The sequence below is a fragment of the Onychomys torridus genome, chromosome 23 (assembly GCF_903995425.1).
Source record: "Onychomys torridus chromosome 23, mOncTor1.1, whole genome shotgun sequence".
In the NCBI taxonomy this organism is placed as follows: Eukaryota; Metazoa; Chordata; class Mammalia; order Rodentia; family Cricetidae; genus Onychomys; species Onychomys torridus.
Window position 1 is genome coordinate 2,656,309 of NC_050465.1, and position 68,265 is coordinate 2,724,573.

At 48.6% G+C, this 68,265-nt stretch overlaps 3 protein-coding genes, 1 non-coding gene and 1 pseudogene across 5 annotated transcripts in view; 1 reads left to right on the forward strand and 4 right to left on the reverse strand.

Moving 5' to 3' along the window:
• Positions 1 to 16,265: 16,265 nt before the first annotated feature.
• On the reverse strand, positions 16,266 to 24,533 carry LOC118573360 (alkaline phosphatase, germ cell type-like). The gene is made up of 14 exons (XM_036173656.1): positions 24,455 to 24,533; positions 24,255 to 24,371; positions 24,025 to 24,140; positions 23,675 to 23,849; positions 23,293 to 23,465; positions 22,943 to 23,077; positions 22,788 to 22,860; positions 22,525 to 22,659; positions 22,257 to 22,448; positions 22,029 to 22,145; positions 21,672 to 21,940; positions 17,072 to 17,189; positions 16,707 to 16,819; positions 16,266 to 16,376 (listed from the first exon to the last, which is right to left on the reverse strand). The coding sequence occupies exons 1-14, from the start codon at positions 24,531 to 24,533 to the stop codon at positions 16,266 to 16,268; spliced, it is 1,923 nt and encodes a 640-aa protein (XP_036029549.1).
• Positions 24,534 to 32,513: 7,980 nt separating this feature from the next.
• Positions 32,514 to 35,518, reverse strand: LOC118573300 (intestinal-type alkaline phosphatase 1-like). 2 transcript variants are annotated; one of them, XM_036173576.1, is made up of 12 exons: positions 35,446 to 35,518; positions 35,249 to 35,365; positions 35,020 to 35,135; positions 34,670 to 34,844; positions 34,429 to 34,601; positions 34,061 to 34,195; positions 33,919 to 33,991; positions 33,669 to 33,803; positions 33,391 to 33,582; positions 33,072 to 33,188; positions 32,777 to 32,998; positions 32,514 to 32,611 (listed from the first exon to the last, which is right to left on the reverse strand). In XM_036173576.1, exons 1-12 carry the CDS (start codon positions 35,516 to 35,518, stop codon positions 32,514 to 32,516), a joined length of 1,626 nt encoding a protein of 541 aa, XP_036029469.1. The 2 variants fall into 2 exon arrangements, with proteins under 2 accessions (XP_036029469.1, XP_036029468.1); XM_036173575.1 differs by having other exon boundaries at positions 32,735 to 32,998.
• A 15,762-nt stretch (positions 35,519 to 51,280) lies between these two features.
• LOC118572934 lies at positions 51,281 to 53,583 on the reverse strand (annotated as a pseudogene).
• Positions 53,584 to 56,008: 2,425 nt separating this feature from the next.
• On the reverse strand, positions 56,009 to 56,112 carry LOC118573546. The gene has a single exon (XR_004943655.1). It is a non-coding gene; the product is annotated as a U6 spliceosomal RNA (small nuclear RNA).
• A 9,491-nt stretch (positions 56,113 to 65,603) lies between these two features.
• Positions 65,604 to 68,265, forward strand: part of LOC118573277 (intestinal-type alkaline phosphatase) — a 3,014-nt gene continuing 352 nt past the window's right edge. The window contains exons 1-11 of the mRNA XM_036173545.1: positions 65,604 to 65,676; positions 65,761 to 65,877; positions 65,991 to 66,106; positions 66,292 to 66,466; positions 66,544 to 66,716; positions 66,903 to 67,037; positions 67,118 to 67,190; positions 67,315 to 67,449; positions 67,529 to 67,720; positions 67,939 to 68,052; positions 68,136 to 68,265. The exon at positions 68,136 to 68,265 is cut by the window's right edge and continues 79 nt beyond it. Coding sequence (XP_036029438.1) covers positions 65,604 to 65,676; positions 65,761 to 65,877; positions 65,991 to 66,106; positions 66,292 to 66,466; positions 66,544 to 66,716; positions 66,903 to 67,037; positions 67,118 to 67,190; positions 67,315 to 67,449; positions 67,529 to 67,720; positions 67,939 to 68,052; positions 68,136 to 68,265 — 1,433 coding nt within the window. The remainder of the gene's footprint in view (positions 65,677 to 65,760; positions 65,878 to 65,990; positions 66,107 to 66,291; positions 66,467 to 66,543; positions 66,717 to 66,902; positions 67,038 to 67,117; positions 67,191 to 67,314; positions 67,450 to 67,528; positions 67,721 to 67,938; positions 68,053 to 68,135) is intronic.

The window sequence follows — 68,265 nt, forward strand, 5'->3', positions numbered from 1 at the left end:
AGGTTCTACAATAGGTTGGCTTCACCCTCAGGCTAGACATCATGTCACTGGGAACTCTGAGGCCACGGAAGCCCTGGGTGGCCCCCAGCCTTTCTGGCAAATGGGAGTCTCAGGTCTCTATCTGAGGTGGTGCAACCCGTCTGCACCTGGCCAGAACTAGAGCCAGGCACCTGTCCTCGTCCATTGCCTCCCAGGCTCAAAGCCAGTGACTCGACAGTCTTCCCATGCCACAGAAGCCTAGGCCTCTGTGCTCGATCAGCACCAAGTCAGCACATCAATGGAACTCGTATCCAGGCACCTCTGAGGGTGACAGGCCCTCTGTACCCCGCACTAAGGGGACTATTGACAGAAGAGATGACAGACGTACAACCTTATCAAAAGTGTGCTCATTCATTCATCTGTCCAAGACACCTGCCTGCCACTGCAGGCTGAAGCCAGGGGCACAGAGCCAGGCGCAGCTTCTCCCTAGGGGCCCTTTCAGGTCCACCCAGAAGGGAGACTGGCACAGTCCCACCCCGTGAGTGGGCTGTGGCAAAACTCAGAGCAGGCGATGAGTGTTTTCCCAAGGAAGATGGAGCTGGCTGTGGACCCAGCAAGGGTGAGGGAGCTAAGGCAGGAGCTGGGGAGAGAGGCTGATACCCTCCACAGCCTGACTTAGGAAAGACCCCTGGCAAGGGCTCCAGTGGGCCTGGTATAGTGATCCACAGGAAGCCGGGGCACCGTGCACTGGAGGCATGGTAAGACAGGGAGCTGGTGCCAGGCAGAGGCAAAGCCACCGGAGCAGCCAGTGAGGACAGTCCAGGTGAGAGGAGAAGGACTGAGATGGGAAACGTACAAAGCCCTGGGGTCGAGGCCTCCCAAAGTGGAGAGGGTGTGAGCGCAGGGGGGCAGCAGAGGCCAGAGGTGGCTCCTCTGGGGATGAGTATTTCCACTGTGGCTGGCCTGTGAAGGAGGGCTGAGCCGGAGGGTGTTGGTGACTCAGTGAGGTGGCATGAGGAACCATGTGTGAAACAGCTGGGCTGTGTGAAGAGGGTGCACTCCTGGAGAGCATGCAGGCAACCCAAGAGGCTTAGAAGAGGCGAAGTGGGTATAGTTGGGCTCTAGAAGAGGGTATTGCAATCACTGGGAGCCGAGAGCCCGGGCCCTGAGGTCAGATCTCCCGTTAAAGACCATTGGATATAGGTTTCTAAAGAATACAAAACACAGAGCACTGGCTGCTCTTCCAAAGGTCCTGAGTTCAATTCCCAGAAACCACATGGTGGCTCACAACCATCTGTAATGAGATCTGGTGCCCTCTTCTGGCCTGCAGGCATACATGCAGGCAGAACACTGTATACAGAACAAATAAATAAATCTTTAAACAAACAAACAAACAAAAAAAAACACTCACTCTCACTACCTCCCCACAGACCACCAAAAGGCAGCAAAGAGCTTGTTTTTAGGGATTCATTGTGAAGGGATGAAAACAGGAGGAGGCTGCACCAGAAGCCACAGGTGAGGAAGTAGTCCCTGTTAGACCTGAGAAAGGCAGAGACAAGACCATCAACAAGGAATGCGGGGCAGCCAAATCTGCAGTACTGCACACAGTCCAACAAAGCTGGGCTGCTGGGGGCTGGGGGTAGGAAAAGGTTGCCACAGAGGCCAGCATTGCCACCGTATTAAATAAACTGGCCTCTTCCCCACACCAGCAGACAGGAGATCCATCCTTGAGGAGGTAAGCTAAGGCTCTCTGAGCTGGGACCACCAGGCCTGGTAAAGTCTCCCGTGCACAGGACCCCACGAGATGCAGACAGCACCTCCAGCCCCCCCCCCCCCTTACAGGATGTAGTCAGCCCTCAGGACTTCAGCAGCCTGGCAGGAGATTGGAAGCATCTTCCCCGAGGGCTTCCTATCCCCACGTGAAACCCAAGTGTGGCATCCTCCAACGAGATCCCTGCCCGGTTTGTCAGAGAATCAGTCTGCCAAATCTCTAGGGTGCTCCAGCTTCTAGGCACTTTGTGGGTCCTGTCTATAAATAAAGACAGCCAACGAACCTTCTTTTAAAAAGGAGAACAAGTCCTATGAAGAAAACAGACCACGCAGGGAGAAGAAAGTGCCAGGAAACAAAGTTCTCACTGGCACTTTTAAAGTAACAAGAAATGGAAGGACAAGGGCTTGACGCTGGTTAGGCTCGAAGAAGGGGCTGCTGAGGGCTCAGCTCCTGGCACCTGGCACCCAGCCTGCCACCCGAGTTTAGTCTGGGTCTTACATGGAAGGAGGAAGCCCCTGGCCACTATGCATGGGCCAGAGCTGCACTTCAGCAGCAACAATTATGGTTGCTATGTAACTTCCTTAAGGCATCTGTGGAGTGTTGAGAATATCCAAGCTACCATGAAGGCCGTCCAATAGGCTGCTCAGCTAATGGTCCTAAATTCAAGGTTCCAGAGAAGACTATGATTACAGTCCAGTCTCCCTGGCCCCCCAAACATCTTACCTTACTTTAAGGAAAAATAGCTGAGCAAGGCAGCTCATACTTGTAATCCCAGCACTTGGGAGGCTAAGGCAAGAGGATTGTCAAGTGTTGGAAGCCAGCCTGTAGTACATAGTAAATACTAATGAAGCCAGAGCCAGGCAGCAAGACTGTCTGTCAAAAAGAAGGGAAAAATAAACATTAAAGGGGTGCTTAGAATGAAAGCCTATCATTAGCTTTAATGGTATTTAATGGTGCTCGATTCTTAACCAAATACCATTGGGAGGAGTTAGATTAGTTCATGCCCCCATATACCTAAAATGGCAGCAGCAGAGTGCTCAGGACTGAGGGACAGGCCAGCATCACTAGGTATGGGATCTAGAAAGTTCCTACCCGAGGTAGCAGGAGAAAGAGTCAAGTCATGAGCAGAATTCAGGATTAAGTACACAGAAAATAACCCAGATGTGGGGCTGGAGAGATGGCTCAGGTTAAGAGCACTGGCTGTTCTTCCAGAGGTCCCGAGTTCAATTCCCAGCAACTACATGGTGGCTCACAACCATCTGTAATGAGATCTGGTGCCTTCCTCTGGCCTTCAGGTATAAATGCAGGCAGAACACTAGATACATAATAAATCTTTTAAAAAAGAAAGAGAAGAACCCATATGTGACAATAAGGAAGTATTGGCTGGGGCTGGGGGGTAATAGAGACACCAGTACAAGAAAGAAAGCCATTCTTGTTTTATCACCTGGCGTTTCTGGTAACAGTGCTTACATGGCCATTCTAAGATAAATGCTGAGTGAGAATCTAAACGGCCCTGGAATCTATTTCAAGGATGGAGACTTGGGAAAGGTGAGTAGCCAGTTTGCTTTCTTCAGTGGGAAGTTGTGAGGGATTAAAGATGGCTGCAGATCCTTTGCCTACCCACCACCACACACTCTCTTCTTGTCCTTCCTTTTGAATCTGGACAGGCTCTTTGGCTCCTGAGCCCACATGGCTCCTGAAGCAGTGAGTTCCAGAACAGGCACCAAAACTACACAGAGAAACCCTGGAGAGACAGAGAGAGAGACAGACAGAGACAGAGACAGAGACAGAGACAGAGACTGTTTCTACTCCCTGTCTGTGAAAGCTCCATAGCCACACCTTGAGGAAGCTTTGAGCATCTTGAAAATGCATTCCCCCATCCCCCACCCAACCACCCCAGTTGTGGCCTTATGGAGGAGACACAAAACCTTGTCCAAATTGAAGGTTTAAACCCTGTCCAAATTGCAGGTTTGTGTCAATTAAAAAAAAAAAAAAAAAAAAGGTTGCAGGTACATTTTTTGTGGATAGTTCATGAAATTAATGAAAAATATCAGTAGACACCGCTTAAAACAAAATGGAGGAATGGTTGTTTTTGTTTTCTATTGTTTTTCTGAGAGGTGTTGTTTTTACAAACTTGTAACTATAAAAATTTTTTAAAGTTCAAGATGGGGTTGTGGGGCCTAGGGAAATGGCTCTGTAGATAAGTGCTTGCCCCAAACAGGAGATGGACTGAGGCTCTGACCCTCCGAACTCACGGCAGGCAGTGCCGGTGTGGCAGCTGCCTTCAGTCCCAGCACTCGAGAGGCAGACAGGCTGGTCAGAGGAGCTGCAGTCGGTGAGCTCCGGTTCGACAGAGCTCCTGACGGTGGCGGCGTGGGAGGCAGTCCGGGAAGGTATCAACTGTGGGACTCCACGAACACCCACATGCACACACAGGCAGTAAGTAATAAAGAGAGGGGAAGTGGTTGCCTCTGAGGTGGGAAATGTAGTGAGGAACAAGGAAGTGCTCTCTCATTTTGTTTTAATAAACCTGCCAGATCCATTTGACACTTTACGTCTGTGTATAATTCGGATTTAAAAAACTAAAAGTAGGTGGGGAGGGAAGCTATTTATATTTAGCCAGAATGGATCCACAATTGGCCTAAAAGCTTTCCTGTACATTCAGCAAGGGGTGTATTAAACAATCCATTATTCTAGTAACTAAGATAAAAATCCCTGCTGACAAGCAGCCTGGTATTCCCAGACCATTAAAATGCTTCTGTGAAGTCTGCTTAAAGACACAGGCAGCAGACTTGGTGGTGACGAATCCTGGTTGCCTCAGCAGACTTTGCAGGTTCCTGGGTCAGAGTTGAGGCTTGGATGTAGAGCCCAGGGTGTGAGCCCTAAGGAGGGTGCCATGGCAGATGACGGTGTGGGGAGCTTGCAGAAGAGCTGGCCAGGGGCCTTACAGGACACCAGCTAAAGGCCTTTGTGGACTCAAGTCACAGACTTCAGGGATGAGTTGGAGTTGGGGTAAGGGGAGAGGAATTGACACAGATTAAAGAATGAACTCGACTCTGGTAGATTCAAAACCAATGGTGACGCTTCGTTTAACAATAAAGAGGGTACGGCTAGGTAGAGATGCTCCATGGTAAAGCACCTGCTTAGCATGTAAGAGGCCTTGGGTTCAATCCCCAGCACAGCCTCTTAAAAAAAAGGTTCTAGAGAGAGGGGTGTTCTGGACCTGAGAAAATGAACTTGAATTTGCACAGAAGTAAATTGTTTTGTAACATGAATCTTTAAAGGTCTTATAATAATAAAAAAAAAAAAACCCAGAGTATTGGGGTGAAAGCTGAAAGATCAGAGAAGCAGAACAGCCAGCCACTAGCTTACCTCTATGAAATCCTCAAGAGAGTGAGTTCCTGTTTCCTCCTGCCTTGTATACCTTTCTGTGTCCTGCCACATTACTTCCTAGGATTAAAGACGTGCCACCACTGCCTGACTTCTATGTCTAATTTAACGGCTGGCTCTGTTCTCTGATCCCCAGGGAAGCTTTATTGGGATACACAATAGATCACCATACTGTTTATTACTTTAAAATCTTATTGTGGGCTGGAGAGATGGCTCAACAGTTAAGAGCACTGGCTGCTCTTCCAGATGATCTCTTCACAGCTGTCCAGAACTCCAATCCCATGGGGGATCTGATACTTTCTGGCCACCACAGGCCCCAGGTGCAAATGTGGTACACAGACATACATACAGGCAGAGCATCCATATACATAAAAATAAATTTAAAAAATAAGTCTAGGCCGTGCCGTGGTGGCGCACGCCTGTAATCCCAGCACTCGGGAGGCAGAGGCAGGCAGACCTCTGTGAGTTCGAGGCCAGCCTGGTCTACAGAGCAAGGTCCAGGAAAGGTGCAAAGCTACACAGAGAAACCCTGTCTCAAAAACAAAAACAAAAGAAAACAACAAAAAAAGTCTAGTCAGGCCTGTTAGCACATCCCTGTAATCCCAGCTGCACAGGAGGCTGAGGCAGGAGGACAGCAAGTTCAAGGCTGGCTAGGGCTATCTCAGAGCCTGTTAGTTAAAGCCCAGCCTGGGCAGCTTAGCAAGACCCAGTCTCAAAAGAGAAACTAAAGAGGCAGAGGTAGGTGCCTTGGGCGTAGCTGAGGGTGGGGTGCTGGCCTGGCCCCAGTGAGTGCCCCAGATTGCACCCTCACCCTTGAATAAAGAAATAAAACAAACAAACAAAAAAAAAAACCAAGTGGTCAGTTAAACCTTAGCATAAGATAATCTAGAGGGTCTTGAGAGATGGCTCAGTGGTTAAGAGCACCGACTGCTCTTCCAGAGGTCCTGAGTTCGATTCCCAGAAACCACATGGGCCTGGCTCACAACCATCTGTAATGAGATCTGGTGCCCTCTTCTGGCCTGCAGTCAAACATCCTGTTTACATAATAAATAAATAAATCTTTTTAAAAAAAAAAATAAAGATAATCTAGAACCTGCTCTGTCTTTCTATGAGCTTTTATGATTTCCAAGAGGTTTCTTTCTCTAGTATATACAAAGTCATTTTAGTGGGTAAGAGCCATTTAAGTAATTTATTTTACTTAAAAACACCATTTTGCTCAAACAGCTTCATGAACTGCGCTGTGTTCCTCAGTGTTCATCAGTTGTACATCATACAGTTCTGGAAAGCAGTTAGCCCAATACCAAGGAAATGAATGCAGAATAGGGCAAGAAACAAAGAGTCTCCTTCAGCAGATTTTCCTTAACAGATTCTCCAGCTAACAGGAAGGAGTGTGCTGCTGGAATGAGGCGGCCTCCCAGTGCTTAGGACACCGAGTCACGGTGAAGTTACTGAATATGGCACTGTGACTTTACGTTCCTTCATGCCCAGAGCACCAGACATCACCAAATCCGGACTCCACCATTGACTCGGAGGATGACTTAGGGGCTGGGGAGATGGCTCAGCAGATAAAGCACTTCCGTGCAAGCCTGACGACCTGAGTTCAGTTCCCGGAACCCACATAAAAATGATTAAAAATGGAAGGAGAGAGCTGCCTGCACAAAGTTGTCCTCTGACCTCCACGTGCACCCCATGGCATGCACACCCCACACCATACACATCACAATAAAACATTTTAAAGGGTGACTTTAAGCTACACCTGCCAGTTGGTTCTTGATCCTGCCACGACTACAGGTAGACAGAGGAGGTCTTGTGAGTAAAGGAAACAGGCAAGGGTGCACAGAATCATTTCTGCCAGGCCAACTCCTGAATCCCCAGGTCCTCACAGGCTGAAGCTGCACAAGCACTCTCTGTGCATGGTCTCCTCCCCATGAACCCTAGGGCCCCAGCAAGTTCTGTGTATGGGGATGCTGCATCCTGCATGGCCCAGGGATTGACCTAACTGGGTGCTGAGAGGATAAGAAGGACTGGCACACAGACACAAGAACCAAAAAGCTGGGATTGGGTGGACCATGTGCCCTCCAATGGAGGGTGCCAACTGCAGTCAGGAGCCTTGGTGCATTTCTTTCAGACCTCGGAGTTAAGGAGGTAGGTTCATGGTATAGAGCTGAACAAGGAGGCCGATTTAGCTCATTTGTAGGGGGTCTCTAGGGAGCCGTTGGGCTGCAGTCATCCCAGAGGAGGAAGCTGTGGTTGGTAGTTTCTGCATATACTGTTATAATTTTCATTCAGACTCGGGGTCTGAGGCATTGGGGTCCTTGACGTGGCTAAGACCATGTCAACAACACACATTCACTCAGGACTTCGTCTGCTCCTTACACTTAACTCAAGGCTTCTTTTCTTCCCCACAGTGGGGTTAGGGGAATGTATATTCCTTACTGGCGATGGATTGATCACAGCAAGGCCCTGCCTCACAGGTCTCCCTCAGGATGGAAAGATCGCTGTGGCGGAATGAGCCACCTCTGTTAGCACTGGCCCTGGCTCCACTTGCAGGATTCCAGGCTTGTTTTTGTTCTGAAGCTCGGGGTATGGCCTCCTGTTCCTCTGTCCTCCCTCCCTTTTCCCTCAGTGCAGACTAAAGTAGGTCTCCCACTGAGTCCCCAAGCAGCCCTGGGACACAGGTCCTGTCACATGGCTGTTCCCTACTGAGAGACTCTAGGTTTGGGGAGGCAATGCTTCGAAAGATCGTCAGAAAATGGTGGAAGTGAGTGGGGCTCAGATCCAAAATTTACTTCCTTTATTAAAGTATTTTTAATTCTAATTGTGTGTGCATGGGTGTTTTGCCTGCATGTATATCTGTGCACCACTTTTGTGCCTGGTGCCCACAGAGGCCAGAAGAGGGAGTTGGAGCCTCTGGAACTGGAGGTAGTCAGTTGTGAGCCGCCATGTGGGTCCTGGGGATCAAACCCAGGTCCTCTGTAAGAGCAGCCCGTGCTCTTAACCACGGAGCCAGCTCTCCAACTCTCATTTCTTTCTTTCCAATTAGCACTTTTCAAAACTCAGCTATTCATGTATCACTTTAATGGTTTTTTTTTTTTTTTTTTTTTTTTTTGCCACAGCCAAATATGGCCTGTGGTCATGTTTATTTAATGCTTTTCATTAAACAAGCCTTAAAATAATTAGAAAGGGAAACTTGCAGCTACCAAAACCAGAAGACTGCTGGGAAGATAACAAAAGTTGGTGGGGTGTTCACTTAGCATACACACGAAGCCCTGGTTCCCCCCCCAGGACCCAGTGAATGGGGTGCTGTGGTGCCTGGCTGCAATCCCGGAGCTTGGGGGAGATGAGAGAGGATCAAGAGTTCAAGGTCATCTTCTAGTTTATATAGCAAGTTTGAGGCCAGCTGGACTCGTGAAGGAGGAGGAGGGGGAGGCAAAGGAGGGCAGAAAAGAAGATAAAAGAAGGGGGTGACCAGAATGTTTTATATAAATGCATGAAATTGTCAAAGAACTAACTTAATTAAAAAGCAGGAAGACCACCATCACCAACCATGAGTATTCAAGCCTACAAACAGTAGTGCCAGCCCTTCGCTGCAGCGCTCAGGCTACAGTGCTTATCTCTGCTTCAAAAGAGATGGGAAAGTTATCACAATATTAAAGACATTCAGGAACCAACTGATTCTTTCCTTGATGTCATCAAAGGGGTGGGAAGAGGGATCAACAATGCCCGGCACCAGCCCCTAGCCCCCGTGCCTGGGAGGCTGGAACCAGCTTGAAGACTCCATCTCAATAATGATTCAGTGTTATTTTATGAGCTGTGGTAGTAGCTAAACTAGTCCTATTTCATCTAGAAGACCTCACCTGACACACGAGTTTGTCACATCTTGGAAAATGCTCCTTGAGATGGAGATGAGAACTATGGCATGAACAGATGCGTCTAATCTCAGTCACATTGCAAGCCTGCTCCTTCCTCTTCTGAGACAGCTCATGTTGAGGATAGCTGGCTGGTCCTCCAGTGGTACACAGCTGAAGACCATGACTTCCCCCATCCCAGAGTTCACAGCCAGAGGTGTAGAGCCCTCTTAAGTCCTTCCTCCATCCATGGCTGATTGTTGACAGCGGCAGTCTTGTGGCGGCCCGGTGCAGGTACCTGCAGTTTCTGAGTTCATGGTTGTGATGACTGTGCCATAGCCAAAAGATGGCATTTCCAAGTCCTTCTTGCTCTCTGGCTTCCTTCTCCACCTGTTTCCTGTGCCTTGGGAGGAAGGGTGGTGTAAATGTCTTGTTTAGGGCTGAGCCCTCCATCACCCTTCATTCTCAGTGGCCGAGCCGCAAATACAATCATTGGGCAGTGGGTTGGTTCCCCCATAAGTGGGCACATATTTCCTAGCAGGGTCTTAGCTAGCTCTGGTAGGTAACCAAGAGGAATGGAAGAGTCTATACTGTTTGGGAGTCTCTGGAGCATCCCTGACCAACAACTGACGTGGAAGTATCCCAAACCTAGTTCTGGGATTGTTGTTTAGTAACCCACAGCTTCTAGGAATAGCATTATCCAGGTAAGCTAGCTCTCCTCGAATATATATGTATAGATATTTACATATTATGTTACAAGATAGTAATATGACACATGTGACATAGACATTTGTTTTGGCTAACCACTTCCACCCCATCCCTTCACTCCCCCGACTTCTTTCTCTAATTAAATCTTTCCAAAGATCATCATTGCTGTTGCAGAGAACATGTATTTGATTCCTAGAACCCACATGGCAGCCTCTAGCAGTAGTAACTCCAGTTCTGGGGGATCCAGCACCCCCTTCTGGCCTCTGCATGCACCAGACATACACACAGTGCACTTAGATACATGCTGTCGAAACAAACTAAAAAAATACATATTTTTTTATATTTTTAAAAAGATTAATTGTAGGGTTGGGGATTTAGCTCAGTGGTAGAGCGCTTGCCTAGCAAGTGCAAGGCCCTGGGTTCGATCCTCAGCTCAAAAAAACAAAAGATTTATTGTAAAAAAAAAAAAAAAAAAAAAAAAAAAGATTTATTGTATGTCTACGAGTGCTTTATCTGCATTTATGCCTGCACACCAGAAGAAGGCATCAGATCTCATTACAGATGGTTTGTGAGCCACCATCTGGTCGTTGGGAATTGAACTCAGGACCTCTGGAAGAGCAACCAGTGCTTTTAACTTCTGAGCCATCTCTTCAGCCCCTAAAAAAATAAATCTTAAGGAACAAAACCAAAATCCTTTTCATTTGCAGTATTTTTCTTCTCTGCTTTCATTTTATTAAGGAATCACCCACATTCACACACATGAAAAGGCACCCCCCTGCCAGGGCCATATTACTTCTCCTCTGAAGCCCTGTGAGGCAGAAGGGAGCACTGTAGACTCTCAGCTGCTGCGGTGTGCAGGGATTTATTAGGTTGGCTTACTAGATAAGGTCAGAGTCATCCAATGATAGTTGTCTGCATGCTGGAGACACAGACCTGGTACCTGCTCAGCCCATGGGGCTGGATGCCTCAGCCGTTCCTTCCAGTCTGGTCGTGAAGGAAACCGGTTCCAACATCAGCAGCATTAGCAGAGGTAGCCACAGGATAGATAACTGAACTCAAAAATAGGGTTCATGAGCTCAAGAATAGAGTAGATGGACTTGCAGACGGGCCACATGAGCTCACAACTGAGCTGTGAAGCAGGCAAAAAGCAAGAGCCTCCTCCGCTCAGGCCTTCTGTCTGGGCCGTCCACACTCAGAGCTCAGAGTGGGCCTTCCCAGTTCATTGCTATAATCAAACATCCTTATCAGGCGTGCCCAGAGATCAACCTCATCTAGATAACCCGTCACAGGTGAATCCAGAGCTTGTCTCCTGATTCTAGATCCTGTCAAGTTGGAAATGTTAACCTTCACAAGAGTCCTGAGAGTTCCTTTCTTAAAGGGGCCATGACGGCCCTTCTTGGTTGTCAGCTTGACTACATCTGGAATGAACTAAAACCCAAGTGGCTGGGTACAATCTATCCTATGAGGGATATTTTCTTAAATCATTTGAAGTGGGAAGACCCACTTCTAATCCAGATCTCCTGAGGTGGGAAGATCCGCCTTTAACCTGGGCCATGCTTTCTGGTGTCAGCTCATTTAAAGAACATGGAAGAAGAAAGCTTTCTCTCTGCTTGCTAGCCCTAGCTGAACAACTACTAGATTCTTGAACCTTCCACTGGTAGACAGTTATTTTTGGACTAGCTGGACTGCAGCCTGTAAGCCTTTTCTTTTTTCCCTTTGGTTTGTCAAGACGGTTTCCCTGTGTAACCCTGACTGTCCTGGAACTCACTCTGTAGACCAAGCTGGCCTTGAACTCAGAGATCCAATTTCCTTTGCTTCCCAAGTGATGGGATTAAAGGCATGAACCACCACCACCTGACTATGTAAACTATTCTAATAAATCATATATATAATCTCTTTTGTGCTCTTTTGAGGTCATACACACAAAATGAGGGAATGAACTATAATGGCCCACATTCTCCTGTGCCTGCTGGCTGTCTTGGGGCTGTTTAGTCCCCCTTGTATACGGAGATCTACTCTTTGGGTCTCAAGTACTGGCATCTGACCCCTGCCCTTTAAGATCTGTTGCTAATTTGGCCTGTGACTGGGCAACCCCTCTTGTCAAGCTGAGGAAGCCGAGTCCCTGCTTGGAGGCTTTTCAGTGATCTTCCCTCATGATGAAAATGGGTGATCTGTTATTGAAAGAAATAGTCCTGGCCTAAGTATCTAAGCATGCTCTAATTTAATCTAACCATAGTGTGTTGTTGGAGGGTTTTTTTGTTTGTTTGTTTTGTGTTGTATTTTTACTTTTTATTCTTTGAGGGGGCCACCACCCAGCTCCCAAGTAAATACACCGAGACTTATTCTTTCTTATGAGTGCCCTGCCTTAGCTTGCCTTGTTTCTAGCCAGCTTTTCTTAAATTATCCTGTCAACTCTTGCTTCTGGGCTTTTACCTTTCTATAAACTTTTCCTTACTTCTTACTCTGTGGCTGGCTGTGTAGCTGGGTGGCTGGCCCCTGGTGTCCTCCTCTCCTTTCCTCTCTCCTCCATCTTCTCTTTTTTTCTTCTGTTTATTCTCTCTGCCTAGGAGCCCCACCTAGCCCTCTCTTGTCTAGCTATTGGCCACAGCTTCACAGAGGCAACATAAAAGAATGCAACACATTTTTGCATCATTAAACAAATGTTCCACAGCATAAACGAATGTAACATCTTCAACTAATATTCCACTCTTCAGTTTATTACTCTGGTTCCTGAACATTGCCATACTTGTTCATGTGTCATTTTGTCATTTAATCTGGCTCAATCCATGTTTATAATGGATTGTAAAGGCTGAAAATGTTGTCTATAGCAACAATCCTATTGTAGATTTGTCTAGATGAGAGTCCCTGGACTCCAATAAAGGGAAAAATGCTTCTCCAGTCTGCTCTGGGGGACTCTAAGGAACTAGGGTTTTAACAGAGGTGTCAAAGTATCTGACTCCATGACAGTTAGTGGCTTCATAGGAGTCTCTGAAGTAGGTCACTACTCTTTCTGATGGAATGAACTCCAGCTCACCCAGAAGAGGCACCCAAGGACATGCCTTGACCTGTCCTTGGTGTTGAGGCTTTCTGGGGTATGAAAAATGGGGTGTCTGGCCTACTGGTGACTCTCTAGGAAGGAATTTCCACTAAGCAGGATGCCTTACTGCCCTAGACACTTCCCTAACATCAACTCTTGCTTCAGCCACCAAAAGAAGCCTTTGAGCCATATGTGGCAGCTCATACCTGTAATCCCAGCGCTTGGCAGGTAGATGAAGGTGGGTCAGGAGTTCTAGTTTGAGATTAGCCTGGGCTGCCTGAGACCCTGTCTCTCTCTCTAAAAAAAAAAAAAAACCCACAACCAAAACCTACAACTACCACTCACCAGCAAAACCAGGCAAATCTCCCTGGAGAAGCCCACACTCAGCCTCTCCATTGTCTCACCTCTCCAACCACATCTTTCTCCTAATCCCATGCTTAAGGTTTCTACTAAGTGTCTTTTAGTAAACTCCAATTCTGCTACCTTTAAAGGAAGGAAGAGAAGAGAAAGGGAGCTGCACATGCTGCACCCCACTGTCCCAGGGTTCTGGGTTCTGGCTGGGGAAGACCCTGTTTGTCTCTTCATGCTGCCTTGCCACACAGCACAGGAAAAGCACTGAGTTCTCTTACTGCCTGTTAGCATGCAGGCAACATTTTCGAGACAGGGTTTCTCTGTGTAGCTTTGGAGGCTGTCCTAGAACTTGATCTGTAGATCAGGCTGGTCTGGAATTCACAGAAATCCGCCTGCCTCTGCCTCCCAAATGCTGGGATTAAAGGTGTGCACCACCACTGCTTGAGAAACCCTGTCTCAAAAACCAAACAAAAAACTCAAGGTAAATCAGAGGCCCTAAAATAGACTGAGATCTTCCTTGGCTTTCCATATGCAGTATCCATCCACAGTCTCCATATTCCACACAGCCAAGGTCAGGTTGTCTAGGGCTTTCCATGTATTCCAGGCTGGCTAGAACTGGCTATGTAGCTGAGGATGACTGTGAACTCCTTATTCTCCTGCCTCCACTTCCCTAGCCCTGGGATGATAGGCATGCACCAATGCCTAGGCCATTGTTAATCAGTGACCTTTCCCGAGTCTCCTGAGCAGGTAGCCCCATGGGCACAGGTACAGCAGCTCTATGCCTGGCTTTGGCAGGATCTTTAATAAGCTTGTGTCCACAGATTATTCGGAAAATGTCAGTTCCCAGGATGCACGTGGGCATGGTGGGGCCTGAGGAGAGGCCGGTAGATGCTGGGGAGCAGATGAAATTCCTGGGGTCCCAGGTCAGACCTGTGACTCACGCAGTAAGGAGCCATGTACAGACACTGCCAGCGGGCGTGGGGCTATTGTGGGCAGAACTGAAATGAAGGCAGCTTTTTTTTCTTTCTTTCTTTCTTTTTTTTTTTAAATGATTTATTTATTTATTACACATACAGTGTTCTGTCTGTATTGCCAGAAGAGGGCTCCAGATCTCATTATAGATGGTTGTGAGCCACCATGTAGTTGCCAGGGATTGAACTCAGGACCTCTGGAAGAACAGCCAGTGCTCTTACCCTCTGAGCCATCTCTCCAGCCCAGCTTTTTTTTTCTTTTGAAAAAAATTAAATTATAATATTAAAAACTATATGACGCCGGGCGGTGGTGGCGCACGCCTTTAATCCCAGCACTCAGGAGGCGGATCTCTGTGAGTTCGAGGCCAGCCTAGGCTACCAAGTGAGTTCCAGGAAAAGGCGCAAAGCTACACAGAGAAACCCTGTCTCCAAAAACCAAAAAAAAAAACAAAAAAAAAAAAAAAAAACCCAGAAAACTATATGACATAAAGTTTACCATCTAAACCCTGGCAGGGATGGGGGCAAGTGCCTACAATCTCAGCGCTTAGGAGATGGAGGCAGGAAGATCAGGGGTTAAAGGTCGGCCTGCATTACATGAGACCCTGTCTCAAAAGGACCAAGTAATTAATACTACTAGTAATTCATAGTATAGCAATAACACTATTTGGGAGCTACAGCTGTGGTAGAACTCTTGCCCAGAATGTTCAAGGGCCTAAGTTCAATGCTGAGGACAGCCAAAACAAAAATAAACAGTACCATGTTGTTCAGGGGCTTTTGTTTGTTTTTCCTTCCCTCTCTTTTGAATGAATCTCACTATGTAGCCTTGGCTGCCCTGGAATGCACTGTGTAGATCAGGCTGTCCTCATACTCAAAGAGGTTTGCCTGCCCCTGCCTCTGGAGTGCTAGAGTTAAAGGTGTACCCAGCAACCCCGTTCCTGTTTGGTTTTTGAGACAAGGTCTCATGTAATCCAGGCTGACCTCAAACTCTCCATGTAGTCAAGACTTGGTGGCTTGTTCTCCATGTGGTCTTGACTTGATCTCCCTACTTCGGCCCCCAGGTGCTAGGATAAACAGTGTCCACCACCACATCTGACTTTATATGATCCTACTTCCTTTTCCTTTCCTTTTTTTTTTTTTTTCAAAAAACAAAAACAGATTTATCGAGTACACTGAAAAATGGTAGCAAGCTGGACAGTAACTAGACAGGGTCTCACTATGGAGTATAGAATGACCTTGAACTCTCCATCCTCCTGCTTTAGCCTACAGAGTGCTAGGGATTAAAGGGGTGTCCCTTTAATTGTTTATCACTTAATAAGGTTGAAGGATATTCCATTGTGCCTATGGACCACACTCTCTGATCCACTCATCCATCCATGGGCACATGGCTCATGCCAACATCTCTTGTGAATAATGCTGAATCTCATGCACACAGGATCTGGGCTCAAACTAGACTCTGAGATGGGATCACTGCCTCTCAGAAATACTTTGAGAAATACTTTGAGTGTACCCTCAGGCTACAGGAAGCTCCCAGTGTCTGCCTGCCTGCCTTCCTTCCTCCCTCCCTCCCTCCCTCCCTTCCTTTCTTTCTTTCTCTCTCTCTTTCTTTCTTTCTGTTTTGTTTTGTCTGTTTTTCAAGACAGGGGGTTCTCTGTGTAGCCCTGGCAGTCCAGGAACTCACTCTGTAGACCAGGCTGGCCTTGAACTCAGATCTACCTGCCTCTGCTTCCCAAGTATTTGGATTAAAGGCGTGCACTGCCACCACCCAGCAGCTCCCAGTTCTTTAATCCTAGGCTACACCTACAGACGTGCCCAAGGTATGTACAGAACACTTACCCTGGAATCCCTTCACCTGCCTGAGAGAGTAGGGTCAACACCAAGGGTAAACCCTGCTTGCTCCTCAGGAAGACCCAGGTTTGGCTCAAGGCACTTTGGTCACTCAAGTTGGCATGCTCTGGGCATCACCCTCATGTATGTACACTCAAACCCAAGGACAAGGGTCTCCAAGCCTGGCGTAATAACTTCAGATGCAAAGCAGGCCATGAATCATTGGTGCTCAGCTAGCCTCACTTTCCCTAGACAGTAGTCATCTGAGACTACATACCTTGGTACCCAAATACTCCCTCAAAGTCAGGTAAGCAGATTGGGAACATGCCATTGAGGCCAATCTGTGAGCCTTGTTTCCATGTCAATGCAGCTCCACCCTTAACCAGCTATGGATGTTGGGCTCCAAGGAGCAGGTAGTGTACTAAGGCAACGTAAGCAAAGCCTACCCGAAGTGTCCAAAGCCCCAGTGACACAGAGGAACATGTCCCTGGTTCTGACTAGGAAAGACCCTAATGGGTCATGGCCAGAACAGTGTCCACTCCAGAATCACTCACTGGGGCTGCCTCAGATTCCAGATTGGCAGAGACCATAGGCTGTCCCCATGGTGGTCAGGGCAGATAGCTGTGATCACACCTACCCTGGAAAACATCCAGACTCTGCACCTCACCATCCCAGGAGGCAAAGGCAGTTGAGGAGGACCCCAACCTGCCCAGGCTCCCATGGGGCAGCAGTGAGCACCAGCATGTGACCCGAGGATGATTCATGCTGATGGAGGGTCTCTGAGGCCAGGAGCCAGGAGTGCAGAAGGAGGGGATTTGCAGCCTCACCTTTGGGGTGAGGAGGATGAGCGGGGACACCTGCTGTGGGTACTCCACAGCTAGCAACACCTCCTCATCCTCAGAAGTCCTGGAAGAACTGGTCCGGTGGCCACTTGAGCATTCTCAGAAAGGTCACAGAGTAGGAGGAGCTACCCCAGAAGCAACAAGAACACACCAGAGTCCAGATGCAGAGTTCTGGTCTAGCCCAGGGGAAGCCTGCCCATATCCTCTACTGCCCACCAGGTCTGGGTCACATTGCAGTGTCTACAGCTGCCTCAGCATCACTGTCTGCTCTACCTGACATGGGGATCTGGAGTGGAGAGCAGACTGGCCCTGCCCTGCTCCACCAGTAATCCCCCAGCCCCTTTGCTTACGCTGGCCAGTCAGCAGGGGCTCAGCTGCGGGATCTAGTTCCTGGGCCTTCTGCCCCTTAGCATTGGTCCTCAGCAGGCTGAGCAGGTGACTGATGAGCATCCTGCAGTTGCCCAGGCACTGTACCAGGACAGGCTCCCAGGGCATAGGAGGGAGGGACTTACTGATGGGACACCAACAGACATACAGTAAAAGACCTGGGGCCCGTCCTTCCCTGCAGCCCCAATCCCAGCCCAGACACCTCCTTGCTCCCCTCATGCTGAGCTAGGTACAAGGTAGAGTGTGTTTGTCCTTGTTAGGTTGGGGGGGGGGGGCGGTAAGGAGATACAGGGATCTGGGGCAGAGGTCAACTTTCAAATTCTAGAAGATTTTCCAGACATTTTTGGTCCCAACTTCAGGAACACAATTATAACCCTTCCCTCCAACCAAGAAGTAGCCGAAGTCCCATCCACTCCAGTCCACCCAGCATGGGGAGGGTGGGAAGAGCTTTCCTCCACCCTTCAGCCCTCCCCTAGTCATCGTTCACTGTCCCACAGGTAGGGACACCTGGGGCACTGTACTGGGAGTTGGGGCTTCTGGAATCTCTGGCCACTCTAGGTCCTGCCCACCAAAGGCTGGGAATCTCGGCTCCTGCAGCATCACTAAACACTGTAATTATTCGGGGAAATTGCTTCCCTCCTCCCACGCTCTGCTCCTCCCTCTGGGTTCCAGGTCCAAAGAAAACACACTCATGTTGATGATGTAGTGAGGAGCTCTTGTTGTCCAGGCTCACTGTGAGCCAGAAGGTTGATGGACCCCCGGGTGAGGTGTGCACAGCTGGCCACCACATGCCAATGCATGCAGCCATGACTGCAGGCCGGCTGGCTGTGCTCAATTCATTGCAGTCTCTACTGCCTCTGCCCCTTCTTCCCAGGTGCCTTTGGTTTCACTGCCTGTCCATGACCTTCTTATCTGCTTTCCCCTTAAGATCCCTACATCCTTCTGGGATCTTCAGACAGTAAACTGAAAGGAGACCAATGGGCATGTGGAGAGGTGTCCAAGCAACACAGATTAAACACCCTCATATTGTAAAGACTTAGAGGTAACCTATGGAGAGCACCTGAGAGGCATAGTGAGTTCCATGCACTAGAGACAGGAGCATCATCCAGGAAGTCCAGGAAGCATCCTCCAGGAAGGTCCAGGGAGCAGCACCCAGGAAGTCCAGGGAGCATCACCCAGGGAGGTCCAGGGAGCATCACCCAGGAAGTCCAGGGAACATCACCCAGGGAGGTCCAGGGAGCATCACCCAGGGAGGTCCAAGCATGCACATGCTGGCATGTAGCTGTGCTGTGACAGGGAAAATTACACATTTGTAGCCCAGGCTCTATGTCCCAGCCTGGTCAAAGTGACCTTCTTTAAACAGCCAAACACTGGAAGCAGTCCCAGCATCCATCAATAGGACAGGGATGAGAACAGTGTTTCTAGATGAGCAGTGGTGGCGCACGCCTTTAATGACAGCACTCGCGAGCCTGAGGTAGGCGATCTCTGTGAGTTCGAGGCCAGCCTGGTCTATAAAGCGAGTTCCAGGACAGCCAGAGCTACACAGAGAAACCTCCTGAGAGTTGTCCTCTGACTTCCACACTCACACCCGGTGCCTTAGCCAAGTGCACATGCACATGGGGAGAATAAGTAATAAATTAATATAAAGGAAAGGATGCTACAGCTAAGAACTCTTGGTGAGGACAAGTGTGCTAGCTTATGTCTGTAACGGCAGCACCTGGGATCCAAAGGCAGCCTACACTACACAGTGAATTCCGGACAGCCTGGGTTACAGAGCAAGACCATGTCTCAAAAAAAAAAAAAAAAATGATGGGGACCACTGGCATGGTGCCACACATCTGTGCTTTCAGGACTCAGGAGGCTGAGGCAGCAGGAGGCTGACTTTGAGGTCAATATGTGCTATAAGGAGAACTTGCCTCCAAGTGTTCAAGGGGCCATCGCAGCTTCAGCATATTGTAACCTTTTTGCTGGCGTGGGAATGGGGTCTTGTTTTGGTTTTCATGGCTGCTGTCTGATTGTGTAATGGTTGGGTAGCTGTGGCAACTTCTTCAAATAGCTCAACAGTGAAGTTTCCTTTGTTCACCGACTCTTCTTCACACACAAACATACTCACAAGTGTGCCATGTTGCTTGGTGGCATTTTACCCACAGTAAAACTTACTGCAAAATCAAGGGCTAAGAATATAGTTCAGTAGTGTGAGGCCCCAAGTTCAATTCCCAGGACAAGTCTGGGTGGGGAGAGGGGCATGGCTGACCTTGCAAGCTACCTGACACTTACCACAGGAACCCACAGTGAAAACCTCTACGAAGACACTGGCAGCTTGATAGAGAATGTTCCAGCCTCCAGAATACTAGGTAAACACATTCCCATTTCTTGTAACTTACACAGCCTCGGGTATTTTATTATAAAAATAACAGAATGCTATAGGTCCCAGCCTCCAAATTCTAACCCAGATAAGCACCTGGGGAGAATGTATCAGCGTTACTTTGTTTGCCTGCTTGAAATATAGTTTCCCTGTACTCATGGCTGACAGTGGAGGTCCCCCTGTTTAAGTAGTTCTAAGCAGACCTGCTGTGGTCAACACTGTGGGGGTTGGGGGGAAGAAGTGACAGGGGGCCATGCCCCAAGCTTCAGATCAAAAAGAAAAGCCTTGCAATCAGGTGGGCCTGCAAGTCAGGTGCTGGACCAGCACTACACTAATCATTCCAGGAGAGTGACCCCTCCTGATGGAGGCCTGAGAGGCAGAGCCTTGCTCTGGTCATCCCATCTCTAGAAAGAAACAGGCACCCCCAGTCACTGGAGAACTTGTCAGAGCCCTTTGGTGAGGACAGAAAGGTTTCCAAGGCAAAAGACACCTCTGTTTCCCAGAAAGGAGCTTTGGTGAACTGCTGGGCCTCTGCAGCTGTAGCTAAGGCACAGGGGTGTCAACCTGAGATTTTGAGGTGCAGGAGTGTGTCCAACAAAATGGACACTCAAGGTGGTTCCCACCTGGTGGTGAGATGACAGCCAGGCTTACAGGAAAACAAAGTCCTGTTCCTTGTCTCTTTTGAGAATCCCAGGAGCCGGGCGGTGGTGGCACACACCTTTAATCCCAGCACTTGGGAGGCCAGCCTGGGCTACAGAGTGAGTTCCAGTAAAGGCTCCAAAGCTACACAGAGAAACCCTGTCTTGGAAAAAAAGAAGAAAAAGAAAGGAAGGAAGGAAGGAAGGAAGGAAGGAAGGAAGGAAGGAAGGAAGGGAGAGACACTCCCAGGGCCTGGGGGTTTAGCTCAGTTGGTAGAGTGCTTGCCTGGCATGCAAAGCTCTGAGTTCCATACCATGCAGTGTGAACTGGCCACAGAAGTACATGGCTGTAATTTTAGCATTCAGGTTGTAGAGGCAAGAAGATCAGAAGTTCAAAGTTATCCACAGTTACTTAGCAAGTTCGGGCCTAGCCTGGGGTAAAGGAAAGCCTATCTCACCATCACCATCAAGAGGATCTCAATCCAAACCAAGACAGGACAGGCTTCAAGGTCACACAGATGCCCTTGCTTCATCTCCACTCTCCAAAACTGTTTTGTTTTGGGGTTTTTCAGATGAGCCCTGGCTGACCCGGAACTCACTCTGTGGCTCTCAGTGGCTCATCTTCTCAGGTGAACAAGTACTAGACTGACCTTGTGTAACAGTTGGTTTTATTGTCCCCAGGAGAATGGAGGGCCTAGGAAGGTGGGAAATGTTCTACATGCTAGCCAGACACAGCAGGGGGCATCTATAGTCCCAGAATCTGGAAAGCTGAGGTAAGAGATGGGGGACTGAAATCTAGACTAGGCAAGACCCTGTCTCAAAAGCTGGAGGTGGGCTGGAGAGATGGCTCAGAGGTTAGGAGCACTGGCTGTTCTTCCAGAGGTCCTGAGTTCAATTCCCAGCAACCACATGGTGGCTCACAGCCATCTGTAATGAGATATGGCGCCCTCTTCTGGCCTGCAGGAATGCATGCAGACAGAACAGTGTATGTGTAATAAATAAACCTTAAAAAAAAAAAAGGCTGGAGGAAAAATGCCAAGTGCCGGCCCAGTAGATTGAGGAAGAAGCCAAGTGCTGGGGGTAGGGGGCAAGGCTCTCCATGTGCCCGGCCTCTTAAAGCAGTCTGGATAAAGGTGGATGGCCCAATAAGCATCAGTGGATGGTTGTGTCACAGCTTTGCTGGGACCATTGTCCAGGGTTCAACAGAAGCCAACTGAGTCTGGCAATGGGGGCTGTCCAGTGAGGGTGACTCAAACACTGGGTCTTCAAGACACTGGCTGAGCGGTGGCTGCCCGATGGTTTTACCATGGTCAGTAAATACTGGAGTTTGTCTTGACTCAGTACTCAAGGCAGGGAAGTGCTGTCAGGTTGAGACCGGTTTGGCAAACCGCGGTCCAAGTTTGATATGAGATTCGAAAACATGGAAGTAAATGGGGGACGAAACCGGAGGGACAGGGGAGCCCAGAAAGCAGTACTGGCGGAAAGCACTGGAGCCGGCTGTGTGGGGCGCTGGGGTGGAGTCCAGTGAGCTTGGGTAGTCAGGGCTCAGCAGCCACACACCATCAACATTGTCCCTGCCAACAGGAGCAGCAGGGTGGAGGTCTGGCCCCGGCTCGCCGCGCCGCTCTGGCCGGCAGGGGGCGCCAGGCCGCAGTCGGTGTAGGGCTCCAGGCAGCCTGCAAAGGCCATGACGTGCGCGATGTAGTTTTGCTCCTGTACTCCGTGCACCAGGTGTGCCTGCGGGCCACGCGCGAAAATCGCCACGTCCTCCCCGCCGTGGGTCTCCGAGGACAGCGGCACAGCCGTCTGCTGCCGGTATGTAGGGTCGCCTGCAAAGAAGGGGTGTTCAGAGCAGTGGCTCCCACCTCCATGAGTACACTCAGCCCTGCCCCACGTTGACAACCCCACTGAACTTACTGCTCTCTTCCTTAGTGACGTCAGCACGGCCATTGTTAAGGAGCCTGTAGCCGGGACCGTTGCCATACAGGAGGGAGGTAAAGGATTTGCCATCCAGAGCCTTGAAGGGAGCTAGCCCTGCAGGGAGAGGGGATGATAGTTCCACTGACTTCGGCACACCTTCGCCTTTTGCCTGGTCACCAGATCCCTACAAGGCAGCAATATCTGCCCCCTCCCCACCACACCTACCGAAGATGGAGGTCCCCCGAAGTGTGTAGCCACCAAAAGAGAAGACGTGGGAGTGGTCAGCGGTGACAAGGATCATCGTGTCCTGCTCACTGGTGAGCTGGTCCGCTTTATCAATGGCCGAGTCGAACATGACGGCCTCAGTCAGGGCGCGATAAGCTATGACTTCGTGATGACCATGGTCGATGCGGCCCCCTGCAGGAAGCCAGTGGTGGTTTCAGTTTGCCCCGGACCCTGCTTCCTCCTCTCTTCTCCAGGCCCAACCACTCACCTTCCACAAAGAGGTAGAAGCCTTGGGGGTTCCTGCTCAGCATGCGCACGGCCACCTCTGTCATCTCCGCCAGGGAGGGGTCCTGGGTAGGGTCTCGGTAGATGTCATATTTCATGTGTTCAGGCTCAAAGAGGCCTGAAGAATTAAAAAAAAAAATCCATAGTGAACACTGGACAGGAGATTAAGAACACACCCCACCCAACCCACATACATACACAATTTCCTAATGGAGGGATTCCAGGGCAAGAAATAGGAATTATTACCCATGAGGTGTGTCACAGATGGGTCCAAGGATGCCTGAATGAGCTCTGTACGGTTCCAAACATATTTGGCTCCCTGCAGAGACACCGCCAATCTATTAAGTACTTGCCTTCGGATGTACCTCCTCACTAATCCCCGCTATGCCCCCACCCCATACCTGATGCTTTGCCAGCCACTCTTGAACGAGGTTCTGTCCATCCAGCCTGGTACCAGCCTGGCCAGCGTTACCTGGATATTCCTGGTCTGGTGTTCCTTTGGGAAACATGAACTTGCGGCCACCACCGAGGATCACCTATGATCAGAGGTGAATTTAGGACCTAAGTGATCCTCTGTTCTCTCCCAACAGCACCTGGTCCCTACAGGTCTGAGGGAAGGAAGGGACTTTCTTGGCTGCACCTTCTCTACCCCTCTGCTGTCCTACAGGACTCGAACTCAGGCTGTTGGCTGCCTGTACTGCAGTGAGTGATACCTTGCCCCAGCCCTGCTCTCCCTCTTATTGGAGCTCACATCAATGTCCATGTTGGAGATGAGCTGTATAGAGATGTCCTTGCAGCCCTCCTTCAGCGCTGAGGCAGACATTTCTGCATCCGAGTACCACTCACGGTTCACCGTGTGTGCGAAGGTGCCGGCTGGAGAGGCGTGCTGCACCGATGTGGTGGTCACCACTCCCACAGACTTTCCTGGAAATGACAGGAGTCAGGTGGGCAACCTAGTGCTACAAGCCTGTTCTAGCCCCTCAGCCAGGCCCCAACACACTTGCTCTTTGGGTTTTGTTATTGTTTTGCACAAGTCCTCACTATGTAGCCCAGGCTGGCCTTGAACTCAGATCTGCCTGCCTCTGCCTCTCAAGTGCTGGGATTAATGGCGTGTGCTTCCACACCCAGCTTACCTGCTTTCTTTGCGCGATACATCACTGAGATGACCTCGTTGCCAAATGTGGTGTTGCATTGGTTGAATCGGGCAGCTGCGCTCACACCGATGGTCTTGAAGTTGGTCTTGACTCCACAGAGATAGGCGGTGGCTGTGCCTGCACTGTCTGGGACCTGTCTGTCCACGTTGTATGTCTGGGGACAGAGACACTCTCAGCTGTGTCCTACTGGTAGACACCAGTCCTTGCTTGCTTCCTGAGACATGTTCACTATCCTGGTTGCCAACTTGGACCCCAGATGTTCTGGGTTCTCCCTCCTCCAGCCATACTCAGTCCCCCCAGACCCATCCCAGATGTGTCCCAGTACTCACCTTGGACAGAGCCATGTATGGGAAGCGGTCCATGGCTAGGGGTGTCTCAGGTCCTAGATGGCCTTCCATCTGTCCCTTTAGGATCCTGGTGGCTGTCACTGTGGACACCCCCATCCCTGAAGGAGCAAAACCTGATCAGACCTGAGCTCCCAGACCTTCCTGGATCCATCAGTGGCCTTGGGTACCTGGAGAGCAAGGGACCCAAAGGAGGCCAGGCCTCGAACACTCACCGTCCCCCAGGAAGATGATGAGGTTCTTGGCTGATGTCTGAATGGGCTGCAGCTTCTTGGCAGCATTCAGGGCCTCGGCTGCCTTTTGGTTCCAGAAGGCTGGCTTCTCCTCCTCCACTGGCCAAGAAAAGAGCAGAGGAAGGGTCAGACTGAAGGCCCAGGTGTGTGAAAGGAGCATGCATCTGAAGGAGCCTCATTACCTGGGATGACGCTAAGTGACTGCTGTAGCCCGAGTCCCAGCAGCAGCAGCAGCAGCAGCAGCAGCCAGGGTCCCTGCATGGCTGGGGCTGGATGGCGGTAGCTCTGAAGATCACTGAGGATGAACTTGGAAGACCAGAATACTAGCTGAGGCTCTGACTGCCTCGCCTTAAATAGGGGAAGACTTGGTTCCTCTTTGAAAGGCTCAGGGACCCTCCCTAATTCTCAGGCTCTACCCTAGCCACACCCTACCCTGTGAAACAAGTCAGGCTTAAGAAGGTGGCTGGAACTATTTGTAATAGCCAGAACCTGGAAACAACCTAGATGCCCATCAACTGAAGAATGGGTTAAGAAAATGTGGCACATATACACAATGGAGTACTACTCAGAAGAGAAAAACAATGACAGCATGAAATTTGCAGGCAAATGGATGGAACTAGAAAAAATCATCTTGGGGCCTGGCGGTGGTGGCACACACCTTTAATCCCAGCACTTGGGAGGCAGAGGCAGGCGGATCTCTGTGAGTTCAAGGCCAGCCTGGTCTACAGAGCAAGATCCAGGAAAGGTGAAAAGCTACACAGAGAAACCCTGTCTCGAAAAACAAAACAAAACAAAATCATCCTGAGTGAGTAACCCAAACCCAGAAGGACAAACATGGTATGTACTCACTCATAAGTGGGATCTAGACATAAAGCAAAGAACAATCAGACTGCAACCCACAGAACCAGGGAGGCTATATAGCAGGGGGACCCTAGGATGACTGTGGCTTATAATAAGTTTTGGTTTTACTCAATCACTGGGCAAGCCTCAATCAAACATTTCACTATTAGGATAAGAATTTATACTGTATCAAGCTGATAATAGAAAAATAAATAAATTTTTTAAAAAGGAGAGAAGAAAAAAAGGTGGCTGGATATGGAAGTCCAGACCAAGGTCCTGAATCTGGAGCTACAGTGGGTCCCCAGGCACCCACCCCCCCCCCCCGCGTGCGCGTGCACCCCCACCACCACCACCACCGTTAGGTAGGAGGCTGTGGACAGTTACTGTCTGAGTGAAGAGCTGTAACCTTACACTGCTCACCAACCCTCTGCTACTCTGTCCCTTGAGGATCCATCAAGTCCCTTGTTCCAGTGAGAGTTACCCCCAACTTCCTCTCCCCTGGACTCCTGCTGTGCTGGCCAGGAGAAGTGTTGAATTGGAAAGAATGAGCTGGTGGGTCCAGACCCTGTGTGTACATACTGTAGCTACTTTTGAGTGAGTTTGGGGATGGAGGTTGTACAAGATCCCGAGCCAAACCAGGCCAGGCCTGGGTCTTTCTGGGGAGCAGGCAGGTTTCACCCTTGGTGTTAACCCCTATTCTCTTGGACAGGTGGAGAGATCCAAGGGGAGTGCTCTGCATAGATGCTGGGCACTTCTGCAAGTGTAGCCTAGGATAAGGAACTGGGAGCTTCCTATAGCCCGAGGGTATGCCCAAAGCCTTTCTGTGATCCCACTTCAGAGTCTAGTTTAAGCCTAGATTCTGTGTGCATGAGGTTCAGCACTATTCACTGTAGCCAAGAGGTGTGAAGGTAAGTCTTGTGTTCATGGATGGATGAGGAGACCAGAGAAACATGATCCAGCAAGGTGTGGTGGCTCAAGGTCGTAAAAGCAGGTCTTCTGACCCTTGGCAGGAAGATAGAAGGGAGGTTAAAGGCTATTCTGTGCTCTTGCAAATACATAGCAAATACATTGACTCAAAACCAACCAAACGCTGGGCAGTGGTAGTGCACCCCTTTAATTCCAGCATTCAGGAGGTAGAGGCAGGTAGATCTCTAGGAGTTTGAGGCCAGCCTGGTCTATATGGTGAGTTCCAGAACAGCCAAAGCTACACAGAAAAACCCTGTCTAAAAATAAAATAAAATAAAACAAAACTAACCAATCAAGCCAGATGTGGTGGCACACACCTTTGATCACAGTACTCAGGAGGCAGAGGCAGGCAGATCTCTGAGAGTTCAAGGCCAGCCTGGTCTACAGAGTGAGTTCCAGGACAGCCAGGGCTACACAGAGAAACCCTGTCTCTAACCTCTCCATCCCGAAAGAAAAGCCCAAACAATCAAAAGAAGGTAAGCCACATTAGTAGCAGGAATCTGAAATCCAAGCAGTGAGGACCTGGAGGCAGAGGATCATGCTTGGAGGCCAGCCTGAGCTACCGGACATTTTGTCTCAAAAAACCCAAACTGAAGCTAGGTGTGGTGTCATACACTTTTAATCCCAGAACTCTAATCCCAACACTTTACTCCAAAACTGGGGAGGCAGAGGCAGGAGCTAGCCTGACCTACATAGTGAGATCCTATTTAAAAAACAAACAAACGAAAAACAGCCAACAAACCAACTAACCAACCAAACATTTCTTCACTTAAGTTCTACTCACCAAGGCCCACCCACAGCAGCCTCTTATCATATGTAGGCTGAAAGGCTGATCCCCAATTCCAGAGTACCTTCACTTGCTGCCCAGAATGCCTCCCTGCCCCACTTAGCCCCAACTTTGCTTCCAGTGAACTGAAGATGCTGTATTTGTGTTTAAAGTCCTGAGGAGATGTAGCATGCTGATGCTTGTAGGCATGTGCCACTGTGATATGCAGGTGTGTGTGTGTGTGTGTGTGTCTGTCTGTCTGTCTGTCTGTCTGTGTTTCTCTTTTTAATTTTTTTTTTTTTTTTTGAGATAGGGTCTTACTCTGAAGCCTGCCTGGCTTCAAACTTAAAACAATTCTCCTGCCTCAGTCTCCAAAGTGATGGAATGAATGGGATCAACCTCCATGTCTGGTTTTGGAAGGTGTCTGTTTGGGTTTTGGCTTTTGTGTTCTTGATTTGGTTGAGTCAGTGTCTCATGTAGCCCAGGCTAGCCAGGAATTTGCTATGTAGCCTAGGATGATCCTGAACTCCTGATCCTCCTGATTCCATTTCTCAAATGCTTGAATTCATCAGGCAGATGCCACAATCCCATTTGTTTTGTTTTTAATACAGAGTCTCATGTAGCCCAGGCTACATTCATTATAGAGCTGGGGCTGCTTTGGAACTCCTGATCGTCTGCCTCCATCTCTGGAGTGCTGGGATTACGGGCAGATACCTTCACAGTCAGCCTTGGGTGGGTTTGTTTTATTTGATTTGGGTTTCTGTTATTTTGGGACCAGTCCACTTGTAGCCCAGGCTAGCCTTGAACTCCATATGTAGCCAAGGAGTGCTAGGGTCATAGGTATACACCACCGTGCCTGGTTGTATTCGGTGCCTGGGATCAAACCAAGGATTTGATGCACACCAGGCAAACACTTGGACAGTTGGACTATGTCCCCAGCCCACTGAAGAAATGGTGAACAGTTTTGCAGAGTGCCTTCACCACTTCACATACCCACCCGCAATGCTTAAATGACCCAGGTTTTGCTGCATCTAAAATCAAGTCCACAGCCTTGGTGTTAATTGGGCCGATCTCACATGGCCACTCGTCTATGACCTACAGCAATACTTTATCCTTTTAAGGTTGACATAAGCGTCTCCATTTTGATTCTGCTGTTGCCATTATCTTTGCTATTGTGACAGGTGTACTGACACTGCATCAAGTGTCTCTCATGCTGTTCTTCCCCAGCGGTGGTTTGCCCTGATTTTCTGAAAATTCTTTATGTGCCTGCAAAATATTGGAGACCAGGCACACAATGTCTGTCACCTGTGGTGATCAAAAGCTGTCCATTGCCAGGTGGTGGTGGTGGTGGTGGTGCACACCTTTAATCCCAGCACTCAGGAGGCAGAGGCAGGTGGATCTCTGTGAGTTCAAGGCCAGCCTGGTCTACAGAGCCAGTTCCAGGACAGCCAGAACTACACAGAGAAACCCTGTCTTGAAAAAAAATGCTCGGCCGGGCGGTGGTAGTGCACGCCTTTAATCCCAACCTCCTCTAATCCCAGCACTCGGGAGGCAGAGGCAGGTGGATCTCTGTGAGTTCAAGGCCAGCCTGGGCTACAGAGTGAGTTCCAAGAAAGGTGCAAAGCTACAAAGAGAAACCCTGTCTCAAAAAACCAAAAGAAAAAAAAAAGTTCATCTATACCTAAAGGCTATAGATAACCCAGACTCTGACTAGGGGTAATAATTGTAGCCTTCTGTTGACTGCTCCACTGTGGGGTCAGAGATACAGGCCACAGAAGCAGATGCGGCAGTGCATAGTTTTTCCTTCAGCACTCAGTAGACAGGAGGATGGGGAGTTCAAGGTTGTCCTTGTCTGCATAATGAGGTCCAGAGAAGCCTGGGATAAATAAATAAAATGCCTGGGGCTGGGGCTCAGTTATTAGGGTGCTTGTCTAGTGTGCCTGGAGCCCGGGGTTCAGTCCTCAGTGCCACATAAATTGGCCATAGTGATGCAGGCTCAGGAGTCACAAGAACCGAAAGTTCAGGGCCTGGGGAGCCTGGGCTACTGGAGACCCTGACTCAAATGAACAAAACAGGAAACAGGTGAAACAAAAAACCAAAAACTTACTGGTGAATATGTACAATGAAAAATGTTTTAATTTTTCACAGAGATTGTGACTGTGTATGTGGGGGAGGTGAGGGAGACTCTATTCCTTCTACTTTTAAATAACCTTTGCCTGGGGTTGGAGGACACCAGGCTGGTAGAATTGCTTTTAGGGGTTGGCTGTCAGGGTCTGTCTACTCTCTGTGAAGGAGCAGGGATGGTTCCTGACTGCTCCTTCTCCCAGGTCTCACCAGGACAGCTCACTAAGAGCTTGGTGACAGTCCTCGACACTCAGGGAACACATAGCAGGGGCTGGGGATAGATGTGGACCACCATGCACAGAGAACACTACGAGACACAGGGCACCCCTGCCTCCAGGCAGGTACCCCAGACACCCTTCAAATTTCTCTCATGGGAGCCTGCCCCAGGGACAGACCAAAGCAGTGTGACCATCCTGCCTCCTGCTGAAGAAAGATGGTGTCACGTGCAGCAGACCTCATGTGATCAGGGGTTCCAAGCCCACAGGACCACCAGGGCTTTGATTGGCAGGTACAAAGCACCTGGGCACTGGGGTGGGCTGTGTCTAGAAGTCATTTCAGCTCCCACCTAGCCAGTGACCCTCTTATCACGTGTAAGGCATCTCTTCTCAGGCCAGATCTGCCAGTGCATTTAAGGAGCTGGAGGAAAGGCTCAGCCACCCCCATGGCCTTCTCAACCTTCCTGACTGAAAGGTCTCCAAGGAAGTCTGTCCCACAGAGCTAGCACTGCTCCACTGAGCAGTTAGGTACATTGTGTTCTTCTGTGGGTGAGCCAAAAGGAGTGCTCACCACAGAGCTGGGGGGGTGGGGGAGGCTGGCCATCTGCAGGGTCACAGGCTGCGTTAGGGTCATATGGAGAGCCTTCGTGTCATAGGAAGAGTCAAGCCCATAAGATGAAGCCCCTGGAGCACTGATGCCTTAATTACTGTGTAGGCTCTGAGCACTTGGACCACCGTCACTAGCTGCAAATGAGGCTCAGGACGTGGACAGCATGCCTGTATTCTTTTTCACTGTCAGGCTAGACCACACAGACTCCCCACTGTGTGCTAGTGTGAGTGTTTCCCCAGGAAACTCCCCCGATGCTGGGAATCCAGGAGGTGGCCTGGTACTGGGAGGGGATCTAGGCAGATGTGTGCTCAGGCAGAGCACTGTAGGAGGGGTAAATCATTTTCCTGGAGTAATCAAGGAGTCAAGCCTTGGAAGCTATTATATCTACCACTTAAGGGAGGAAGTCAGAGGGAGAGGCAATAGCCCCAATGGAGATGGAGTCCATCCTCAGCCTCATGGAGAAGCCTCTGTTCTGATGCAGATCCTGATAGCATACAGGGTGTCCTAGGAGCCTCTGCCCAGCCTGGTGGAGGCAGATGTGAAACGGAAGAAGCAGATGTTGTGTAGGATCTCTTCAGAGACCCTACAGCAGGAAGAGTGGCGAACCAATGTGAGCAGCAGGAGCTGGGGGCTGCCAGGCTAGGGCTGGGACAGGGCATACAGATAAGGACTGGGTCGGTCTGCCGGGTCTGCCCTAGTGGGTAGCCGGTCCAACTTCCACCTGAAGTACCACCCCCTATGAGGCTTCGGTAACTGTTCCACCTACAAGGCGGAGCCGAGAGAGTACCCTGAAGACCTTAGATCCAGATGGGCCAGCTCTCTTGGTTCCTGGACCCTGGACGCTGGAGGTAGACGGAGCAGAGTTCTCCAGAGAACACTGCCGGACTGTGCTTCACCTTTCCCAGACTCTGTAACCTCTCCCTTCATTTGTAAGTTACCCCACAAAATAAACCTCCCTTTTAACTACATGGGGTGGCCTTAATTTCACCAGTCGCCTGCTCTCCACCCCAGCGCTCGGTGTCAAAGTATAATCATCCCTCTGCAGGTTGGCATCTCCATGTACAGCAACGTGAGTCTGGGGCAGCTGGAGATAAACTCTCATATGAGGGATGTCCAGACCTGATGGACAGGCAATGTGAGGAAGGTTCTGGAACCCTGGGTCATCTTCTCAGGAATGTTCAAGGTTCTCTGTGTCCCTGGAGACCCATGGACTCACTCTCCTCTGTTTCTTACTCTTGGTCCCACAGCTGCATCTGAGGATGAGGAGGTGTGGCTAGCTTTGAAGTATCGTCTTCAGCAGGCGTCCTAGCTCATCGGCTCCACGCTCCGCAGGTAAGGCTGTGAATCTCCCACTCCTACACTCCCAGCTCCTTGCCTCAAGGACCCCTCTACAGAGACCCTCTACCTGCCTCCTACAGCTGTCTACTCAGTGACCTTTATCCTTCCTGCTTCTGCTAAAGCCACACTACAGGAAGCAGGTGGGAGCATCAGAGCACAAATCTGGATCCCCAGGGTCACATGCTGGTGCTCACTGCTGCCCTATGGACGCCTGTGCAGGTTGGGGTCCTCCTGAGCTGCCCTTGCCTCCTGGGATGGTGAGGTGGAGAGTCCGAATGTTTTCCAGGGCAGGTGTGGCCACAGCTCTCTGCCCTGACCACCTTGGGAAGAGCCTATGGTCTCTACCCATCTTACAAAGGATGTGGTCAGAGAGACGAGTCCCAGGAAGTGCCGTCAGGTCTGCCCGGGCCAGGTTAACTACCACCCTCACCTGCTGGCCGCTCTGAGCATAGTAAAGGGTGCAGGTGCTTGACTGGCCATCCAGCCCTCACCTGAGCAGCTTCTGAGTCCAGGCTCAGCTTGGGCCTTTGCTCTCACTGCAGCCCCAGGCTGCTCTCACCCGGCCTCTTTGTTCCACCCCACGGTCCTACCTCTCCAGCCAGCTAAGGGGCCTTAGGCCAGGGCTGAGCTGTCTGTGCCTTAGCATTTTGGCCTTCTGGAGACCTGCAGCTTCTGCTCAGAGGGCAGAGCCTGAAGGTTGTGACTCACCCCACTTTGTCTGCTTTCACTCAGCTCTCTGCTCCTCAGACTGCCTCTCCCCAGCCTCCTAACATCCAGCTGTCCACTTGTACTGTACACCCCAGGTGCCCAGGGTTTTCTTACTAGGAAGTACTGGAGGCACTGTTTTATGGAACAGTTCATTTTATTGTGTCTCTTCAAGAACTGGTGGCCCCAAGGGTGGAAATACTCTTTGTTCAGTATCTATGTGCAGCCTGAGATGGACGGGGTGGAGGCCAAAGGCTGCTTTGGGCTGCTTGCGGAGACTTCCTTTCATGGAAAGAGCATGGGGGCAAGCCAACGCCTGGAAAGCTAAGTGACTTGGGTCCCCATAAGGGGTGATGGTGTGAAGGAGAGTCTAGGGCAACCCTGGGCCTCCGCCTCTTGAGTACCATTCAGAGACAGCCAGTAGAGAAGCAGAAGCCCTGGGCCAAGTTATAAAGCCTAGAGTGTTCTCTCAGAGGTGGCTGCTAAAGCTAAACTGGTGTCTCAACATCTGATAAGAGAACTACCAAATTGGAGCACAAAAACCAGCAGAGACCCCGGGGGTGAGGGGCATGGGGAACACGGGATAGATAGGGCAAAGGAATCCACGAGTGGGAGTGTGTGTGTGAAAGGAACCAGTGGTGGAACCCTGAGGGGGAGCCCAGTGGGGAACTGGACCGTCAGGATGTCACCATGGCGGTCACTACTAATAGCAGTGTGCTGAACAGCAGCTGCAGGGACAGCAAGACAGTGGCCTGGCCGACTGCGCTGTTTGTGACTTCAGTCTGCTTCTGGCCCCTGGTGGTGGTGCTCTGGCCCCTGGTGGTGGTGCTCTGGCCCCTGGTGGTGGTGCTCTGGCCCCTGGTGGTGGTGCTCTGGCCCCTGGTGGTGGTGCTCTGGCCCCTGGTGGTGGTGCTCTGGCTCCTGGTGGTGGTGCTCTGGCCCGGGGTGGTTGCGCCGCTCTGGCCGGCAGGGGGCGCCAGGCCGCAGTCGGTGTAGGGCTCCAGGCAGCCTGCAAAGGCCATGACGTGCGCGATGTAGTTTTGCTCCTGTACTCCGTGCACCAGGTGTGCCTGCGGGCCACGCGCGAAAATCGCCACGTCCTCCCCGCCGTGGGTCTCCGAGGACAGCGGCACAGCCGCCTGCTGCCGGTACGAGGGCTTACCTACAGAAGACAGGGTGTTCAGGGGGAGCCGCGTCTGTTTGCAGCCCCAGTTAGGCAACGCTAAGGCACTTACCACTCTCAGTACTGTTGACATTGGGCCGGGCTCCAGAATCAAGCACGTAGCCCGGGCCGTTACCATAGAGAATGGAGGTGTAGGATTTGCCGTCTTCAGCGTTGAGTGGGGCCAGACCTGCATGGAGGAAGTGAGACACCTTGTCCTCATCCTGACAACCGTTTTTAGAGTGTGGGTAGTGAGCTCATTTTGCCTGCTCGGTGGTTAACTTGTTACCGATCCCCGCAAGGCAGGGGATGCTCCGTGTGCCATTTTGACAGGTGAGGAGACTGTCCCCATGTACTTGAGACAACACTGCCTGACACTGTCCCCAGCCTACCGAAGATGGAGGTCCCCCGAAGTGTGTAGCCACCAAAGGAGAAGACGTGGGAGTGGTCAGCGGTGACAAGGATCATCGTGTCCTGCTCATTGGTGAGCTTGTCTGCTTTATCAATGGCCGAGTCGAACATGACGGCCTCAGTCAATGCCAGGTAGGCCGTGCCCGCATGATGGCCTTGGTCAATACGACCCCCTGCAGGAAGCGAGTGATGGGAGAGATGCTTGAGTTTGCTCTGGACACTGGCCCCACTTCTTTCCCTGCCAGGCCCAACCACTCACCTTCCACAAAGAGGTAGAAGCCTTGGGGGTTCCTGCTCAGCATGCGCACGGCCACCTCTGTCATCTCCGCCAGGGAGGGGTCTTGGGTAGGGTCTCGGTAGATGTCATATTTCATTTCTGCTGGTTCAAAGAGGCCTGAGAAGCACAGGAATCCATGGTGACCACTAAGCTGGGGAGTGGGTAGGGGCTCATGGCACACATACACACTCTAATGGAGGCCCACTGAGTGCAGGGAGGGCAAGGCCATTACCCATGAGGTGAGTCACTGTGGAGTCCTGGGACGCCTGAAGGAGCTCTGTGCGGTTCCAAACATACCGGGCCCCCTGCGGGGACACAGCCAGTCTTAGCACATAGACCTGAGAAGCACAGTCCTACCCTGGAACCCACATCACCTGGTGCTTCATCAGCCACGCCTGTACGAGGTCCTGTCCATCCAGCCTGGTTCCATTTTGGGCAGCGTCATCCGGGTATTCAAGGTCTGGCGTCCCCTTGGGAAACATGGACTTACGGCCTCCACCGAGAATCACCTTTGGTCAGAGGGTCAACACAGGTAGACTTGGGGCTTTGTGGGCCCCCACCCCCTCCTGACAGACAGCTCCTGTGTCCCCAACATGTCTGTGAGATATGCCTCTCCTGGGCTTCCCACACCCCCTTACATGTACTCCAGGGAACCTGGAGTTCAGGATGTTTATGCCTGGGACTATGGCCAGTCCAAGGTTCATCCCTCGGTCCAGCCCTCCCCCTGGTTCTCGGAGCTCACATCAATGTCCATGTTGGAAACAAGTTGTGTGGCAATGTCCTTGCAGCCCTCCTGCAGCGCAGAAGGAGGCATTTCTGCATCTGAGTACCAATTCCGGTTCACCGTGTGCGCGTACGTGCCAGCTGGAGAGGCGTGCTGCACCCTGGTGGTGGTCACCACTCCCACAGACTTTCCTGCAGATTATAGAAGGTCACCCAGTGATCCAGGCCTGCCCTAGCTCCCAAGCCCAGCACCAACCCACCTGCTTGTTTGGCACGATACATCACTGAGACGACCTCGTTGCCAAATGTGGTGTTGCACTGGTCAACTCGGGCCGCTGCGCTCACACCAATGGTCTTGTAGTTGCCCTTGACTCCACAGAGATAGGCGGTGGCTGTGCCTGCACTGTCTGGGACCTGTCTGTCCACGTTGTATGTCTGGGGACAGAGACACTCTCAGCTGTGTCCTACTGGTAGACACCAGTCCTTGCTTGCTTCCTGAGACATGTTCACTATCCTGGTTACCAACTTGGACCCCAGATGTTCTGGGTTCTCCCTCCTCCAGCCATACTCAGTCCCCCCAGACCCATCCCAGATGTATCCCAGTACTCACCTTGGACAGAGCCATGTATGGGAAGCGGTCCATGGCTAGGGGTGTCTCAGGTCCTAGATGGCCTTCCATCTGTCCCTTTAGGATCCTGGTAGCTGTCACTGTGGGCACCCCCATCCCTGAAGGAGCAAAACCTGATCAGACCTGAGCTCCCAGACCTTCCTGGATCCATCAGTGGCCTTGGGTACCTGGAGAGCAAGGGACCCAGGGTAGCCAGGCCTTGAACACTCACCGTCCCCCAGGAAGATGATGAGGTTCTTGGCTGATGTCTGAATGGGCTGCAGCTTCTTGGCAGCATTCAGGGCCTCGGCTGCCTTTTGGTTCCAGAAGGCTGGCTTCTCCTCCTCCACTGGTCAAGAGAAAGTAGACCCAGGTTAGTCCAAGTGGGGGTGGTAGTCCTTCTGTCGGAGTCAGAAAGGAACCTCTTACCTGGGATGACACCAAAGGAGAGTTGTATCCTGAGACCCAACAAGAACCATAGCAGCACCTGGTCTCCCTGCATGGCTGGGGCTACGGGGAAGTTGCCCAGCTAGAGAACCAAGGTACCAGCTACCTCTTAGCCTGCCTGGACTCAAGTCAGAGAAGGACTTTGTCCCTGGCAGTAAAGGGTCCACGTCCCTCCCCTAGAAGCAAAGTCACCCTAGCCCCACCCTTGGCCTGTGAACTGAAGTCTGGTTATTAGGGTGTGGCTGGGCCAGCGGTCCTGTGTCTCCCCCAGGCTGGATGGGAGGCTAGGGGGAGATCCTGGATGAGACACTTGTGCTGTGTGCTGCTGGGGCCACCCTCTACTCATGAATGTCTTATTAGGGATTCCTCATGGTATCTGAGAACCAGCTGGAGCTAGGCTCTGCTCTGGGTGCTCAAAGTAGGTGGGAGTCCAAGCCCCCAGCCTAGGCCAGGACCTGGGTTTGGTCCTCTGGATCAATACCCACTGATAAGCACAGAGAGAGGCCTGAATACCCTACCCTACAGCTGTCTTCTCACTAACCTGCTTGAGGCAGCTGGCACATTCAGGATCTGGTCCCAAAGTGACTGCTAGGTGGGATAAATAGTGCTTGCTGATGGGACTGCCCAGCATGTCTTCAGTTGGTGGTGGTGTGCTGGGCCTGCCCTGTAGACCTCACAGTGTGTGTCTTTCATGTGCATTCAACCTGGGGTTGGAGCAGCAGGCTGGGGTGGGACTGCTGTCTTGGGCCAGATGTGGCATTGACTGGATATTTCTGAGTGGCCCTCAAGCTTGTGTAGGTACAACTGACCCCTGTTCCCTCAGGCAGGTAGATGGGGCCCAAGGGTGAGTCTATTATCTGCGGGTCCTGGACACACCCAAATAGCCTCTGATAGGGAGTCAGAGGCAGGTTCAAAAGTATTTCTGCAATTTAGCAATCCCACTTCTGAGTATGTAGTCAAAGAAATTAAAGCAGGGCTCCACAAGCAGTCTGTGGTAGCCCATTTCCACAATCCCAGCTCGGGGTCAAAAACAGGATTGAATTTGAGGATAGCCTGGGCTACTTTGGGAGAGCTTGTTCCAAATAAACAACAAAATTAAAAAGTGTCACTGTGACATAGAGGTGGAGAGGGGCTCCTAGAGGTAAGAGGTCACGGGGGAGGGGTGTGGAAGAAGGGAGGCGAGAACCAGTAAGATAAACGTGGTTTGAAAACAGGCCATATTAAGACCTTGTTGCAAACTAATAAAAATCTGAGAACAGGGTAAGTGGGGCTGGAAAGATGGCTTAGAGGTAAAGAGTTTTTCCTGTTCTTGCAGAGGGCCCAAGTTTGTTTTCTAGAACCCGGGTCAGGTAACTCACAACTTCCTATAACTCCAGCACTAAGGGAACATAATGCCTCTGGTGTCCACAAGACGCCTAAGTTCATTTGCACACACCACACACAGAAACAGACACATTCATATACACATAATTAGAAATAAAATAGGATGCTAAAATGTAGATAGATGATAGATAGATAGATAGATAGATAGATAGATAAAAGCAGGGGCTCAGACAAATGGACTTCTGTCCTAAAATCAGTAGCCACATTACTCACGGAAGCCAAGGAGAAGCCTGTGCTGTGGTCTGGTTGACGTGTGTCCATAAAGGCTCAGGTTGCAAGTTCAGTCCTGAGTGTGTAGCTGTGCTGGAGGGTGGTAGAATTTTTTTATATAAATTTTATTCATTTTACATCCTGGCTGCCATTTCCCCTCCCTCCTCTCCTCCCAGTGCCTCTCCCCAGTCCTTCTCTGCCTCCACCTCCCAATCCACTCCTCTGTTTCTGTTTAGGAATGGATAAGTATGTCTCCCATGAACATCCACAAAACATGGTGTATCAAGTTGGAGTAAGACTAAGCACCTGCGCTACCCAGTATAAGGAGTAGGGTCCCAAAAGCCAGTAAAAGACACAGAGACAGCCCCCACTCCCCCACCCTCCACCCTGCTCCCACTGTCAGGAGTCCCAAGAGGGACAAGAGGACCAAGCTACACAACCGTAACATATATGCAGAGTGCCTAGGTCAGTCCCACAAGGCTCTCAGGTTCAATCTCTGAATTTTTGTTTTGCTTTGTTTTTTGGTTTTTCGAGACAGGGTTTCTCTGTGTAGCTTTGCTCCTTTCCTGGAACCCACTCTGTAGACCAGGCTGGCCTCAAACTCACAGAGATCTGCCTGGCTCTGCCTCCCGAGTGCTGGGATTAAAGGAGTGCACCACCACCGCCCGGCTTTTGTTTTGTTTTGTTTTTCAATCTCTGAATTTTTAACAGGCGAAGAGTGGTGGACATTGGCTGAGTCGCCTGGGCCACTGCTCTCTAGAGAGATTAATGTAGTCTTCTTTTGGGACCCAGAAGTGTGCTGCTAAAGTGGGCTGTAATGAATTAGGAAGTACAGCAGCCCCTCCTTTTTGGGGTCCCCACCCACCCTGTGAACCTCTTCTCTCACATGTTTTAGCACTATACTGCCATCTGCCCTGTGACATCTCCAAGGGGCTCGGATTCTTCCAAATCCTTGAACTAAGTAACTCTCTTTTTATTATAGGTTACCTGCCTCCAGGTATTTTCTTGTGTCAATGGGAAGACTCTTGTTATACCAAGCATTTTAGATGGATGACGTGTTCCATATGCACAGCAGGTATCATCTGCCTTAAAAAGGTAGGAAATGTGATCAAAATACATTGCATACATGTATGAAAACGTCATGTTAAGACCTGCTGTAATGTATAATTAGCATATGTCAACAAAAACACAAATGAACATAGCACCAGAAAGGAAAAAAGGGATGCAGTGCTCAGCTGTAACCCAGCATTCAAGAGGGTAAGGCGGGAGTTAGATGGAGCTATAGGTTGTGGGTTATGCAACCCCCTCCTCTTGGAGAAATGCATCTAACAGCCTCAGGACCCCTTGACCCCACACACACACCTTTGCCAGGCTATGTGGACTCCCATCTCTGAACAATGAATGTATATATTTCCTGCCACTGGTAACAATCAAATTCAGACTGTTTCTATTCGAATATGTTCCCAAACATATCTAGATATGAAGAATAGAAAGGGCCAAGCCATCCTAAATGGGTTTGGGTACATGTGCTGTAAAACAAAACTGTGTCCTCAGCAACATTGTAGGGAGAATCCATATTTACCAAGTCATGTCTCTGCATAATTGAGTATGCATATGATTAAAGTCAGATGCATTGTGGGAAGGGACATAGGTATTAGGGAAATGTATGACCTAATACATTGAACAAAATAAGGAACCACCCAAGCTAAACGCTGTAGTAACTGGTGGTTTGAATAAAAATGGCCGCCATAGGCTCATAGTGCGAGGCACCATTAGGAGATGTGGCCTTATTGGAGTAGGTGTGGTCTTGAAGAGAAACTGTCATTGAGGGATGGGCTTTGAGGTTTCAGAAGCTCAAGCCAGGCCCAGTGTCTCCTCTCTCTTCCTGCTGTCTGCCAATCCAGATGTAGAACTTTCGGCTCCTTCTCCAGCACCACATCTGCCTGCATGCCACCACGCTTCTCACCATGACGATAATGGACTGAACCTCTGATCTGCAAGCCAGCCCCAATTAAATGTTTTCCTTTATAAGAGTTGCTGTAGGGGATCACTCCTCCACTGTTGATGGAAATGCAAACTTGTACAGCCACTGTGGAAATCAGTATGGCGGTTTCTCAGAAAATTGGGAATCGATCTACCTCAAGACCCAGTGATACCACTCTTGGGCATATACCCAAGGAATGCTCAATCATACCACAAAGATACATGCTCAGCTATGTTCACAGCAGCACTATTTGTAATAGCCAGAACCTGGAAACAACCTAGAGGCCCATCCACTGAAGAATGGATTAAGAAAATGTGGTACATATACACAATGGAGTACTACTCAGCAGAGAAAAACAATGACAGCATGAAATTTGCAGGCAAATGGATGGAACTAGAAAATATCATCCTGAGTGAGGTAACCCAAACCCAGAAGGACAAACGTGGTATGTACTCACTCATAAGTGGATACTAGATATAAAGCAAAGGACAATCAGACTGCAACCCACAGAACCAGGGAGGCTATATAGCAGGGGGGACCCTAGAATGACCGTGGCTTATAATAAGTTTTGGTTTTACCCAAATACTGGGCAAGCCTCAATGAAACATTTCACTATTAGGATAAGAATTTGTTTCAAGATGTTGAAAGAAAACACTGGCTGTACTTTCAGGAGGGGAGGCTGAAATCTTTTTAGATTATGGGTTAGCCTATAGAAAAATGTCTACCATAAATCAAACAGTGAAGAGGAAGATGACTAGGAATCTCACTTACACAACGTAAGTGAAACATAGCTCTCTGAACAGATGAAGATAGGTTTCTTCTGTATCCCAGAATCTGATCAATATTTATATGTATAATTCAGCTAGCATTTGGCTTAAAAGGGCTTATTGGGAAATGTTATCATTTTTACTATTTTCTACAGAGAAAATATTTTACTGTTTCAAATAACCCTGGACTTTTAAATTATAACCTGTTTTTATGATCAGAAAAAAAAAAGTTGCCGTGGTCATGGTGTCTCTCTCTCTCTAGCAATAGAACCCCTCACTAAGACAGTGACTGACTCCTCCTTCTTTAGAACTCCGTAAGAGGCCTCACTCGTGCAGCCCAGGCTGGGCCTCTTCAGCCTGCACCCATCTCTCCTTGAACAAGGTTACCTCACTCCTTGGGCAAGCCCATGTGAGTTTATCACTCTCAGTTCTTGGGAAAAGAGGCCCAGACTCAAGCACAGCCGGCACTGCTGGACAAGTCTACTCACAGGAGGTTTCCAGGAAGTTAAATTCTTGGAGACCACTGAAATCCCAGTGAGTGGGGAGGAGGTGGAGGCAGGAGGTTCAGGTGTTCAAGGCTACCCCACCTCCCAGTCAGTTCAAAGCTAATCTAGTATACCTGAAACCCTGCCAAAACTCAAAAGTCATCAGGGCATGGTGGTGCACACCTTTAATCACAGCACTCAGGAGGCAGAGGCAGGCAGATATTTTTGAGTTCAAAGCCAGCCTGGTCTACATAACAAGATCCAGGCCAGCAGCCAGCAAAGGTTACATAGTGAGATCCTGTCTCAAAATATAAAATAAAATGGTTAGATAGTAAATCCTATATTGCTTTTTTTTTTTTTTTTTAAGCTGAGGATCGAACCCAGGGCCTTGCGCTTGCTAGGCAAGTGCTCTACCACTGAGCTAAATCCCCAACGACCCTATATTGCTTTTTAAACACACTTGGACATATTTCAAAGATTAACAAAGAGCTTTCCTCCTCATACACCTTGTTCCACCCAGGCTCCCTCACCTGAGCTGCGGGCCTAATTTTCCAGCTTCTGTTCACACTCACTTGCCCCTGTCCCACAGTGCCCACCATGGTCCCTGCCTTCCCTGTGGCAGAACTTTCTGGAGCCCTCTTGCCTCTACCTCAGCTCTGTGCCTGCTGATACTGAGTCACAGAAGCAAGACTAGGAGAGTCCTCAGGGTCCACCACCACCGTAGAGCCCGGGATCTAGGCAAGAACACTTGCCTAGTACTCATAGCCCTTACTCCAATCACCTGTATTAAATCCAAAGATACTTAGTTACTCCCATAGCTGCTACCTGGAGTGAGTTACCAAGCTGTGTTAGGGTGACTCTTTTGTTTCTCATACTCATCAGAAAATATCCCAGGGCCTAGGGGTGTAGGGGCAGAGCAGTTGGTAGAGTGTTTATTGCCAAGCATAATGGCTCATAACTGTAATGCTAGCACCCAAGAGGCTATCTTAGTTAGGGCACATGATTGGCATACTGAGGCCCTGGGTTTGATCCTCAGCACTAGAAAAATATTTTAATTGGCAAGTATTAATTATTCGTATTGATACTGATCATTTGACTGTAACAGTGGAGCCAGACAGAGTAACTACGTTTTCTGTCTCTTAAGCATTCTTTGTGTTGGGAAAGGAAAATTCTAGACTAAAGGTCAGAGATGACTAGTCAGTGGGCAAGCCCTTAATCAATTAATTAGTTTTATGTCAGTCTATAGATTAAAAGTTCAGAACACCACGCTTTGACGTGGTGCATCCTGCTTGGAGGTTAAGTTTTGTCCTTACTAAGGAGCCACCGGACATTTTGAATTTTTTGTGTCATTACTATTGTGTGTGTGAAGTATGAGTGTGGGTGTGTGGCAGCCACAGCACCCAGGTGGAGGTCAGACTCTGTGGAGTTGGGTTTTCTCTTTCTGCCTTCCCATGGTTCTGGGTGGCCGGTCTTGTGGTCAGACCCCTCCCCCACAGACCCGTTTCACTCTCTAGAGTCACGGGGTCGTTTAAGAAACGAGAAAAGGGGGGCGGTGGTGGCGCACACCTTTAATCCCAGCACTCAGGAGGCAGAAGCAGGCGGCTCTCTGTGAGTTCCAGGACAGCCTGGGCTACAGAGCAAGTTACAAGGAAACTTTGTCTCGAAAAAACAACAAAAAAGAAAGAAAAAGAGAAAAGGAATGAGATAGGGACCAGAGAGAGAATTCAGAGACTAAGAGCACTGGCCGCTTTTCCAGAAGACCCAGGCTCCATTCCCAGTACCCACATGTTGGCTCACAGCCTTCTGTAACTCCAGTTCTAGATAATCCCATTCCCTCTTCTGGCCTCTATGGACACAAGACACACTCATGGTACACAGACATACATGTAGACAAAACACTCATATACATAAAAAAATAATAAAATATTTTTTTAAAAAGAAATAAGGTGGAGAGAACCCTGTACATTTCACCGGGTTCCCTCATGACTCCACCCACAGACATGGCTCCCATTTCCTGAGTTTTACAGGAGTGTTTGTATGGGTCTGAGGCCCTGTTCAACCTCATCACTTAACTATACAACGGCCACATTGCTTGAGTTATCACCAGGCTCGTCCCTTCCTCTGGGACCTCCCTCCCTCCTCCTTACACTCTGTCCCTTACTTACAGTGCTAATATTCCGACCCACTGTCTTCAGAATCTGTTGCTTCTTGTAAGTTATAGCCACACAGCCTACCTGCAGACTTTGGAGTGGCTCTTGGCACAGGACATGATTCTCTAAGAGTTGGCTTGTCTCCGTTGCCAGGGCAAACGGATGATGTATCACAGTGTGACTGAGCAGTCCCCTGCTAAAGGACTGCTGCTCGATTCCAGCCTTTCCCGTCATGAATAAAGTGGCATCGAATGCTCAGGGCCAGCTTTCTATATGAACACGTTTCTACTATGTGGAATGAGTGCCCAGGAATGCCGTCGCTGGCCATATGGTGACGGCACATGTCATTGGTTAAGAAACTGCTGGGCTGTCCATGCAGACTAGCTGTGCCTTTTTTCATGTCCATCTCTCCATGTGAGGGGCCCTTTTCCCTTCCTGCCAATGAAGGAATAAATAACAGCCGGACAGTGGCTCTGGACACCCAAGTACTATTCAGGAATGAGTGGGGGACTCCCATCTGGAACACACCTACCATGTGGGTTAGAGTCACACCAGGAAGACAGAGGCAAGGGAAGGTTTTAAGGGAAGACAAAAGCATTACACTAGTTGTTATACAATGATAACCTTGGACCACAAAAATTGATAATGTGATTCAGCCCAGAGTCACCTGGGAAGTTGGTGGGCAGATATCCTCAGAACTTGAAACCAGGCACAGTGGCACATGCCGCCATGGAAGCAGAAGAAGTGAATCTCCGTGAGCTTGAGACTCATCAGTTGGTCTACATTGCAAGTTCCAGGACAGCCAGGGCTACATAGTAAGATGATGGGGTTTTGTTTGTTTGTTTTTTGGTTTTTCGAGACAGGCTTTCTCTGTGTAGCTTTGTGTCTTTCCTGAATCTTACTCTCTAGCCCAGGCTGGCCTTGAACTCACAGAGATCTACCTGTCTCTGCCTACCAAGTGCTGGGATTAAAGGTGTACACCACCACCGCCCGGCCTATGAGATGCTGTTTTTAAATTAAAAGATAAATTCTTAGGATGAATTTATGGTGGGGGGGGGCAAGTGTTGTGGTTCTGGCAGGATCTTTTGTCATAGTTCATGTTAGTAGGCAGATAAGCATGAGGGCTCTTCCCTTTGCGGGGCTGTTGGCTTCATTTATTATTTTTAAAAATGTTTACATTTATTTATTTGTGTGTGTGTGTGTGTGTGTGTGTAACTAGTTCTTTATTTCTACCTGTGGGTCCCTGTGTCAAACTCAGGTATGTCAGGTTTGGTGACAAACACTCCAGCCCCTGGACTTTTTTTTTTTTTTTTTTTTTTTTAATTTTTGTGTTTTTGTCTTTTGAGACAGGGTCTCACTCTGCAACCCACTGACCCAAAACCCACTGTAACCTAGGCTGGCCTTGAACTCTTGACAGTCCTCCTGCCTCAGCCTCCCAAGTATTGCTAGCCACCAAGGGACACGGATTTTTAAAATGAAGATGCAAAGTAGTATTATTAACACTATAATTACTTCAATTTATCTGGATATGGTGGCATTAATCCCAGCCCTCAGGAGGCAGAGGCAGGTGGATCTCTGTGAGTTCAAGACCAGTCTGGTCTACAGAGAGTTCCAGCCTCTACAGTGAGTCCTGTCTCAATAACAATGATGATGATGATGATGATGATGAATGATACAACAGTAATAATAAACTTCATTTTGTGTAAATGATTTTTGAAACATGAACTCAGACCTAAAGGTAACCATTCAAATAGCTATGGAGAATTAGGTGAGATGTTGGTCACAGATATTTGGCCCATTCTTATTTGATGTAATTGGGGTCTCAGTTTCCCAGGAGGAATTTCTCCAGGGACAACATGGAGTCTTAGCAATCCACAGTACTTTATGCCACTTACAGATACCCAGTAGAAAGACAATTATCCAGCTTTACTCTACAGAGAGAATTTATTGAGTGCTGCTGGGCAGTCCCAGTCCTTGTAGAACAATCTGGAAAGGCACCAAACAGGAAGATAAACCTCTAATCATGTGTTTATTGGCCACATCAGAGTCCAAAGGATGTGACAAATGTATCAAAGCCAGAGTCCCAGTGTCCACCAGGCTAACCTTATTTGGCCACTCCCACTATGCCCTGCAGAGCTATTTACATTTGTAGGTGTTGACATGAGTCCCTCCATTTTGATTCTGATGTCATCACACCTGCATTTGGTGTTGCCACTGTTTGTTTTTTGTTAGGTATTCTGACAGGTGTGTAATACAAGGTGTCTCTCATGCCCTTCTGGGGTTGTACTGTCATCTTGACTACAGTCAGTCCAGCTTTCCTGAAAATTTTCTTCGAATGCCTAGGCGGGGTTGGATGGCAGGCACACACTACCTGTCAATGATCAAAGGATGCGTCAGCCACAAAGTTTGTGGATACAGTCCAGCCATGTGAAGTCACCTGGGCCCCTGCCTCCACTCCATGCCCGACTCACATGACTCGTGATTGTCCTGCTTCTGGGGTCCAGGGATTGTGTGACAGCAACAATTCTGCTGTAGACTTATGATGTAGCTCCTTCCTTCCATGAGTGGGTAATCCTCACCTGGGCATCTGATGGGCAGATATTAGGCATCAGTTAATCAGTGGGGTGGGGGGAGTTTTGATGTCATGGAACCCCAGCTTATCCAGAGTGGCAGTGACTCTCATCCCTTTGATGGACCATGTCTCATCTCAGGCCAGGCCTGCCCGTGCATTTTTACAGCCAGGGAAGGAGGCTAGGCCACCCCTCTGTCCTTCCCAGCTTGCCTCACTGAGGGGCCTTCAGGAAAGTCTGTTACGGGCAGCTAGCTCTTGAGCAACTGGATGCATGTTGTCCTGGTTTTGGATGACCATGAAGGAGTGAGTGCTCAGAGCAACAGAAGCTGGGCCATCTGCAGGCTTTGTACAACACCCCAGGAGCAATTTAGACATAATTGTTAAGAACAAGTAGGTGAGGTGAATGTAAATGGGATAAACAATTTATAATGCACCCATTGTGTTGCTGGGATCAGAGGCCAATGTTCAGGGAGTTCAGGAGCAGACCAGGCTTATTCGAGGGCTGTCAGTCATGAGCACAGAGGGGCTCTGGAGTATAGAGAGCTCCTATAAGGAAGGGGAAGCAGGGCAGAGAGGATACATTCTCAAGTCTCCTCACCTAGGGCATGAGCCTCGTTTTAACTGCCTGGCTGGAACACTGGAGTGGACCTCAGTCTCTTGCAGCTAGGCCTACCTCTGTAGCCCAGGCTGGCATGGAGCCCCCTATGGAGCTCACTCCTCCTGCCTCAGCTGCCCAAGTTCTGGGGTTACAAGAAGGCATGTACCACTCCCAGACAATTACAGCCTCCCACTACGTAGGATCGCTCATCAGCAAAGCATTAGGAAGGCTGGACCAGCCAGGGGAGGAGGCAGCGAAGGGCACCTGTACATTTGTAGTTTCAGAGCCTTTTCAGGGCAGCAGTGGTGATGGGCAGTTAAGAGAAAGTGTTGCTCTGGTCGAGGACCCAGCACCCACATCAAACAGCTCACAACTAACTAACTGTAATTCCAGCTCTAAGGAATCTAACACCCTCTTCTGGCCTCCTTGGGTACCTTCACTCACACATGTACACACACACTTTAAAATAAATCTTTTAAAAAATGTCCCAAACCAGGCCTGGTGGAGATGCCAATAATCCCAGTATTCAGGATACTGAGGCAGGAGGATCACAAATTGTAGGCCAACTAGGATAAATAGTAAAACTTTGTCTCAAAACAAATAAACAAGCCAGGCGGCGGTGGCACACACCTTTAATCCCAGCACTCCAGAGGCAGAGCCAGGCGGATCTCTGTGAGTTCAAGGCCAGCCTGGTCTACTGGCCAGCCTGGTCTACAGAGTGAGATCCAGGTCAGGCACCAAAACTACACAAAGAAACCCTGTCTAGTTTTGTCAAAACACCAAAAAATAAAAAATAAATAAAATAAAAAATAAACAAACATACACAAACCAAAAAAAACTTTTTCAGTAACTTGAAATTTTAAGGTCATATTATTAAATTAAGTCATATTCATTAGCTAGCTAGGCTATTTCTGGGTTTGGTTTGTTTGTTTGTTTCAAGACAGGATCTTTCTATGGGTTTGAGGCCAGCCTGGTCTACAAAGCAAGATCCAGGACAAAAACCAAAAAAAAAAACCAAAAACAGGATCTCACGACGTAGCTCTGGATGTCTGGATCTCCCTCTGTAGACCAGGCTGGACTCAAACTCATAGAGATCCACTGTTGGGGATCCCAAAACAGCTTGACCACACAGTGGCCATGATAGGCTTAGGGGGCCCAGACACAGCTGCTGTGACAGGCTTGCTGACTGGTAAGCAGCACCGGATCTGGGAAGTCCAGGGATGGGCCAGCATTTAAGGGGAAGGACTTGACATCCCAAACATTCCAACCATTAGGTAAGATTAGATAAGATCACTAGAGGTCCCTGAGTCTAGCACACACCTATTTTCCTTTTACAGATACTAGACAAATGTCAGCCAATCAGGATCCTGAACCCTAGAAATCTCCCCTGTCTACCTTCTGTTATGATAAAAATCCTACCCAGCCTGGGCTGGGGCTCTCTACTCATTGCTGCATCAGACAGAGAGTCCCATCTCCAGGCTTGAAATCAAGCCTTTTTGCTTTTATATATGGGATTCAGTCTCTGTGGTGGTCATTTGGGGGTCCCCGAAATCTGGGCATAACCCCATCTGTCTCTGCCTCCCAAGTGTTGGGATTAAAGGTGTGTGTCAGCACCGCCCGGCTGACCATTTCTAAATAAGTTAAATTCATGGTGCACATCTATAGGGAAGCTGGGACAGGAGACTTTCCGCAAGCTTGAGGTCTTTTCTCAAAAACAGACAAATAATAAGAATAAAATTCTAAAGTTCAACTACCAAGCTTAAATTCAGGGTTTACATAGTTTTTATTAAATTTCTCTGTTTTGTTTGTGCACACATGCTTGCCTTTGGGCCACAGTGCATGTATGGAGGCCAGAGGACATCAGACTGGTCTTTTTTTTTTTTTTCTTTCTTTCAAGACAGGGTTTTTCTGTGTAGCTTTGCGCCTTTCCTGGAACTCACTCTATAGCCCAGGCTGGCCTTGAACTCACAGAGATCCGCTGAGTGCTGGGATTAAAGGCACGTGCCACCACCACCCAGCTCCAATAGGTCTTGATTCTTTCCACCCCACAGCTCTCAGAGATCAAACTCAAGTCCCTGAATTTAAAAGCATCTTTATCTGCTAAGCGATCTCCTAGTACCTTCGTTTTTACATGATATGAAAAATAGACCGATATATTTTTGATCTGTAAGAAAACTCATTCTGTTTCCATTTGAAAGTTGTGTTATAGACAAGCACAGTGGTACATGTCTATAAATGCAGCATTCAGGAGAGGGACACAGAGGCAGGAGGATTGCTGCCTTTGAGACCAGCCTGGTTTTTATAGCGAGTTCCAGGCCAGAGTGAAATGTCCAACCCCTCCAAAGAAAGGAAATGGAAAGAAGAGAATCCTCCCTCCCCCCCAGATAGGGTTTCTCTGTGTAGTTTTGCATCTTTCCTGGAACTCGATTTGTAGACCAGGCTGGTCTTGAACTCAGAGATCCATCTGCCTCTGCCTCCCGAGTGCTGGGATTACAAGTGTGCGCCACCACGGCCCAGCAAGAATTTTTTAAAAAAATTATTTCGTTATTGTTTTTAGTTATGTCTCTGTGTGGTTATGTACACAGGTGCCTGAGGAGCCCAGAGGGGTCAGATCCCCTGGAGCTGGAGTTACAGTTGGCTGTGAGCTGCCCAAGTGTGGATGCTGGGTGTTAGTTATTTTAGCGCTCTTACCCCGCAAGGAACACGTCCCGAACACGACAAATCCACAGAAGAGCTGTTTATTAATATAGGATAGGAAGAGACAGACGTGACAGGCCACGTGGGACAAGAAGAAGAGAGGAGAAGAGAACAGACCTGTGCAAAATGGCGTACAGGAACGCATGTGGCTACTCCACGCATGCACGTAGATTTCATGGCCGCCAGAGTCACCGAGAGATGTTTTGACCTGGAAATGGCTATTTTGAACCGGAAATAACTAGGCGGTCCGCCAGGCAAGCCCAACCGTGTGGGCATGTTGTGATTTCCTATCACTGGGAACTTGGGTCCTCTGCAGGAGCAATGTTCCTTCAACTGCTGAGCCATCTCTACAGCCACTTAGGGAAGAGAATTTCTTTATTTCTTTTTTGAGACAGGATTTCTTTGTGTAGCCCCGTCTGTCCTGGAACTCACTCAGTAGACCAGGCTGGCCTCAAATTCACAGAGATCTGCCTGGCTCTTCCTCCCGAGTGCTGGGATTAAAGGCGTGTGCCACCACCGCCCACAGGGGAATTTTTAATAATTATAACACAGCATTAGTCTCCAGAATGACTATTACAAAAACTGAAAATAAGAAGGAAAATGGCCCTGTGTGTGTGGAAAGTGAGGCATGGCTTTTCAAAGGAATCTGTGGAATGCAAAGATTTACCCAGAAACAAAAAATTACATTACCTTTTGAGATAGGTTCTCACTTAGCTTAGGCTGGCCTCAAACTCCCTATGTGGCAGAGGATAGCCTTGAACTTCTGATGCTTGTGTATCCATAACCAGAATGCTGGAATTGCAAGGATACACTGCCACGCCTCTGTGCATGCCTGGCAGGAACTCTTCTGGTTTATCTACAGTCCTTGTCTAGTTGTTTTTTAATCCTAAATCGTAAGTGCAGGATAGTGGCCTCTTATGGCTTAAAAATAGTAAGAATAGCTTTAACTGTGTTATGAATTGACTGGGTCAGGATTTACTGGAATATCAGCTCAAAGCAGAAGGAAGCTGACTAAAGAAGTGAATAGGCTGCGGACTCGCTGGCAGGAACAGAGGCAAGGCAGCGCTGGGCTACTGGGCAGCAACATCTCGCTACCCACTGGCTAGTTTCACTAGATGATTTCCTTCTGTGTGCAAGCATCCCGGACTTGAGATCTGCGGTCAATGGGCAGTTAATCTGACCCGGAAGCTGCTGAGTTACTCTTATGACCAGCATTACCATATTGCACAAATGTCTTGGCTTCATGGTCTAGCCTGGGCTTTATGAGGGACTAGAGCCGAGAAAACACAGGGCAGATGAAGAAACACACGTAATCCAAAGGCATTGTTCACCCTATGTTCTAGGCTTTAGCCTAAGACTTTGATGTTTTTTTATTCATCAATTTATATATTTTGATAGATCAAGACAGGGTCTCTCACTATGTAGCCCAATTGGTCTCAAACTCCTTATCCTCCAGCCTGTCTCCTGAGTGCTAGGATTATGGGCCACCGCATCCATGTTTGGTCTGTTCAGAATAAGAAATTGTGAAAAGTATTTTATATTTTAAGCAATCAGCCTAGAAATCTAAGGAGATTTAAGATTTTATTATTTTGTGTGTAATTTTTTTCCTTTGAGACAAGATCTTTCTGTTATTCTACTGTGGCTGTCCTGGAACTCACTCTGTAGACCAGGCTGGCCTTGAACTCACAGAGATCTGCCTGCCTCTGCCTCCCAAGTGCTGGGTTTAAAGGCCTGAGCCACCATACCTGTCCCACATTTTCTTTTTTAAGATTTATTTATTTAGTATGTATACAGTGTTGTTTGCATGCATCCCTGCAGGCCAGAAGAGGGCACCAGATCTCATTACAGATGGTTGTGAGCCTCCATGTGGTTGCTGGGAATTGAACTTAGGACCTCTGGAAGAGCAGTCGGTGCTCTTAACCACTGAGCCATCTCTCCAGCCCACCACTTTTGTTTTTTAAATAGAATCTCATGTAGCCCATGCTGGCTTTGAACTTGATATCTAGTTGAGGATGACCTTAAATTCATATCTTCCTACTTCTACCTTCCTAGTGCTGGGACCACACAGGTGTGTCACCATGCCTGGGGTGCCCTTCTGATGTTGTCCTTCAAAATGGCCCTAGTTCACCAAATGCTTTCGCCGGGTGGTAGTGGCGCATGCCTTTAATTCCACCACTCAGAGGCAGAATCAGGCAGATCTCTGAGTTCAAGGCCAGCCTGGTCTACTGAGTGCGTCAGAACAACCAGGACTACACAGAGAAACCCTGTTTCGAAAACAAACAAAAAACAACTGAGTGCTTTAAGTTTTTCATCTGCTTGACAAACTTCCCCAAGTCAAAATTTTCCTTGTTCCAATTCTTACTTTTTAAATTACAGCTATTTATTACTCTGTGTGTATGTGTTTGTGTGTATGCCTGTGCGCACATAAATGTGTATTCCATAGCACAAGTGTGGGGGTCAAAAGACAACTCTGTGGAGTCTGTTCTCTCTTTCTGCCTTGACCTGGGTTCCAGGGATTGAACTCAGGTTGTCAGGCTTGGCAGCAAGCACCTTTACTCACTGAGCCAGCTATCTCATCAGCCTTCTTGTCTACAATGAATTTTGGGATTTGTAGAGGGCCCTTAACATTCCAAAAGACACATACTAGACTTGTACTTAAAATGAATGAATTTTTTTGTATGAATGGAGTTTTTAATGCATTAATATATGGTCCAAAATTTATGAGTCATAAATTATAAGTCTGTATCTTGGTTTATACTAACAGTCATAATTCTGTTGCACAAATCCTAAATGGTCTTCTAATAAAAACCCAAAGCCAGATATGGGGGGTGTATGCTGAAAGATCAGAGGACACAAGCCACGGCCACTTCTCATCTCCCTGACTCCTCAGCCGAAAAGGGAAAGATCCTGTCTGCACAAATCCTCAGACTGAATGCCCCTGCGTCCTCAGCCGAAAGGACCAAGTTCTCTCTCTCTGCTTCTTTGATTCACCATGCTTGTCTTCCAGCATTCTGCATGTCTTGGTCTCAGCCATTCCCAACTCTACTGTAACTGGTTTCCTGTGAAGAAAGGCTTCTCTTGTCATGTACTTTGCTAGGGGATCTCTCCAGTCAGCATTTCATGAATTTTGTGCTCTGTGTCTCTCAGACCTTGCTCTCTCAGTCCTCCCTTTTCCTGTACCTTTAGCTGATGCACAGCTCTGACTGTTGGACGATGAGGAGTCGTCCCTTCACTGGAAGAGTCTGAGCTGCTCTTGCTGCTGTCAGAACCTGAGACAGAGGACTCGGACTCCAAGGAGGACGTTGAAGACCAAGAGGATGTGGGGTGGGGCGGGGGTCTTTTGCTTGGCTTCTGGTTTCTGGGCTACAATGACTTGGGTGTATTTTTCAGATGCTCTCACAGCTCACCTGTTAAACCTCCAAGACCTATGGAAGTGAAAAGTTGATGGCAAACCAGTATTCTGTGTGTTGTCTCGAGGTAAGTCCTTCAAAGAAGGGCTGTAGGGTTCTGTCCTTTAACTGTGCATTCAGTTTAAGAAGACCCATGTATTCACATAGTTCCTGGAAAAATATTTTGACAAAAATTCTACTAGATGATGTAGTGGTTTCCTCACTAAACTTTATACAGTCAAGAACCCTCCCGGAAGTGAATCAGTATAGAGAAGGTGAGCAAACATCTCAGCAATGTTCCTCAATTTGTTTCTAAGCGATGGATGGTATCATACTGTTCTTGGAATATACTTTCAAATGATTCCATGTATTCTTTTTCTCAGCATGCAAAACTGCCCAGCTAGCAAGCCAAATTTTTTCATGGGTGCTTTGTTGGGTGCAGTAATCAAGCATCATGTTGCAGAGTTATTTTGTTGGCTCTCAGCAAACTCCATTTTCAGCACCTTGTGTGCACACTCTTCCAAATCTAAACTGGACTGAAGAGCAAGATATAGCGTGTGGTGAAATGAGACTAGACTGATTTCTGTTTTGTCATGAATGGTTACTTTCTGTCCTTCCTCCTCTTCTTCTCTCTCCTCTTCCTCCTCCTCTTCACTACTCCAGCTTCTTGGTCTGTGTTTGAATCACTGTCTCCTTCATCAGAAATTTCCTTTTTAATGGCTTTGTACTTCTCTTCATTCTCCATAAAACTAGGATCCATCTTGAAAACACTGAGAACATCTTCTGGATTGCAGTCATCCCCCAAGGGGAACACGTGCATGAACTGATCAGCCTCTTCCACTAAGTCAGGTACGTCCAGAATAACAGGGGTGGTCCTTGAATCCATCCTTCCATACAGCGAACATCATTCAGTAGTGTCCTGAACTCCTTGTCCACCTCAGACTCATGTAGACTGTCTCCCGGGCGTTCGAAGATAGCATAGATGCCTTTTGGTGACAGCTGGGTTAATTCGAGGCCACACTCCTTGAGGAAGGCAATAGCCACCTCGATGCTGTCACCTGCTGGCCTTTCCAGCAGCAAAGTTAGCATCTCCAGGCACAGAACCTCATGGGCCGCATTTTGGTTAATAAGATGTGCCACAAATTTTGAAGCAGTCAGGCAAAGTTGCTTATCATTCCTTCAATATCCTTTCCGGAAATTAAGAATTAGTCTCTCGAGGATTAATTCTCCAGTTTGTGGGGACTTTGAGTCATTATGGCCACCAAAGCTGCATGAACATGTGTGAAGACCGGAGGAGCACTCTGTGCCTGCGGAACAGACCTGGGCAGCAGTCTCTCCCTCTGGCTGTGTTTTCTTGAAGGAGCTCTTGGATAATCGTACTTCTATTGGAGATGTTGACCTTATTAATGAGACCACTGATTGATTTCCCAGCTCTCAGGCCTCCCAGCTCATTCTCTGGTTAGCTAAGCTAAGCTAAGCTGTTTTTATCTGTGATCTGTTCCTGCATCATCCTGAGCGTTGTGGGAGGAATACATGCTCCCCCAGTTCAGGTGAGCAGTGGATCCAGCTCATTCTTCTGCTTCTTCATGTAGGTTCTTCCTGGGTAGAACTCTGGGTGACTGCTTGTTCTGGGCTCCTTCTTCTGGGACATTTTCTAATCCGCATCTCTTTCTTTCTCTGCATTTTCTCGGTGCCTGCTTTGTGGGTCCACACTGTCATCGTAAGAAAGCCCTCTTCCTGACAGCTCATAGTCTGAGTTATCTCTATCGGGGGGCCTTTCTTGTTCTGCATCTCTGTCTTCTGGGGAGGAGTTCTGGTGCTGTGGACTGTGACTCTCCCTCTGTTGAGAGCAGGAGTGTGCCGTGTGTGCCACACTCCTTTTCATCTTCTAGTGCCCGTTGGCCAAATAAACTAGATTCCTCAAGTTGTTCAAGAAACAAGTACTCAATGGTCTGGGTTCCTTGACAGTTTTCCTGTCTCCACACATCACCACTACCAAATCCTCAGGCAGAAAAGGGGGGATTCTGTCTCCATGAAGCCTCAGACTGAATGCCTCTGAGTTCTCAGCTGGAGGGACTGAGTTCCTGTCTCCTCCCGCCTTACATTCCTTTCTCTGTCCAGCCATATCACTTCCTGTCTCAAACCTCCAGTGCTGGGATAAAAAGTGTGAGCCATCACTGCCTAGTTCTGTTTCTCTTTTAGACTGGATTAATCTTGTGTTATCTAGGGTGGCCTTGAACTCACTGAGATCCAGACAGATCTCTGTGTCTAGGATTGCTAGGATTAAAGGTGTGTGCTACCATTGCCTGGCCTCTATGTTTAATCTAGTGACTGGCTCTGACCTCTGATCTTCAAGCAAATTTTCTTTGTTAGAGTACAAACAAAATATCACCACGTAATTCTAATGTTAATCTTTCTTGATCTCACAATGTAGCCCCAGCTGACCTGGAAGTTGCTATACAGTCTAGGTTGGCCTTGAACTCTTGGTGAGCCTCTTTTTTCTGCCTCCTGGGGACAGGGGTGATAAACATTAAAACTGGAGGCTACAGAATAAAGAATGTTTTTCATTGTGAAATATCAGATCTTTCTGTATCCATGGTTTTGTCGGGTTCAATTACTTTATTCTTTTTTTGTTGTTGTTGTTTTTGGTTTTTCAAGACAGGGATTTTCTGGGTTGTTTTGGTGCCTGTCCTGGATCTCGCTTTGTAGACCAGGCTCTCCTCGAACTCACAGAGATCTGCCTGCCTCTGTCTCTCTCCCCGCTCAGTGCTGGGATTAAAGGCTTGTGCCACCAACACCCAGCAAGAAATGTGAGTTTTTAGTAACTTCAGACTGGAGAAGAATTTTCCAGAACTCTATGACAGAAATTGGTGAGTTTCGATCAATGTGAGACTGAATTCATTAATAAAATAGTTTGGGGAATTAGGCACGGCGATGCATGCCTGTAATCCCAGTACTGAGAGTCAGAGGCAGCCGGATTGCCAGTTTGAGGACAGCAGGAGATTCGTAGTGAGAGTTTATCTTGAAAATAGCACCAAGGACAAAATTAAAATTAAAGAAAGCACCAGATATGTAATCCTAGTGCTCAGGAAGTGTGGAGGGGCCCCAAACAGCCTGGCCACACAGCTGCCATGACAGGCTTAGAGGCCTAGACACAGCTTCTGGCAGGCAACACCTGGACCAGGGAAAACCCCTAAGCTGACCCCATCCAGCGGGGCCTGCATGAAAGAGGAAGCACCTGACATTCCAGCCATTTCCTATACCCCTAGACAAATGTCAGCCAATTAGGGTCCTGAACCCTGGACATCCCCTCACCCCAACCTCTGCTAAAATAAAAACCCCACCCTGCCTGGACTCTGGGCTCTCTGCCCTCACCACTGAGTCAAACAGAGAGACCAAGCTCTGAGCTTGAAAATAAAGACTCTTTGCTTTTACATACGGGATTCTGTCTCCATGGTGGTCTTTTAGGGGTCCCCAAGATCTGGGTATAACAGAAGTAGGTAAGAGGACTGTCTCGAGTTAGAAGCCAGCCTGGGGGAGGGGTACATTTTGAGTTCCAGGCCAGATTACTGACTAATATGGTAAACCATGTCTCAAAAGAAAGAAAGGAAAAATGGAAAAGAAAATAACACAGCTTTCAGTATCCCATCACAGTAACAGAAAGCAGATAGAAGCTCTCATCACGTAAGCATGATCTCAGAAAACAGAAACTTGGTGCTATGGCTGGACATGGCTTATGTATTTTAGGTGTCTCTCCAGGTTTCCCGTGTTGAAAGCAATGTAGTCCCTGGTGTGGCAATGGCAAAAGGCAGTGGAACCTTTCAGAGGGGGGACCTGAGGTGAATCCCCAACCCTGGAACGAGAGGAGAGGTCAGGAATGGGGAAGAAGAGAGGAGCAGAGGGGAGGCAGGAGGAGGATGAGAGGGAGTCACGAGGTCATAGAAGACTCCATAGCTGGGGAGCATTAATGTAGACAAATTGCTAAACGGCCTTATTAATTAAAAAAAAAAAACAACCTCAGAGCCAGAAATCTGGGTTAAAGCCTGAGAGATCAGAGGATCAGGAAAAGCCACAGCTAACCTTGCCTCACATTTGCCTATGCTCAGGCCGCCTCAAAAATCCCAAAGAGCAGACGTTTGGACTTGCCTTCCTTTGGGCATCTCTCTGGTTTGAGTGTGTGTGTGTGTGTGTGTGTGTGTGTGTGTGTGTGTGTGTGTGTGTGTGTGTGTGTGTGTGTTCCTATGAATGTGGCCACATGAATGAAGGTGGATCCTTCTGCCTTATTTGAGTCCCCCTATACCAGTGTTCTGAAAAACATGGGATGCTTCACAAATTTGTGTGTCATCCTCTTTCAGGGGACATACTAATCTCTGTATCTGTCCAATGTTAGTGTGTGTGCTGCAGAACTGAGCGCGAGACAAGGCCTCTCTAAGAGCTTTAGGTGATCCTCCTGCCTCTGCCTGGGCCCCTGGGATTACAGATCCATGCCACACCGATTGGAATTTTCCTGGTTCTGGGGATTTGAACTCAGGTTCTAAGGCTCAGCAACCATTCCACTACAGAATCACCTTTCCTCCTTGTTTTTTGTTTTGAGACAAGGTCTCACTCTGAAGTCTAACTCTTAGCAATCCTCCTGCCTCACCCCTACTCTCCATCAGTTCTGGAATTACAGGCATGAGCCACCACAGCTAACTTAAGCCTCTTTTTCCCAGGCTTTGGGCATTTCACAGCAGTGACAAGAAGGAACAATGTTAACATCGGCACTCAGCTCAAGAGGGTCAGTCTTTGGTTAATGTAGAGGTTCAAAGTTGTGGATGAAACAACAGGAAAGTGTTCAGAATGGTCCGTTTTCCCTCTGTCTGGCTTTGTTGAAACTGGATCTCTATGTAGCCTAGGCTGGCCTAAAACTCATAATTCCCACCTCTACTGCCCCCTAAATATTGGGGTTCCCCGTGTGTGACACCATGCTCATTGTGTATGAGGGGGTGGGCACTGGATTTGAGGGCTAGATGCCCTCAGTTGTTCAAAGTCACAAAACCACAAGCTCATCCCATAGGAACACACTGAAAAGAGTGCTGGACATCTGCCTGTTTTTAACTTTTCTTCGCATTAAAAACTCAGAGGTTAGGAGCACTGGATGCTCTTCCAGAGGACCTAGGTTCAATTCTCAGCACCCACATGGCTTGGCCTCTAATGTAAAGATGTCTAGAGATGGAGTTTTGTTTTGTTTTGTTTTGTTGTTTGAGACAAGACAGCCTCAAACTTGTTGTGTAGCCAAGATGACCTTGAGCTCCTGACCCTCTTCCCTCTACCACCCAAGTGCTAGGATTAAGATGTGAGCCACCGAGCTCTGAGGCCCTTTGTTAAAGAGTGTAAGAAGGCTGATCTCATTTTGCCATTACCCTTTGAACAAACTGGCTTAGGAAACAGACTGTTTTTACCAAATTGTTTCCTGAGCCTCCCATGTCTCTCCCTAGGGCTTTGGAGAGGTGAGGAAACTAAATCCTCTGTTAAACAGCAACAGATTTTTCTAAGCTTTCTGACCCTCTATATTTCCCCTTTGGAGTCTTCTGAATGCTAGTTTGATTAGATGGCTATTTGACTATTGTTCAGGGTGACCCTTGACCTCCGGTCAAGTGTTTTTAAAATCTTAATATGTTTTAACAAACTCTCCCCATATCAAATTCTAGATAGTCATTTGACCTAGAGGTAACCTGGAATTATCCACTTAGGGCCCTGTAGAGCCTGGAGATTTCTCACTTTGTAAAAGAGAAAGTGAAATAATTAAGCTTAGCTGGGCATAGGGGCACATCCCTCTAATCCCAGTGTGTGCAGGATGAAGTAAGAAGAGCTGGAGCTCAAGGCCATCCTGGGTCCACAGTGAGTTCCTTGCCAGCCTGGGTCACATAGTAAGACTAATCCTCTCTTTCTTTCTTTCTCTCTTCCTTCCTTCCTTCCTTTCTTTCTTTCTTTCTTTTTTTTTTTTTTTTGTTTTTTGTTTTTTGTTTTTTGTTTTTGAGAGGCTTTGACCAGGTAGCTCTGGTTGGCCTGGCACTTGCTATATAGACCAGGCTAACCTCAGACTCACAGAGATCCACCTACTTCTGTCAAGGATTAAATCTATGTGCCACCACAGCAGTCAAGTCCTCGTTTTTTTTTAAACCCCCAAACAGTGACACAATACAACTAACTAAGCTTACCTGATGTATTGAATTAAATGGGAAGGTTGTCAAGGAAAAACAATGATAAGCCTGGAGAGTTAAATTTGCATAACTGTGTTTCTAATATGTGTCTCAGAAGTTGGATAAATTCATAAAGATCTGATAGTCTGGCATAGTATCCGCCATAGTCTGTTATCTTCAAGCATATACAGAAGAAATAACTGAATTTCAGGGTTCACAGATGGTTCTTTACTCAGTAATTTCCCAAGTAACCATCAACCTAAAGTGTTTAGTTCTCAAGGAGACCCACGGAAGAGCTTGTGGCAACTTCCTGATGACTTTAAGATGGATCCACAAAACTGCTGAGATGTCCTGGGACGCTTCTCAAGAACCTATTGGTTCTTAAACCCACCAACCCAAAGGGGAGCTGAGCAAGAGTTCATTAAGGCCAGATGTGTGGTGCATACAAGAGTCCCAGCACACAGGAGGTGGAGGCAAGGCAGGGGGGTTAGAGTTCCAGCCTAGGTTATGAGTCTAAAAGACAAGTTCTTAAACACCAAGAAAATACTTCGGCAGATTTTTCCTTCCCTCCCCCTCCCTCCCTCCCTCCCTCCCTCCTGCTTTTTTCTTCTTTCTTTTCTTTTCTTTACTTTTCTTTTCTCATCTGTCTGTCTGTCTGTCTGTCTGTCTGTCTGTCTGTCAACAGGGTCTCCTGTATCCCAGGCTTTTCTCGAACTCCCAATGTAGCCAAGGGTGACCTGGAACTGATCTTCCTGCCTGTGCTTCTGGCATGCTGGGATTACAAGTGTGCACCATTAGGGTGTCTGGGGATTAAACCCAGGGCCCCCTGCATGCTGGGCAAGCACTCTACCAGATGAACTGTATCTCCAGCCCCACCCCTAGATTGAAGTTTGTGGGGGCTCAAGGAGTCAGGTTTTCATGCCATGTCAGCCAGTTCTGAACTGTGTTTGAACACTTGGTCCGCAGCTGATGATGCTGTTGTGGAACCTTTGGAACTCAAAGCCTAAAGAGTGGACTAGGCCATGAGGTAGAGCCTTGAGGTAGCCCAGGCCTGCTTCAGGTCTTGTCTTTGCTTCCTGATCTGCCAAGATGTGAAGGGCTTCTACCACACACTCCTGCCACACAAGCTCTGCCACACCTTCTTGGCCAGAGTGGACTATATCCCCTTAAGCCCCAGACAGCAGTAAGCCTCTTTGCCCTTAAGCTGTTTCTGCAGTGACAGCCATATGTGCGGCCGTCATGACAGCCTTGAGAGTGGGATAATGTCACCTGGGATGCTCTGCTTAGGAAGCACTGTGTATCCAAACTCAGAAGAAGAATAAACAGCATCAAGTGTAGTGCACACACTAAGGAGAGGTGGAGGCAAGCAGATCTCTGTGCGTTCAAGGCCAGCCTGGTCTACATAGCAAGTTCCAGGCCAGTCAGAGCTACATAGTGGGACCCTGTCTCGAAGGAAGAAGAAGAAGAAGAAGAAGAAGAAGAAGAAGAAGAAGAAGAAGAAGAAGAAGAAGAAGAAGAAGAAGAGGAAAAGGAAGAGGAAGAGAAGAAGGAAACAAACAAACCGCTACATAGAAGGTAATCCTTCCTGTGTCCTTATAGCTCAGTCATTGAGCTCTCTCTCCCAGAGGGAGGCAAGGGTCACTAGCAGAGTGTCTGCCCAGCATGCAGGACGTCCTGTGTTTGATCCCCAGCCCTGAAAAAAATCAAGTTGAAATATATATAACTAAAGCAGAGGACAGTGGTATGGGTTTGGAATTCATGGCTTGGGCTGTAGGAGACTTCCTTAAAGATCCAAAAGGGTGTATGTGTAGCTCAGTTGATCAAGTGTTTGCCTGACATGCTAAGTCAGAGTTTGATCCCCAGCCCTGTATAGACTTGACATGGTGGCACATGCCTATAATGCTAGCACTTGGGAGGACAGAAATTCAAGGTTGTCTTCAGCTACATAGTAAGTTTGGGGCCAGCCTGGGATATGTGAGACCATCTCTAAATACATACATACATACATGAGACCATAAATAAATAAATTAATAAACAAACAAACAAACAAACAAATAAATAAATAAATGCATTGAAGCAGCCGTGATAGTGGGTACTTGTATTTTTGTTTTGTTTGATTTTGTTTGTTTGGTTTTATCTTCTTTCTTTCTTTCTTTTTTCTTTTCTTTCTTTTTTTTTTTTAATTTTTTGAGACAGGGTTTCTCTGTGTATCTTTGCACCTTTCCTGGAACTCACTCTGTAACTCAGTCTGGCCTCGAACTCACAGAGATCCGCCTGGCTCTGCCTCCCAAGTGCTGGTATTAAAGGCGTGCGCCACCACTGCCCGGCTTGTTTGGTTTTCAAGACAGGGTTTTTCTGTGTAACTATGGTGTCTGTCCTGGATCTCACTCTGTAGACCAGGCTGGCCTGGAACTCACAGAGATCCGCCTGGCTCTGCACCCCAAGTGCTGGGATTAAAGGTGTGCGCCACCACCGCCCGGCAATAGTAGGTACTTGTAATCTCAGCACTCATAAAGTTGAGGCAGATGACTATTAATAGTTAGAGGCCAACCTGGGCTAAATAGATACTACAAGGCCAGCCAGAGGTATAAGAACCGGTCTTGGTAAGCCAAAACTGAAGAGATAACTAGATAAATCAATGCTAGTAAAGGTTTAGATTCTATTACTCATAGAATAGACAAAAATGGTACAAACCGTGAGAAAATGTTGCTGTACTTTTCTATTCCCAGTCTGTTGCAATGGTTTATACTTGATGCCTGCCCATGAGTGGCACGTACTCCTGGGAGTATAAAACTCAGCTAGTGTGTCTTACTAAAACTCATCCATCCCTTGATGGGCCATTCGGACATTTACAGAGGAACTCCATCCCACCAACACCCTCAATCAGTGTGTGTTTGTCATGGTTTGTGTGGTTTGTGTTGCACAGAAGCTGTTCTATCCAGGGCCAGCACTATGATGGTAGTCAAGCTCCAAGGAAGCAAGTTTCCTGGTGAAATGTACGGAGACGAGGGGGCCCAATTTCTACACTCACGATCAAGGTGTTCAGTGAGGCCATACATAGATGATGGCTCCGCTATGGACCTAATTACCTCTAGTCTCCCAGAAAGGCTGAAAAGACCAGATATATTTTCAACCTGAAAGTGACAAGGTGACCCATCCATCTTTGTGTCATACTGCTCAGCCACACGGAGGAGGGGGTGTACTGGTACATGCTTGAGCAAGTCTCCAAAGAATTCCATCGAAAGTGAGAAATCCTGATCAAAAGATGACAGAAGATTTTATTCCATTGGCACAATTTCTTAGAAATGGCAACATTTTGAGATTACTGGATTAGGGTTTGGGGACAAAGGAAGAGGGTAGAGAAGCAAGTGAAGGGCTGCAGAGGGGTTTAGAGACACGAGGGAACTTGGCCACGGTAGTGACATGAACCCACTCAGGTGAAAAAACTGAGCAGGAGCTGGTGCACACCTCTAATCCCAGCACTCAGGAGGCTGAAGCAAGATCACAAGATTCAGGAGTCTGGGCTACATCGAGAGATGTGAAATAAGGAGGTGAAGAAAGGAAGGAGGAAGCAGGGCTGGAGAGATAGCTCACTGGTTAAGAGCATATACCACTCTGGCAGAAAACCCAAGTTGGATTCCCAGCACCCAGTTCAGGAGACTCACAACCACGTGTAACACTCAGAGGGATCCCACATTCTCCTCTGGTCTGTGCAGGCCCCTGTACTCATATCCACGTACCTACACACGTAACTAAAAATGAAAATAAACATTTTAAAATAATGGAAGGGATTGGGAAACCTGAGCAAAATCTCACATCCCCACACAAATTCACACATGTCAAACAGGGACATGAGCAGAGTGTCTGAGGAGTGTATTGCTAAGTTTCCATGCCCTGGTGGTCAGCTCATCTGATCGCTTACAACTATAAATACGAATCTACAGTTACAGCAACATTACAATTTCAAAAAGGAATAGAGGCCAGCAAGATGACTCGGCAGGTAAAGGTGCTTGTCACACAAGCTTGCCGACCTGAGTTCAATACCTGAAATCTATATAAAGGTAAGAGGAGAGAACGGACTCCACAAACGTGTCCTCTGACCCCCATGCGGCACGAGCACACACAAGATGATGGTGGTGGTGCTGATGGTGGTGATGGTGATGCTGATGGTGGTGATAATGGTGATGCTGATGGTGGTGATAATGGTGATGCTGATGGTGGTGATAATGGTGATGCTGATGGTGATAATGGTGATGCTGATGGTGGTGATAATGGTGATGCTGATGGTGGTGATGGTGATGCTGATGGTGGTGATAATGGTGATGCTGATGGTGGTGATAATGGTGATGCTGATGGTGGTGATAATGGTGATGCTGATGGTGGTGATGGTGATGCTGATGGTGGTGATAATGGTGATGCTGATGGTGATAATGGTGATGCTGATGGTGGGTGATGGTGATGCTGATGGTGGTGATAATGGTGATGCTGATGGTGGTGATAATGGTGATGCTGATGGTGGTGATAATGGTGATGCTGCTGCTACTGATGAAGATAATGGAAAAAGAATAAGAGGAGGAGGAAGTTTACAATTTTAAAGGAAATGATGTGTCATGGCTAAGCCTTTCTTCTGACTGAACGCTCATTGCAGAGCCATGAGCTTTAACCTATGACTTCATTTTTTTATTTTTAATTAATTGATTAAGAGTTCCTCCAGTAGCCAATCACCCCTGAACTTTAGTCAAGAATTTTCCTCTTCCAGCACAAAGAAATATTTAAGGAGATGAAACTCTAATTATTCTTATTTCCTCATTCAATATTGTATCATAGCTTGAATTATCATTGTACCCATTAATATGTGTAATTATCGTGTAGCCATAAAACCATTTATTGATAAACTTGAAAAAATTCATGCCAGCACAGGAAGCAGAGGGCGTGGCAGGAGGCAGGAGGCTTGCTGGAGGTCTGCTCTAGGCGTGCAGTGTGAAGGACTTCATGTGACTGTGCAGTACATGACGTCGAAAAGCTGAGACACTGAACCCGTTAGACAAAAGCTCCCCATCTCTCCCTCCCCCAGACCCTGGCTGTGCTCTGCTCTTCTTTGCCTTCTCCTTTTTGTTTTCATAGACTTCATTAAATGGAAGTTGTTTTATATTTCTTTTTAAAAAAAAGATTTTCTCACCCACCTACCCATTTTTATTTTATGTGTATGGGTGTTTAGGGGTGTCTGTGTGTGGGGGGGGGGGGTCAGAGGCCAGAAGAGGGCATAGAATTCCCCTGGAACTGGATGGAGCAACAGACTTTTGTGAGCTACCATGTGGGTGATAGGAATCAAATCTGGGTCCACTGGAAGAGCAACAAGCACTTTTTTTAAAAAAAGATTTATTTATTATGTATACAGTGTTCTGTCTGCACATATCCCCACAGGCAAGAAGAGGGCACCAGATCTCATTACAGATGGTTGTGAGCCACCATGTGGTTGCTGGAAATTGAACCCAGGACCTTTGGAAGAGCAAGCAGTGTTCTTAACCTCTGAGCCATCTCTCCAGCCTGCAACAAGTACTTTTAAGCAACTGGTCATTTTCATGTCCCCTTATTTTCTTTTAAATTACATGTAAGTACGTGTGAGAATTTGTATGTGTATGTGGGCAATGCAGACGTTCAAGGAAGCCATAAGATCCCTTGGAGCTAGAGTTACAGGTGGCTATGAACATTTTGATGTGGTCTGAGAACTGAACTTGGATCTTGTACAGGAACAGAATGTGCTTGTGTTCTGAGCCATCTCTCCAGCACCTCATCATTTTTCTGTATGTAGAAAAAATTTTCGTCTCTTGGTGGTACCCAAGAAGGATGAGGCAGTGTTGTACCTTTGTGATGGGCTGATTTCACTTAGCACGGTTTCCTTGAGGCTCATCCATACTGCAGTATGAGCCAGGATTCCCTTGGTTCTGATTTTGGTTTGTTTGAGTTTGGTCTGATGGTGGTGGTGATGGTGGTGATGGTGGTGGTGGGAGTGGGAGTCGGAGGTGGTTTTGCCTTAGGTACTGGGGCTTGAATCCAGGGCCTTATGTGGGTTAGGCAAGCACTCTGCTACTGAGCTGTAGCCCCAACCCCATTTTCTCTTTCATCTCATGTTGACTTTTTAAATCTTTATTTTTTATATTTATTTATTTATAATTTTTCAGACAAAGTCTCATTATATAGCCCTGGCTGACCTGAAACTCAATATGTAGACCAGGCTGGTCTCAAACTCACAGAGATCTTGCTGCCTCTGCCTCCCAAGTGCTGGGATTAAAAGTGCTCATCATGTTGGCTTTTAACTCACGTGTAGCCATAGCTTCCTTGAACCCAGATCCTCCTGCTTCCAACTCCTGAGTTCTGTAATTACATATGGCAGATTGCCTTTTCTTTTCAGGCCAATGGTATCTGATTACTTATGTGGACCACTTCATGTTTGTTTATCCATCCATCCATCCATCCATCCATCCATCCATCCATCCATCCATCCATCCAAAGACACTTGGTGCGAAGTTCCATTTTCCATTGCAGTAGCAAAGCATCTGACAGTGGGGAGTGAATAAAAGAAGTGGGTTTCTTTAAGTAGGCTGGAAAGTCCAATGCCCTGGCTGTCGTGTGTGCTCAAATCTCATAAGGGTCCCTTCACTACATCACATGGTGAATAGCATCATGATGTGGTCACAGGGGACAGAGAGAAAGATCCCAAAGGAGCCAGAAATGAAGGAGAGGCCAGTCTTAGCCATTTATTTATTTATTTATTTATTTATTTATTGATTGATTGATTTTATTTAATTTGATTGGAGCTAAGAATCAAACCCAGGGCCTTGCACTTGCTAGGCAAGCACTCTACCACTGAGTTAAATCCCCAACCCTTAGCCTTTTATTATAACCACCTCTAATAGGAACTATATAGGAGCTCATGAGAAATACAACCCTTCCCATGAACATAGCCTCGAATGGCCTAGTCACCTCTCCCTTCCACCCCTTAGATGCTCCATCACCTCCGGGCATTGTCACCACACTAGGGACCAAGCATGCAACATATGCACCTGTCGGGGCACAGGCTCCAGCCATGCCAAGCCATAGCGCACAGTTGCTCCTGTCTGTGGCCACTGTGGGTGGCACTCCTTTCTCTGTCAACAAGGAGAAAAATGCCAAGGACTTGCCCAGGTCAAGCCTAACAAGAGGCCAAGTGGACAGCAGGGTACGCAGGGCATTCCGTGGGCTTGTTTTCTTTGTCAGTGTCAGCTGGCATCAGGAGGCCAAATAAAAGTCCCTCGTCCAAGCTGTGTCCTTCCAGACCAACCTACCTTCAGCACCTAGAACAAAGCTAGTCCCCCTGATTCAGGAGCAGAGTGATGTGTCTGTACCGGACAGCATGGGCAAGAGGTGGATGAGCACCCTGGCAGCATGGGGCACAGGCTCCTTGCCCAGAGGGCAGCTGCACGGTCCCCCACCCTACCTGGGGAGAACACACGGGCGCTGGCCCAGGCTAGGCCAGACACACTCTGCCATTTCCTCCAGTAGGCAGGGGTTTGGTTCAATTCACAGGGCAGAGGCGGAGCCAGCGTGGCCACCTGGAGCCAGGGGAGGAATGTGAGATTGTCTGGGAACAAAGTCTTCCTCTATTTAAGTCCAGGCAGACGGTGCCTTAGATGGTACCCTGGTGTCCCAGCTCTTCTCTGCAGTCCCACCACCAGCCCCAGACATGCAGGGACCCTGGCTGCTGCTGCTGCTGCTGCTGGGCCTCAGGCTACAGCAGTCACTTAGCGTCATCCCAGGTAATGAGGCTCCTTCAGATGCATGCTCCATTCACACACCTGGGCCTTCAGTCTGACCCTTCCTCTGCTCTCCCCCTTGGCCAGTGGAGGAGGAGAAGCCAGCCTTCTGGAACCAAAAGGCAGCCGAGGCCCTGGATGTTGCCAAGAAGCTGCAGCCCATTCAGACATCAGCTAAGAACCTCATCATCTTCTTGGGTGATGGTGAGCGTTTAAGGCCTGGCCACCTTGGGGCCCTTGAACTACAGGAACTTAAGGTCAGCAGTGGGTCCAGGCAGGCCTGGGGGTTCAGTCCTGACCAGGATATGCTCCTTCAGGACTGGGGGTACCCACAGTGACAGCCACCAGGATCCTAAAGGGACAGTTGGAAGGTCATCTAGGACCTGAGACACCCCTAGCCATGGACCACTTCCCATACATGGCTCTGTCCAAGGTGAGTACTGGGTCACATATCTGGGGTATGGGGAAGGGACTGACAAGGACCCAGGGAAAGGGTGACAGACAGGACCCTGGAAATTGAGAGCCCAGTTAAGGGTCTGGCCTAATGAGCAGGTTCCAGGCTTGGGTGAAGAAATAAATGTCTGCTTTGAGCCCAGCTGAGAGTGTCTCTGTCCCCAGACATACAGTGTGGACAGACAGGTCCCAGACAGTGCAAGTACAGCCACAGCCTACCTGTGTGGGGTCAAGACCAATTACAAGACCATCGGTGTGAGCGCAGCGGCACGGTTTGACCAGTGCAACACCACATTTGGCAATGAGGTCATCTCAGTGATGTATCGTGCCAAACAAGCAGGTGGGTTGGAGCCAGGCTCAAGGCTAGGGGCAGGCCTAGGGTGCTGGGTGTCTCACCCTGACCTTTGCCGTCTTCAGGAAAATCTGTGGGAGTGGTCACGACGACCAGGGTGCAGCACGCCTCTCCAGCAGGCACCTATGTTCACACTGTGAACCGGAACTGGTATGGGGATGCTGACATGCCTGCCTCGGCTCTCCAGGAGGGCTGCAAGGACATTGCTACACAACTGGTCTCCAACATGGACATTAATGTGAGGAATAAAGGGAAGAGGTTCGGGGAGGGGATGGTCCCAGACAATGTGCAGACTGAGCTCCCTTGGATCCTCCAGGGTTTCTGAGGGCTCAGTAGTTCCCCTAGACCTGATGGGGAGCTGGGGACTGGTTGGACAGGAGGCAGAGGCCCTAAGTCTGCTTTCCTTGATTCTCTCTGACCATAGGTGATCCTTGGTGGGGGCCGAAAATACATGTTTCCAGCAGGAACCCCGGACCCTGAGTATCCAAATGATGTTAACCAGACTGGCACCAGGCTGGACGGCCGGAACCTGGTAGAGGAATGGTTGTCAAAGCGTCAGGTGATGGGTTGTTCAACAATATGGCACCGCAGGGGCCAGGGAAGTGCTGCGGGCCTTACCAATTGTTCACATCCCTCTAGGGATCCCAGTATGTTTGGAACCGTGAGGAACTCATTCAGAAGTCCCTGGATCCATCAGTGACATACCTCATGGGTAATGGCTCCACACTTCCTGTGTGGGTACCCTTTTAACATTGTGTTGATGTGTACCATGACCCCACCACCAAGCTTGGTGGTCACGTTTTGGTGGTGAGTCATTTATCATTTTCATCCCTTAGGCCTCTTTGAACCTGTAGACACAAAATTCGAGACACAACGAGACCCCTTGATGGATCCGTCTCTGAAGGACATGACAGAGGCAGCCCTGAGGGTGCTGAGCAGGAACCCCAAAGGCTTCTACCTCTTTGTGGAGGGTGAGTCTCCAGGACCCCATGAAAAGAGGGGACAATGGACAAGGACAGGCGCAAGCTCAAGCTCATTGGCTTCCTGCAGGGGGCCGAATCGACCGTGGTCACCATCTGGGCACAGCTTATCTGGCGCTGACTGAGGCCGTCATGTTCGACACAGCCATAGAGAAGGCCAGCCAGCTCACCAGTGAGCAGGACACGCTGACCATAGTCACCGCTGACCACTCCCACGTCTTCTCCTTTGGTGGCTACACACTTCGGGGGACCTCCATCTTCGGTAGGCCGGGGACAGTGGAGGCTTTTTTTTTTTTTTTTTGCATCAATTATGTACAGGACTTTCCCTGAGCCTCAGTTTCCCTATCTGTTAAATGAGCAGAAAAAGGCACCTGCCTTGTGGGAATCTAGCAACGACTGAACTACAAGCCAGACAAAGGGTGGAGGAATGTCTAAACTTCCGTCCTTGGGAGGACAAGGTGTTTCTCTTCCTCTGTGCAGGGCTGGCCCCGCTCAAAGCTCTGGATGGCAAGTCCTACACCTCCATCCTGTATGGCAACGGCCCGGGCTACGTCGGGACAGGCGAAAGACCCAACGTCACCACTGCCGAAAGCCGTGAGTGCCCTGGTGTGGCTTCCTGAGGGTTGGGCAGGGGGGCTCCGTCAGAGATCCTGCCGCTAAACATCTTGTCCCTCCAGATAACGCCTCGTACCGGCAGCAGGCGGCTGTGCCGGTGAAGTCGGAGACCCACGGCGGGGAGGACGTGGCGATATTCGCGCGTGGCCCGCAGGCACACCTGGTGCACGGAGTACAGGAGCAAAACTACAT

Bases quoted from the DNA above. Each gene is read 5' to 3' on its own strand.
- LOC118573360 (XM_036173656.1), bottom strand. From the start codon at position 24,533: ATGCAGGGACCCTGGCTGCTGCTGCTGCTGCTGCTGCTGCTGGGACTC. The intron at 24,372-24,454 runs GTAATGAGGCTC...TTTCTTGGCCAG, and splicing joins GTCACTTAGCGTCATCCCAG to TGGAGGAGGAGAAGCCAGCC. The intron at 23,078-23,292 runs GTGAGCTCCAAT...CTCTGATCATAG, and splicing joins TCTCCAACATGGACATTGAT to GTGATCCTCGGTGGTGGCCG.
- LOC118573300 (XM_036173575.1), bottom strand. From the start codon at position 35,518: ATGCAGGGAGACCAGGTGCTGCTATGGTTCTTGTTGGGTCTCAGGATA. The intron at 35,366-35,445 runs GTAAGAGGTTCC...TCTCTTGACCAG, and splicing joins CTCCTTTGGTGTCATCCCAG to TGGAGGAGGAGAAGCCAGCC. The intron at 34,602-34,669 runs GTGGGTTGGTGC...TATAATCTGCAG, and splicing joins GTATCGTGCCAAACAAGCAG to GAAAGTCTGTGGGAGTGGTG.